The sequence below is a fragment of the Gastrolobium bilobum genome, unplaced genomic scaffold (assembly GCF_033153095.1).
Source record: "Gastrolobium bilobum isolate Gb01-03AN ecotype WA unplaced genomic scaffold, APGP_CSIRO_Gbil_v1 utg30084, whole genome shotgun sequence".
Taxonomy (NCBI): Eukaryota; Viridiplantae; Streptophyta; class Magnoliopsida; order Fabales; family Fabaceae; genus Gastrolobium; species Gastrolobium bilobum.
In genome coordinates, this window is record NW_026898071.1 from 72,032 (window position 1) to 144,120 (window position 72,089).

At 33.7% G+C, this 72,089-nt stretch overlaps 4 protein-coding genes across 4 annotated transcripts; all 4 read right to left on the reverse strand.

The window, feature by feature from the left end:
* Nucleotides 1-12,690: 12,690 nt before the first annotated feature.
* Nucleotides 12,691-13,686, reverse strand: LOC133312585 (probable galacturonosyltransferase-like 1). Its single transcript, XM_061513813.1, has one exon. It carries the CDS (start codon nt 13,546-13,548, stop codon nt 12,691-12,693), a length of 858 nt encoding a protein of 285 aa, XP_061369797.1. The 5' UTR covers nt 13,549-13,686.
* A 9,338-nt stretch (nt 13,687-23,024) lies between these two features.
* LOC133312574 (uncharacterized) lies at nt 23,025-24,773 on the reverse strand. Its single transcript, XM_061513800.1, has 6 exons — nt 24,591-24,773; nt 24,372-24,511; nt 24,160-24,283; nt 23,780-24,055; nt 23,581-23,691; nt 23,025-23,495 (listed from the first exon to the last, which is right to left on the reverse strand). The coding sequence occupies exons 1-6, from the start codon at nt 24,771-24,773 to the stop codon at nt 23,025-23,027; spliced, it is 1,305 nt and encodes a 434-aa protein (XP_061369784.1).
* Nucleotides 24,774-55,227: 30,454 nt separating this feature from the next.
* Nucleotides 55,228-56,568, reverse strand: LOC133312583 (uncharacterized). The gene is given in 3 exon segments (XM_061513811.1): nt 55,228-55,731; nt 55,733-56,245; nt 56,379-56,568. Coding segments are annotated over 2 exon segments (645 nt in total). The 5' UTR covers nt 56,194-56,245; nt 56,379-56,568; the 3' UTR covers nt 55,228-55,547.
* Nucleotides 56,569-59,008: 2,440 nt separating this feature from the next.
* Nucleotides 59,009-59,542, reverse strand: LOC133312576 (uncharacterized mitochondrial protein AtMg00810-like). The gene has a single exon (XM_061513801.1). The coding sequence runs from the start codon at nt 59,540-59,542 to the stop codon at nt 59,009-59,011; it is 534 nt and encodes a 177-aa protein (XP_061369785.1).
* Nucleotides 59,543-72,089: the final 12,547 nt, after the last annotated feature.

Sequence of the window (72,089 nt, forward strand, 5' to 3'; positions counted from 1 at the left end):
AGTGTGTGGACAAGTGGTCTGGTGTAACGTTCCATGTTTATCCAAAAAATTAGAAAACTCAAGAGATACATATTCTTTTGCATTATCTCTGCGCAAAATTTGAATAGAAGCACCAAATTGAGTATTTATTTCAGCACAATTTTTTTGATAAATTGAAAATAATTCAGAACGATTTTTAATTAAATAAACCCAAGTGCAACGAGAGAAATCATCAATAAAGGTGACAAAATACTGAAAATCCAAAACAAACATTGTTCGACTCGGACCCCAAATATCAGAATGAACAATAGAAAAAGGAGCATCAACTCTTTTATTGACTCTATTAGCAAAGGAGGAGCGAGTGTGCTTTCCTTGCTGACAAGAATGACAGTTTAATGACTTAAGACTGGATAAAAAGGGAACCATATATTGAAGCTTGGAGAGGCTTGGATGACTCAGACGGCTGTGAATTAGCTCAGGAGACTCTGTGAGAGAACAGGCTACTGGAGAAGGTGGTGCAATCAGATAGTAGAGACCTCGTGACTCAATGCCTACTCCAATCGTCTTCCCCGTACCTGAATCCTGCATAGAAAAGGATTGTTTAGAGAAGGTAACAATACATGAAAGAGAATGAATCAACTGGCTAACAGAGAATAAATTAAAAGGAATGCCAGGTATATAATAAACAGAACTCAAATTTAAAAGGGGAGTTGGGTTGGATTCCCCAATTCCACGAGCAGGAGCCTTAGTGCCATCAGCAAGAGTGACAGGGGGTAAGTTATTAGAATAAGAAAGTGAAGTGAAGAGATCTTTATTACCACAAATATGATGAGTAGCACCTGAGTCTATTATCCAGGGTCCAAGAGATGATTGATAAAAACAAGCAACATGATTACCAGTGTCTTGAGTAGGATGTTGAGAAGAAACCTTCCTGAGAAGTGCCTCATAGTCGGAACTTGAAAGAGTTACTAATCCAGTAGAAGGTGGTGTAGCATCAGTTTGAGCAAAGTTGGCAGTCGGTGACTTCAAATGAGGGTACTTCCTATAACAGCGTTCTTCAAAATGCCCAAGATTCTGGCAATAATTGCAACGAGGCCTCTGTCTGCTGCCGCGTCCGCGACCGCGTCCACTGTTCCAATTGGAATCACTGACCCGAGAAAAGAATGGAGATGGGGTAGTAGTGGAGATGATGCCAGTCGTGTTTTTGGACGCATTACTTGAGCCCTCCATCACAAAATAAAATAAAGGAGATGACCATATCTGAAAATAAGAGAGGAAGGTTTGTCTCGGAATGGCCGATTTTTTTTTGCGTGAACAGTACCTGTACAGACTCGTGAACAGTGTCTGTACGGACGGTGAACAGTGCCTGTACGGACAGTGAACAGTGAAACTGTACGGACGCGATAAACAATGAAATCTGTACGGACGATGAATAGTAAAATATGTACGAACTTTACGAACGGTGAACAGTGAAAATTGTACGGACGCGGTGAACAGTAATCTTTTTTTTAAAAAAAAAACTCGCGTGAACAGTGTAGAACCAAGCCTGAGGGACGCACAACGTTAGAGGAAGGAGAGAACGCCTAAGCAGTGGGCTTAGGGTTTTAGCAGAAGCGAAAATTCCTAGAACAAAGAGCTCTGGTACCATATTAGAATGTATGAATGTATTGTATTCAATTGTGTATAGAACTGTACAAAAGACCTCTATTTAAAGAGGTTAAATGACCTAATGGGCCAAGACTAAATAACCTGCTAGAATAATAGAATAATAAATAATACAATACTATTTAATATTATATTATTTCTAACAACACCAAATAACAAAATCAATATACAACATACTTGTAGATTTAGTTAGACACCCGGATTAGAGGTGACAAAGTGAATGTTACTTCTAATAAATTGAACAACTTGCGTACAACATCATTGTAGATTTAATTAAACACCCACCTTAAGTTTTTTTCTCCAGTTCTTTTTCTTTCATCTCCATATTAAAGTTAAAAATGAAATTTTCCTTCAGATTCATTAGTAATAAAAATAAACATCTTTTTCAACAGTTCTAACAAACTGTTGAAAATCATAAATATAATACACAGAAAGTTAACATACCCAGATTTGTTGTTATTGGGGTCAAACTGCCAGAGTTATAGCCCAAAGAAATAGGATAGAAGAAAAATTTAAGGGGTGTTTGGTAAGGGTTTATCTTGTAGATACCCAGCAACTTCTATTGGTATTTCAATTTGACCATGTTTGATACAAGACTCAAAATTTAACCAAGAAAATCCTTTGCCCAGCCATTGTGATTTGTTTGCAAAATTTCATAAAAAACACTGTTAAGAAAACCACATGGAATGTGGTATTTTAGGTCTACCAGGAAAATGATTGTTCCAGAAAACACTGTTCCAGCCATTGTAATTCAGATTCAAAATTTAAAAGGGTTACTTTAGTAATTTACACCCATTATCCCAACAATATCTTACCTTCAACGAAACATAGGCTTAAAACTTAAATCAACTTTTCAGGTAATATTTCAGCCTACCAAACAACTTTTTTTTAACTTTCCTATCAAACTCATTTTCCCATTATATTTCTAGTAATTTTATTTTCGTGGTAAATTTTTTTTCCTCTACCAAACGAGCATTTGATAGAGGAGAATTGTTTTTTATCCGAAAATCACGATTTTCGGAAATATAATGAAAATTAATTTTTCCTTGAATGTTACTAAAATGTTGTTTGGTAGACCCAAATTTTCATCGGATTATTTGGTTAAGTTTATTGAGTTTGTGTTTGGTTGATTGTGAAATATTAGTGAGAATGTGGGGTTATTTTACAAAAATAACCCCAACTTTACTTTTTGATTCAAAAATTATAAATATGAAAACTACATAAATGTGAATCATTTTTTAGATGTGATATTATTAGAAAACTCTCAAGTACCGACAGAATTTATCGGGGGGAAAATTTTGTCATTATGTTTGACGAAAGTTTTGACAAAAATCATATTACGTAAAAAATAGAGACGAAAAAAATTTCCATCAAAACTCGTGACGAAATTAGACACAGAACAAAATTTTATCATAATCACTGACATAAAATTGTTAGGGAAACAAAACTTCAGTCATAATTCTTGATAAAATCTAAAATTCATCGAAACTTCCGATAGAAATATTTTCGTCAAACTTTTCAACGAAAAATAATTCTGTCAAAAATTTTGTCGAAACACATTTACATAAAAAAATTCTGCAGAAAATAATTTTGTCAAATTTTTTTACCGAAAACATTTCCAACAAAATTTTTGACAAAACATATTTACAGTGCAAATTTTGACCAAAAATATTTTCGTTAAAAATATTTTGGTAAAAATTTTTGACGAAAATTTGTTTTAGTCAAAATTCTTTACGGAATCTAAATTCCCTCGAATCATTTCCCTCAAAAAATTCGATCAAAATTACAAATAGGAAAAATTTCGAACGATGGAAAATATTTTCGTAAAATATTTTCACCCAAAAATTTCGGTAAAAATTTTTTCAAAAATTTGACGAAACACATTTTCACAAAAAAAATTCGTCAAAATTTCGACAGAACACATTTTCATCGAAAATATTTTCGTAAAACTTTTTGAAGAAAAATATTTCTGTAAAAAAATTTGACGGAAAAAATATTCCGTCAAAATTCTTTACATAGTCTAATTTTCGTCGGTCATCGGAACACATTTTCATCGAAAATTTTGGACGGAAAACATTTCGTCAAAAATGTTAACGGAACTTTTTATTCTTCAATAATATTTAAGAAATTATTTGCGTCAAAACTTTCAACGAAAACTAAATTCCGTTGAATATTTCGACAAAAAAATTATTTACGTAAAAATTTTGACAGATAAAAAATTTCATCGCCTTTCACCGAAAAGTATTTCGACGGAAAAATACTTTTTTGATTGAATTTTCGTCGTTTGCAAAGTAAAAATTTCGACAAAAGTATGATCTTTTTTAGTAGTGTGAAATGTACATAAATAATTTTGTTAGAAATTTTAAATTTAATTTTATTTGTAAAATGTAATAATTATTTTAATTTTTAAAAAAGGTTAAAAAGGTAAAAATATATCACTAACCCTCCATTTTTCTTCCTCACCATTTTTTTAACTTCCAAACACGGGAATTGAATACCCTCTAATTTTCTTCCCTTCCTTCCCCTTGGATCCCCTTTATTCCCTTCCTTTTACAATTTTATCCCATTTTTAAAGTAAATATAATTATTAAATTTTATAAATTAAATTAAATTTAAAATTTCTAACAAAATTATTTACGTACTTTTCACAATACTAAAATAATCATATTTTTGACGAAATTTCTATGTTGTAAACGACGAAAATTTCGTCACAATTTTTTCTTCGTCAGAATATTTTTCGTCCAAAAGCGACGAAATTTTTCTCCTATAAAATTTTTCACAAAAATAAATTTTCTATCAAAATTTACGACGAAATTTAGTTTTCGTCAAAAGTTTTGACGAAAATGATTTCCTCCATCAAATGTTTTAAACTAAAAAAGTTTTCGATGGAAATGTTTTCTGACGAAAATTTAGACAGAAATTGTTTTGTCAAAAATTTTGAGGAAAATGGTTCATTCAAAACTTTCTATGAAATTTAGATTCTGTAAAGAATTTTGAGAAAAAAAAAAATTCCGACAAAATTTTTTACGTAAATATTTTGATAAAAAATATTACGAAATTTTTTGGTGGAAATGTGTTTCGTTGAAAATTTTGATAGAAATATATTTCGTCAAATTTTTTGATGAATATTTTTTTTGTTAAATATTTTGAGGGAAATGTGTTGACGAAATTTCGATTCCGTAAGGAATTTTGATGAAAAAAAGTTTCCTTCACAATTTTCTTCAGAAATGTTTTTAGACACAATTTTGAAGGAAATATTTTTTGTTGAATATTTTTGCGAAAAATTTTGTTGAAAATGTTTTTCGTAAAAAATTTCGACGTAATTGTTTTACGTCGAAACTTTTCTATGAAAATGTGTTTCATCAAAATTTTGGATAAAAAATATTTTCGTTGAAAGTTTTGACGTAATTTAGATTCTATCATAATTTTGACTGAATTTTTTTTTCGTAAAAATTTATGTCACTGATTATGGCAAAATCTGGTTCTGTCTCTAATTTTGTCTTTAGTTTTGACGGAAATTTTTTGACGTATATGATTTTCATCAAAAATTTCATCACTTTTTTGACGATATATTTTTCGTCGATAAATCCTGTCGATATTTAAGACTTTTCTAATAATGTCACATTTAAAAATGATTCACATTTGTATAGTTTTCACATTTTAATGCTAAGGATACATAAGTAATTTTTAATATTTTCTCTTTCAAACCCTAAAAATTGGGAGAATTTAATCTTAAGAAGAAGGAGGATTTTGGAGGGTTTAGTAAATATTCTCAATTCATTCTCCTCATTTTTTTAAACTCACAAACAAGGGAAGGGCTTTCTAAAACCCTCCATTTCCTTTCGTTCCCCTCCTAAAATCAACTCCCAAACAAAACTCAAGAGAATGTATTTGATAAACTTCTCTTACTTCAACATCTAGGAATATTAGAAATTACTATGAGAAACTAAAAAAATTTGTATAATGAGTCAACCACTATTCTAGAGATTATAGAACAACTTGAAAGACTTTTCTAGAAATTACAAGTGATTTTGTTTGAGTTTCAACTCAAGAATAGTCTCTAAAAAATTTGATGCCCCATGAACAGAGACTCTTAGGCTTTGTTTGAGAGTTAGTTTTATGAGGAAAATTTTGAAAATTATTTATCTACCCATAGCATTAAAATGTGAAAACTACATAAATGTGAATCATTTTTAAATATGACATTATTAGAAAAGTCTCAAATATCGACAGAATTTATCGATGGAAAATATTGCTTCGAAAATAATTAAGAATTTTTTAACGAAAATCATATTATGTCGAAAATAGAGACAAACTTTTTTTTCCATCAAAACTAAAGATTAAATTAGAGACGAAAAAATATTTGGCTATAATCACTGGTAAATTTTTTACGAAGAAAGATTCAGTCAAAATTCTTGATAGAATCTAAATTCCATTGAAACTTTGGAAGGAAATATTTTCGTCAAACTTTTCAACGAAAAATATTTTCATCGTAAATTTCGACGAAACACATTTTCGTTGAAAATTTTTGACGAAAAACAATTTCATCAAAAATTTTGTCAGAAAACATTTTCGTCAAAATTTTTTACTGAAAATATTTCCATCAAGATTTTCAACAGAACACATTTCAAGCGAAAATTTTCGACGAAAAATATTTTCTATAAAAATTTGTTACGACAAACATAGACGGAAACTTTTGTTTTTTCAAAATTCTTTACGGAATCTAAATTCCGTGAAAATATTTGACAAAAAAACATATTCGTCGAAATTTTTGACTCAAAATTTTTAACGGAACACATTTCCAAATCGTAATTTTTTTTGACAAAAAACATTTATGTAAAAATTTTTAATTGAAACATTTTTTGTCAAAATTCTTTATAAAAACTAAATTTCGTCAAACTTTTGGACAAAAAATTTCCATCAAAATTTTCGAAGAAACACATTTCCATCAAAAAATCTCGACGGAAAAAATTTTTCGCCAAAATTTTCATCAGAACCTAAATTCCGTCAAAATATTCATCGCAACACATTTCCATCAAAAATTGTGCATAGAAAACATCCAGTCAAATTTTTTGATGAAATTCTTTTTTCCGTCAGAATTTTTAATGGAAATTTTTTTCCGTCAAAAATATTTAAGAAATTATTTTCGTCAAAACGTTTGACGGAAACTAAATTCCGTCAAAAATTTTGATAGGAAATTTATTTATGTAAAAAATTTCATCAGATAAAAATTCAATCTCTTTTCGATGAAAAGTATTCCGACGGAAATATAATTTTTGGATGGAATTTTCATCGTTTGCAACTTTGAAATTTTGTCAAAAATATGATTTTTTTATTAATGTGAAAAATACATAAATTAATTTTTTTAGAAATGTAAATTTAATTTAATTTGTAATATATAATAATTATATTAATTTAAAAAAATGGTAAAATAGTAAAAATATCTCATTAACCCTCCAATTTCTCCCTTACTATTTTTTTAACTCCCAAACAAGGGAAGCGAATACCTTTCAATTTTCTTCCCTTCCTTGCCCTTCCTCCCCCTTGGATCCCCCTCCTTTTCCTTTTCCTCCAAACTCTCAAACATAGCTTTTATCTATTTTAATTTATACCTGATATCTTATCATAAGGGTGGTTTAAAAATAGAAGTAGAAGAATATATATATATATATTAAGAGAGAAATTATATTTACAACCTATTTTCTATTCTAATCTCTTACAATCACTTTTATGATTGTTGGATCAAAACCAAATGAATTGCTCTTATTTATTGTTAATTTGATTTTGATCCAATAACTATAAAAGTAATTATAAAGAGATTATTAATATAACATCTTCTGTATATTAAATAGAAAGACATATTTTTAAGTTTAGCATGTGTAATCGGAATAGCTACTGCTATCCAAAACCTTTTTTTTTTTTGGTAAGCATCCAAAACCTAATTAAATAGAAGTAGATCTTACTCGTGAGCGCTAGTTTTCACTTCAATAATATTATAATTGTGTGTACAAAAATAATAATAATAATAATTAAAAAAAAAGGTGTTGTACTATTTAATAAAAAAAGGGTTGTACTTGTTATGTTATGTCCTATCCCTGTCTCTTAGTTATGGGTTTTCACCTACTAGGGTCTTAAAATTACACGAATCCAAACTAGCAGGATTTAAATGAACGAACAAAGGTTTTGTTGCAAGCATAACAAAGTAACAAACAATAAGCCATTAATTAAGGAGGGAACACACGAATCAGGCGACAAGAAATCAGAAGGATCCTAAAGCCATAATCGTCAACCATTCAATAAAAGCACACTAGTGATCAGCATAGTGTGTAGGTTCTTTTTTTCCTTTCTAATAATCCGGGCATGCTTTTATCCGCTGACGGACCTACATGGTTGCTAATGTTTGTAAGTACAGACAAATTTTTTTTTTCAACATATCAATGTGTATCATCAAAACCTTACATATTGAACGAAACAAATTGATTATGTCTGATACACAATCTATGATACAATGCACATAATAGCTTTCTATGTGGCAAATCAATTAGCAGCTAGCAGTAAAAGTGAGTTGGATTGGGCCGAGTTTTGTCCCGAAAAATTTAAATTTATATCAAAAAATTTCAATTTGACCTGGTCCGATAGCATAATACAAGTCTAATTGTTAGTTTGGCCTGTCCCATTTATATATATATAAAAAAAAACAAATGACCTCACCTGATCCGTTAGTCTGTTAATTTTTAACTTCCAAGTAGAACATTAATCAACTTCACAAAATACTCAAATTTTGTTGTTAAAACAAAAACTACAATTTCAACATTCAAACAAAATCATTAATTACAACAACAACTTATCACAATCTGCATTTAAATCACTTTCAAAAGCAAGATACTCAAACTAAATAACATATATTTCACCAGATCTAACAAATCAATTCATATTATATAAACTAAAATAACTGCATAAATCCAATATCACGATGCTTGTAGTAGCCAAAAACTTCTCATTATCTTATCTCCCTTGCAAATATAATTACAAGATTACATAAGTTAACAAATAATTTGTAAATGTAGAAAACAAAAAACACGATTAAAAATAGAAAAAAAAGATTAAAAACTAAAAACTTTTTTATACCTTTTATTTTTTTTAAGACATACTTATTACGTAGCCAATCTCCACCATATATTAAAGCTTGTATGGTATTTTCAGACAAATTAGAACGTTAGGCATATCAATAACTCTTCCTCCAACATTAAACGTTGATTCTGATAGTACTGTAGAGATTGATACAGATCTTATGTCACCCTTAAAGGTAGTATTGGTAGGGAATCAAACTTAGATCCTTCTACTACCTACTCAGTTCACATGCACCAACTAAATTATTATCATTTGGTACTACTATGAATACTATTATTTTATTTTATTTAAAATAAATAATATGATATAGGTCGGTCGGTAGGATTACAGGTCTGACATGTAAAAAAAAAACCTATAATCTGCTTTCCAAATAGCCTTTTTTAAAAGCTCAGACATATTCTATTTGATTATATATAATAGGCCAAGACTGACTTAATATAGACTAGATCTTAGATCTTTGTAGGCCGACCCAATCCACTTTCACTCATATTAGCATGTATAACCTATCTTATATAGCCTAGAGATAGTAGCCCAAATTAGGGGTGTGCATGAAGTGGTTCGGTTCGGTTATTGTCAAAAATCAAACCCAACCAGTTTTAAATGGTTTGGATTTAAAACCGAACCACTTTTTTTTTAAAAAAACCGGTTTTTAATTTGCCCAAAACGGTTTAAAACCGGTTTTTGGTTTATAACCGGTTTTGAATTAAAACCGGTTTAAACTGGTTTTAATTCAAAACCGGTTTTAAATCAAAACCGGTTATGAACCATAAACCGGTTATGAACCATAAACCGGTTATCAAGTTCAAAATCGGTTTTTTAACAAATTCAAAATCGATTTTTGATGGATTGTGCTATTTTTATAAGTAGTCGTTTGTTTCTCCTGGTTATAGGTAGTTGACCAACTATTTCTTGCAAGAATCTTCATTGTTTTGGAACTCTCAGGACGAAATAATTCTTATAGAAATTGTTCACGTTGTTTTTACGGAAAACATTTCCATCAAAATTTTCCGCAAAATTTTTTGAGAAAAAATATTTCCATCAAAATGTGACTAAAAACATATCTGTAAAAAAATTTGACGGAAAATTTTTTTTGTCGAATTTTTTTACGGAATATAAATTTTGTCAAAACATTTCCCTCAAAATATTTCACAAAAAAACATATTCACCGAAATTTTTGACGAAAAAATATTTCTATCAAAATTTTCCACGAAACACATTTCCTTCGAAAACTTTTGACGGGAAAAAAATTTCATCAAAATTCTTTACGGAATTCAAATTCCGTCGAAAGTTTTCGACGGAAACATTTTCGTTAAACTTTTTGACAAAAAAATTTCCGTCGAAATTTTTAACGAAACACATTTCCATCAAAAAAATTTGACGAAAAATATTTCCGTCAAGTTTTTTGATAAAAAACATTTCTATCAAAATTTTCAATGGAACACATTTCTATGAAAAAGTTTCGTAAAAATTTTATGACGAACAAGATTTCGATAAAAATTTTTGACAAAAATGTTTTTCGTCAAAATGTTTTATAAAAAATATTTTTCGTCAACAAATTTGAGGGAAATGATTGGAGGGAATTTAGATTCCGTAAAGAACTTTGACAAAAAAAATTTCCGTCGGAATTTTTTATAGAAATATTTTCTGTCAAAAAAAATTACGTAAATATTTTTGGTCAAAATTTTCGTTGTAAATGTGTTTTGTTGGAAATATGATTCGTCAAAAATTTTGAAAGAAATATTTTCATTAAAAAATTTTGACGAAATTATTTTCTGTCAATTTTTTTTATGAAAATGTGTTTCGTCAAAATTTTTTACAGAATTATTTTTCGTTGAAAAGTTTGACAGAATTGTTTCTGTCGAAAGTCTCGACGGAATTTAGATTCTATCAAGAATTTTGACTGAAATATTTTGTCCCTCAAAAATTTATGTCAGTGATTATGACAAAATCTTGTTTCGTCTCTAGTTTTGACGGATTTTTTTTTGTCTATATTTTTTACGTAATATGATTTTTGTCAAAAAATTTGACGAAATATTTTTCTTCGATAAATTTTGTTAGTATTTGAAACTTTTCTAATATTGTCACATTTAAAAATGATTCATATTTATGTAATTTTCACATTTTAATGTTAAGGATAAAAGATAATACTTATTTGTTCTTTAATTGTAAAATAGTTTGGTTATGGATAACCATGGATAACTAATTATTTTTATGGTTTGATAAATAATCAGTTTATAAAATAAAACGTAGTTTCATATAAAACCGGTTTTTAAAAATAACCGATTTTTAAAATGTGGAGCAATTTGGTTATGGATCGGTTTAATTCTTTTAGACATTTCAAACACCCCTAACCCAAATCGTCGATAGTTTAACCGGGCCCTCTTGTCATGGACTTCAGTTAAACACAATTGTATATACTCAACACGACCCAATATTCCAATAGATGCTAAACTCAATTCAATTTTATCACAGAATAGGCTTTGTAAATGACCAATTGGAAAATTTAATTGTTTTAAAAATATTGAAATTAATTGTAGAAAATAAAAATAGTATATTTATTTTCATATATTAAGAATGTCATCAATTCCTTCATTTATGGAAATCAGTCAATTATGATCCGTTTTGCCCTTAATTAGAATTAATTAAGATTGATTCTGTTTCCTTATTTTCCCCGCATGGAATGCTTCAAGTCAATGCAACTATTATTTTCACACTAATAATTAATGTAGCTAACATAAAAAAATTAAATATGTGCGGAATAGCTTAAAATAACAAAGCTTGATATATGTGAGTAGTTTTATTTTCTCTCCTTGTTTGTATTCTTTTATCTTTTAATGTATTTAAAAAAATTAAAAAAAATCGGTAACACTGCCCCTGAACCCCACCACTAAATATGCAGACATAAATAAAATTTTCTAGGTCCGTCACTGCTTTTATCTAGTACTTTTACAAAGATATTATTAACTAAAATGTGAGAGTGCTTCAGCAGTTACTTGTTACCAGCAGTTGAATCTCGTTTAAATCAGTCGGCAAAGATGTCAACTTCAACTCTTCTAATTTTTGAATAACCAAAACAAAGTTAGAACAATCATCATGATTCTGGTCAAAACCTCCCAAAGTAAATATGATGTTTGGCTTTGGTTAGACACAGGGATGGAGAAACACACTTTGTCAATGATTCACTTAGACAAGAAAATTATGCGAATATTATATCCTAAATACACGGCACATCCTCTTCAATCAAGCTGATTGATTAGTTTCATGATTAAGAATTATTTTATTTTTTTCATAACTACATAATTAATAGCTTAATTTTCCAGCTCCAATTATATATATATATATAAAAAAATGTGAACATTTTTGGGAGGAGTTTAAAGCCTTAATTCTGGACTCGCCCCGAATCGGACTAGTCAGGAACCGATGAACCGATGGAGTATTTTTAAAAAAAAACGTGAAAACAAACAGATCTACGGACCAATGGTGCCATGCGTGCAGTGTAATAAGTACCCACTTCGATTTCACACAAGAAAATTGCAACTTTGCACACTTCTTGGGCATAAAGAAACTATATACTGAGGACATGAATGGCAAGATAAAAGAAAGTAGAAGAAAATAAGAGAGATTGACAAACTAAAATAACACATTTAAGAACATACGAAAACGTTTTTAATTCAATTCATTGTTAATGGTAGGAAGCAGTAAGAGTCATTCACTACCTCAATAACAAGGCGGCAAATACACAATGTGTACTTTGCTGTACAAATTAAGCAAAAAAGATTAAAGTAATCAAAATGTGGCGTTAACTGTTAGGCACCACCAACCATAGTAAGCCTTCAAATAATCCAGCCAAGAAAAAAAAAAGGTATACTTGAGTTTATTTAATAAAAAAAAAGAATTTCGGAATTATGACGTCAGCTAGGCGTCAAGAGCGAAAGGAGTCTCCAAAAGATCATAAGGAGCCCATAAAGCATCCAAAGGGCAAGGCCTGTTTGCGTCGAGCCTGGCCCACGGTTTGCCCTTTCCACTCCAATGCATCAGGCTCACTGGGCCCGGATGCAAGTCCCGGCAAAGCCCACGGAAGTTGTCCCCGCCGAGCCCGTGCTGGTTCCACCGGTGATCAACTTGAGCAATTTTTCCGGCGAAAACCAACAGAAACGGCGGCAGAGATCCCAGCTCGTAGATACGCATTCTCTTCTGGAGCTCCATCCACTCCTCGATCATCGTCGTGTAGTCACCGGCGCGCCACCGCTCGAGGTCGATGACCATCACGCCGGTGTTGAAGTAGCATGCCCTGCGGTTCGCGAAGGTGAGGGACAGAGAAGGGTTGGACCAGAACGAAGGCGTGAAGTAGGCGGTGAAGTTGGCGGTGCAATACTCAGGGGCGGCGAGGACGGCGTCGGAGCCGAGCGATGTGGCGGCGAGCTTGGCAATGTCGTCGACGAGGACCAAGTCGGAGTCAAGGTAAACGATTTTGGTGACGCATGGAGGGAGAAGGTTAGCGAGGTAGCTTCGCGCATAGTTTAGGGGGCAGTCCAAGGCGGAGCGAATGGAGGTGGAGATAAAGCCGGCGACGGCGACGTCGTCGAAGGGGTAGATTTGGAACTTGAGGTAAGGGAAGGAGGCGGCGAGAGTGCGGTTGAGGAGGACGGCGGAGGAAGGTTTGGATGCGGCGGAGATGAAGTGGAAGATGATGTTTTCAGGACAGGAGGAGTGTTGGAGCACGGAGAGGATCGCCGCCATGGAGCCGCGGAGGTAAGCGACGTCGAGGGTCATGGTCACGTGAACAGCATTTGGGTAGCACGTGTCATTTGGGTGGCGGGGAATGGTGTTGCAGGTTGGGGAGTTGTAGAATTTTGGTGCTTCCTTGAAGCATTGAGTGGTGACTGTGCATGAGGTGCTTGTGGAGAAAATTAACACACAGGAGAATATGAAGAAGAAGGTGTTAGTGATGGAGGAATGTTTTGACACGGTTTCCATTGATGGCGATTTGAGGATGAGAGTGAGAGAGATGGAAGGGTTTATGTAAAACATTTGAAGAAGCAGAAATGAGAAAGATGACAGAGGGAAGAATAGGAAGGTGGAAGTGTGAGAGAAGAGAACACAGTTACAATGCTATTTTATGTTTTTCTGTGAGAGGGTTTTCATTTTTCAACCCATGTTGGTTCAAAACAAGAGCTGCCCCAAACATAAGTCAATGATCTTATATTTTGTCTTGGAAATATTTTTTTGTTATATAATTTAATGTGATTATTATTTTGTTTTTTCCTTATTTGAAACAAAAGTAAATTCGCATTATGTTGGTTTCTCTTTCTGGTTTTTTTCCATTGAGAAATACAGGTGACGGTGTAAAGTCAATTATGTACCCAACAAAATGTCAAAGCTATATTTGTTAAAACTGCAACTATTTAAATCTGACAATATTACTATTAGAGGCAACTCATCATAGAAATATTCTCGTACGCTCTCCACAACAAGCCTACAAAACTTTTGGATGTACGTGGTTTTTGCAAGTGTATAAGTGATATTCAACATTCAAAGGTGGATATGCTCCATAGAAAATATTATAATGAATCTGGTTATTTAACATGATCATACGAGATGATTTTAATTACTAATAAATAAATTAATGGTAATAATTTTGTAACTCTATCCTAATATGTTTTTTCTTTGTCTTCTCTTATTATTATTAATTCGCTATTGTATAATTAAAATTCTTACATATGATATTATTATGTTAAATAACACAATCCACTCGGCATGTCTGCAGTTTCCACTTGTCAATTGTCATAAGCCAAAGGAAATATAATAGCGATTCCTTTTCCATTTAACTTAGTCATTATAAAGGTGATTTTAAGTTTCGTCGTTTTGATTAATTTTCTGTAGTTGAGCCATCCACGTCTGGCGAGCAGCATTCATACATGCATAATTGCATCTCAAACAAATAATAGCGGCTACTTATCAGAATCAGGTAAGATTAGTTGTGCAATTGAAACTGAAATTGAATGGAGATCAATCCAATTATATCTTTTTAATTAGTAATGAATTAATGATTTTGCACAAGAAAAAAGTATGTCTAGTTAAAAACTTTTATTTAAAAAAAAAAACTAATTTTGTCTAGCACTTTTCATTAGTAACACCTCGCTTTAGTTGGATTGTAATTTATTTTGAAAATTATCATCTAAATCTAATTAAGATAAACTCTAGTATGAATTATTTAATACAATTCATACATATTAAACTAAAAGATTTGACGTTGAACGAGATCAATATAAAATTGATTAAAAATAAATAAAACTAATTACATACAGATATTTATACATTTTATATAAACATTGAGTCTTACCGGTGACGAGTTTTTTTATTCTGATTGGTTCGGAAGAGCGAGTATCATAGTAAGATAATTGACCACGGGATCTTGCTAGCTAATAGCTACTATAATCGTAATTAAGATAATTTAATATCTTAAATAGTTAGATTTTTTTTAGGGCAAAGGTACATATTTTTTTAAATTTAAGTTAATTTAATTGTTTTAATATAAAAATAATATTAAAGGCATAATAATTTGAAGAACTAAACGAGAGTGACAATAATAAAAATTACTATAAAACATTCCAAATTAAGATATTAAAAACGTGATGTGTGTTTAAGTCTAATGTGAAAGAATTAAATAAATGTTGGAATTTGATTAAACATGTGATCACGAACTTGTCCAATTGGCCGGTCGAAAAACAACTGCTAAGGCTGGCCACGTTGCGTGGGGATGGGTCCAGCTAAATATGAAACTTCATGTGAAAAAAGAAAAAAAAAGTTTAACGTTTCTTATGTTATAGAAGAAAAATTATCTTCTATACACATACACATATAAAAGTGTATCAGGTCCATGTGAGAAAAATAAAGAGAAAAAGAAAATATAGGCACCATACATTTTTATCTATATGTAAAAGATAATTTTATTTCCACCCAATGGGTGCAGCTCAGTTGGTAACTTGGTGCTGAGTTAGTGGGGTTGGATATGTGTTCGATTCCCGCTGAATGCATTCTTGGGGAGGGGGCTGAACATTTAGCCATCACTGTTCCCCCGCACTCTGGATTAGTCCCATAGCCGGCTCAAAGAGTCGAAGCTCGTGGGGATACCGGAGGGAGCCAACTCGTCTCAAAGAGATAATTAGGGTTGGGTAACTCCAAAAAAAAAAAAAAAGATAATTTTATTTCCTACAACATAAAAGACATTAAACCCAAAGAAAAATGTGTTGGTTATTACTATTTATTATTAAGTGAAATATCAAACACCACTAAATAAATCCACTCTCTGTTAATAGAGATAGGAATATGACTTCATCCAATAATAAAAAAAATATCAAAATAAAATATGAAAGAGTGTATTTTTGTTATTTTTCATGCAAGCAACCTTTTGTTAAAATGGAATATTCTATATGTTGAATATTCTATATGTTGAATATTCAAGTGTGATGAGTCTCACATAGATTGATAATGGGCTAAATGAAGTGGATGGACCCATGAACCCAGTACCTTAAGGTTTTGAGTTGAGATACGTACAGTGTCAAGCTCACTTGTTGTGGTTGGTCCATCTTAACCTATTGGTGACAATCCTCCGTCATGGGCTCCTTCTGGACCCGCCTGACAATGGTATTATAGTCAGGTTGTGCTCGAGCTAGCTAGGTGTTTGGCTAGGAGACATGTTAAGTACTTTGGCCCGAGGTACTCGGTTGAAAGGGAGCATACCAATGGTGAGTTTCACACTTGAGGGGGAGATTATTCAGATATTCATGTGTGATAAGTACAACATTGGTTGATAATGGGCTAAGTGAAGTGGATATAAGTGGATGTACCCATCCCAATACTTTAAGGTTTTGGGTTGTGATATGATGTCAGATCCACTTGGTGTGGATGGTTTAGCTTAGCCCATTAATTATGGTTCCCTACCACGGACTCCTCCTAGACCAGCACGATAGATCAATTGTAAGAATTCTCCCAATATCCTATGGTGAAAACCATCACTGCAAACCCTCAGATACATCATATTGGATCATTGAGGAATCAAAAAGGAATTAAAGCGTACTTGATTCCATCGCAACGACTGTAGTTTCTTGATGCCTTTAAATTTTGGGATTGATAGTCTTCCTCATTCAAATCACTAGAATGTCGAATCCTTATGCGGAAGTTCTCAATTGAAGGGGAGGAAAAAATCATCTAACTGATTTGACATATTGGGGACCATAACCCTTTTTCCTGATTTCTTATCATTAGGCCCACCAGGCTCCCATTATACCTTGTTAGGCCAATGTGGGTATCCACTTATTTAACTCATACTCATTTTGAAATCTAATTGGGTTCCTGAACAAATCACGTAATTTACCCAATAATTAAATAGCATGATATAATTGACAATTAAATATATAGCCCACAATAATGTAGAAAATAAAATTTTCTAACAATCTCTCACTCGGGCTACATATGAACCTGAAACAATTATATCGTATGTTCTTTAGCGTGCATCTGTATGCTATTGATCTTTATATTTCACTTTAGGTACAATCTAGTCCATCTTCTATATCAATATGAGATCATGGTGGCTTTCGTCACTTTCAAAACGTAACTAAACCTACCATGGTCATCATCCCAATATAGTTAGTGACATAGATCAAGTACAGATGAGTGACATGAAAATTACATGCAATGTGATCTTTATCATGCCTATTTCCAATTGGTCCTGCTCTAATCCTTATAAGATCAATTCATAGTTTCCTATACCAAATGCAAAACCGCAAATAGAAAACAAAATACATTCAGAGGGAATAAACATATCCTTTTTTCTACAGAAATCAAACAAAAAATGTTTTAACACATAGAACACCCAAATGAACTCCACTAAACCTTAGTGTCCTAAAATAAAATAACACTCATATGAGCAATGTGCTCATGAAAGACCTTTTTGTCAATTGATTCGCAAGCATGAAGTTTTCCCCCAATGTGTTCTATAGAAATTTGACCACTCTGAATGCTTTCCTTAACAACCAGAAACTTAATATCAATACGCTTTTATTTTGAGGAGCTTATGTTGTTATTGGAATATAATACCGTTGATTTATTGTCACAATATAACTTTAATAGTCTTTCAATACCGTTAACCATACGCAGCCCTGTTACAAAATTTCACAACCATATCCCATGACTGGATATCTCAGAACAAGCTATGAATTCTTCTGCCATGGTATATAAAGCTATTGTGCCTATTTGGCACTCTTTTAAGAAATAGCTCATTCTTCCAACATGTAAACATAGCCTGAGGTAGATTGCCTATTGTCTTGGCATCAAGCGAAATCAGAATCAGTATATCCAATGATCTCTAGTCTGTCTGGCCTCCAATAGGTGAGCATGCAATCCTTCGTTCTCTTTAAAAAAATGCACAACCACTTACATCCATGTCATAGCAAAATGCACATATATTACATTAACAAACAATCCAAAGCAAAGTGGGCCCATTTACAAGATACCTAGCACAATATCGACATTTGATCTTTGGACCAAAAATATCAATTTGTAAGTGGTACTCTCAACGCAACAATCAAATATTGACAATAAATCCTATCAAACTATAGCCTTCCTTTGGGCCGACTATTGCTCACATGGAAAATTTTTAAAATCGTCACATATTTATTACCACATGTATATATATATATATTATTTGGCCAAATAATAACCTTCCTTTGAGCTGATGATTATTCTCATAAAGAATAAATATACTCATTTTTATAACTTATAATAAATTATTATCCACAACAGAGGTTACTTTGGCAGCAATATTGTTTCAACTACTTTATTATAAAATACAAGACAATCAAAAGCAATAATAATTAAATAAAATAAACATAAACCAAAGGTTTATTTTATTTAATTAAATACTGAGTTCCATAATTTTATTGCTTTCAATTTTCTGAATGAGATTATAATAAAATTACCCAAACTTTATCATAATTGATTGAACGTAATTCCTAATAGAAAATTATTTATTTATATAAAGCTTTAATTGCGGACAATAATAATCCTTAAATATAAATAAATAAATAATTCAAGCAAATTGTTGATATTGCTGTTAATTCGAGAACAACATGCTCAACATTGATATCATATCATATGTATAATCAAACAACGCAATATACATACATGATATTGACCAAAAAATCAAAGAAAAATGGGTTCATCAACGAGATACTTAGCATAACATTAAAATCTAGTCTTTTGACAAGAAATATCAACTTGAAAGTGGTACTCTCCATGTAGTAATCAAATATATATTGACAATCAATCATGTCAAACCACAGCCTTACTTTGGGCTAACTATTGTTCACATGGAAATTCCTTTATGATTGTCACACATTTATTACCACAAGTGTATCCATTGTTTGGCCAAATAACACCATTCCTTTGGGCCGACTATTATTTGCATAAACAATAGATACACACATGACCACACTACATTTATTGCTCGACTGAATAATAACCTTGGGCCGATCATTATTTGCATGAACAATAAATATAAATGTGATCAATCATTTGGAATTAAATCAAGTTTATATGGTTTAAAAAAAAAATCAACTTTATATGATTTGAATATCTTTGTGGCTAATGAATCCACCACACTTAAATCCAAAAGGAAACAATAAGCAATAACAAACTTATTTTAGAGTCATACAATCAATCTTTCCTATCACTGATATAAGATTAATTGCATTGAACCTTTAAAATTTCTTTATCTTAACCGCCTGGGTGCCCCACAGATGATGCCCATGGGCCAGATACCTAACGAAAAATTACATTTTCCCTTGGTTCTAAATATGAAAACATCATAATCATTTCCCAAAAAAATTTCATATTAGACTTTTAACAAAGAATATCAAATCTAAGAAAACCCCAAAAAACCAAAGACCTTAAAGATTTGATTTCTTTCAAACCACAAGTACAAAATTTCTTAAAAGAATTCATTGTTCATTCAAATTTCCAATTCAAACGACACACCCTCATAAATTATTAAGCCAAATTCTTCCAAAGATTCAAAAGTTTGAATAACAAACCTTTATTAAACTATGAATCCTAGATTTCCAAAATATTCATTCTTTATGTAAATTCCAAATTGAATCTTTTATACAAATTCTAAAAGTTTAAACAATAAACCCCAACGATTCAATATGATCGAGCTCTGATACCAATTGTTGGAATTCTCCCAATATTCTATGGTGAAAACCATCACCGCAAACCCTCGGATACATTATATTGGATCATTGAAGAATCAAAAAGAAATTAAAGCATACCTGAATTCATCTCAACGATTGTAGTTTCTTGATGCCTTTGAATTTTGGGATTGATAGTCTTCCTCTGTCAAATTACCAGAGTGCTGAATCCTTATTCGGAAGTTCTCTCTTGAAGGGGAGGAAAAACCATCTAACTGATTTGACATATTGGGGACCATAACCCTTTTCCTAATTCCTTATCATTGGACCCACCAAGCTTCCATTATACCTTGTTGGGCCAATGTGGGTATCCACTCATTTAACTCATACTCATTTTGAAATCTGATTGGGTTCCTAAATAAATCACTTAATTTATCCAATAATTAAATAGCATGATATAATTGATAATTAAACATGTAGCCCACAATAATGTAGAAAATAATTTTTTTTAACACTATACACATGTTATAATAAAGCATTGGAGAGGAGAGTATTAGAGAAATAAAATATAAAAGAACCTTTAATAATAGATTGAGTTTTGAGGTGAGGTGATTGTTTTACGTGATATTAGAACTAATTAAGTGATAACGAGTTCGATTATCACCGCTTCTATTTTCTAATAAAATTAAATCGGTACAAACCGCTTCTATTTTCTAATAAAATTAAATCGGCACAAGAGTGAAACTGAGAAAAGTCATTTATATAGTTGCGCTGGGTGGTTCTATGACAAAAAGTCGTCATGTTAGACAGGTAATGCCCAAACCCATGAAGACATTCCACGTGAGAAGTAACCCTCAACACAATTAATGTATATATCTTCACTTTGCCATGGATTGATGTCATAAATTGGATCCCTACTACTTTTACAATCCCTCATATAGTCCTGTTTAAATGAGGAATATTAAAGTTGCATTTTCTGACTACATAGCTTAATAAATGTGTTTGTAACATCTATCAAGCAAATATGATTGTGAATGGTGTGCAAACTATCATTAGTATGGTTAAATAGTTCATAATTGCTGTTTCAAAAAAAATATAGTTCATAATTAAGTATCCATAAAAAAAGGTCATAATTAATTACATCGCTGAAGAACTCTATTAAACGCTCGCATTGAAAATTTAGACGAGTATATAAATCCATGAGAAGGCAACAAATTTCTTGGCTGGGAAAAACAAGTATAAAAGCGGGTTCTACGAATATGACTATATGAGTTTGTTGGACTGAATTTCGGGATGACATAGAAGATATTGACAATAAAGTCGAATTTGAAAGCCTCACTTTTGCTATACGAATCCCAACTAAATGTATCATTGATTGACATGTGAGGCTCCAATGCATTTCATTAGTTAAATTAACTTCTATACACGAGCAACCAAAGATAACGCATGTGGTAAAGCCTACCAACTATTAAGTTAGCTTATCCACAATAAATGGCTCCACTTTGAGTTAAGAAGACATGATATTTGAACAAGAATTCATCTTACATGCATGCATAGAAAAATAATAAAAAACCTAATTTAAATAATTCTTTTTAAAAAATAACTATTAGGTTAAGATGTGCATGATAACCTTCCCATAATTAATTCTTTTTAAATTTTTATTCCGGGGAATAGAAATAGTTAGAAACAGTATTTGACAAAACTGATTTATTTTTTTATTCCCAGGAATGAATCAGTTTAATTTTTGTTCTAGGAAATTAAAAAAAGAAGTAACATTTTTTCTGCTTTTTTATTCCATGGTACAAAAAGATAAACACTTCTCTCACACTCTCTGATACGCGTCTCCTCTACCTCCCTTGTTTCCAACCAGGCCGTCTTCTACCCATCATGTAGGGGAATTATATGTTGTCAATTCTGGATACCCAACTAAAGATGGTTATTTGACACCATTCAAGGAAGAGCGCTACCATTTGAATAACTATAGAGGGAGAAAAAATCAGCCTATATTAGCAACGGAGTTGTTCAACCATAGGCACTCTTCCTTGAAAATCTAATTGAAAGATCTTTTGGGGCTTTAAAGAATATGTTTCCAATTTTGTGTATTACTCCCTTTTTCATTTCGGAAGCAAGCTCTCATTGTGATCGCAAGTTGCACTACTAAAAAAGCATGGATTAGAGACAGAAAAATTCCATCACTAAGTGAAATATTTCCGTCACTAAGTAAATTAGTGACAGAATTAGAAACGGACAAAAATCCGTTACATTATGGCTCGTCATTAACAGATGGAGACAGAATTATGAATTTGTCTCTAATAGAGACGAATTTTAGGACGGAACAAATCCGTCTCTATCTGAGATGGAAAAAATTATGTCACTATTAGAGACAGAAATATTTCCCTCCCCGATAGTGATGGATAAATCTGTCCCTATGATATTATTTTCTGTCACTAATTTATGCACGTGAACTATGTGTAATCCGTTCCTATTAGAGACAGAAGTTGTTAGGGACGGAAGTTGTTCGTCTCCATTAGTGATGGATTTTTCCCCTCTCTGTTAGTGACAAACAATTTTCTGTCTTTGTTACTGATGGATAATTTTCATCTCTGTTAGTGACGAATATTTTTCCTTTCTATTTGCGATGGATATTTTTCCCTCTCTGTTAGTGATGGATTGTTTATGTCTCTGTTTGTGAGGGAAATTTTTTTCTCTATTAGTAATATATTGTATCTATCTCTATTAATGACAATGTTTTCCATTCCAATTGGTGACATATATTTCTGTCTTTATTTTTATCCCTAATATTTGAATTTTTTTCAAAATCAATTACATTGAAAATTTAATTTTTACCGAAAACTAATATTAATTATAATCTAATATTCTTATAGGAAATCCAACTGACACAAAATATAAAGTAGCCATACTAAATGAAAATAAATATCAAATCAAATCCAACCATTGCAATACAATAAGTTTTTATGTGAATTCATAAAAAATAACAAAATGTATGAGATAACAAGCAATATTCACAAATGAAGATAAGAAAAAGAAATATGCATACTATCAATTATCATCATGCAACTGAGCATCACTATAATCATCATAATCATCACTCTGTACATCTAGTGCCGAAGTAGTAATAGTGGAGGTGCGCACATCTCCTCCTAAACGAGCCATCAACATCGCTAGCTGCTCTTTCATAATTGCCATCTCTTGGTCTGTTTTCTTTTTCATAACAGTCATTTGTTGTTGTGTGTTCTCATATTTCTGCTTAAGCTGCTCATTTTGGCTGGATAAGCTGGTGTCCAAGTCTCTCATGTGATCATACTCATCTGTGGAGACTCCTGACAAGCTAGGAGAAATCTTTGTGGACTTATAATTCCACGCCTCTGCACCTAAACCATATATTCGACCTTTCTTGTTCATACCACCAACAGCCTGCAATAATAGCACTTCATCAGATTGACATGTGGATGCCTCTGCCCCAGCCTCCAATGCATTATCACAATCAGTCCTTCGCTTCAAAAAGTCCTCCTGAAATTACAAAAATTACTTTAGTTATCACTTAAATCTGATTTAATGTCAAATAACCAAAAATTCTCAAATATCACAAACTTACAGTATATCCCTTTGCCTTCTCATTAACCCATAAGCCATCTGATTTAACTAAGTGCATCTTCTTAAATACCTCCCAAGATAATGACTCTGGATGTATAGTAGGATCCATCCTCTACAATACAAAAGGTTATCCAAACATCCATAATGAAAATAAGAAACAATAGTTTTTAGTTGTACAATTTTTAATTCAAATTACTTACCAATCTCTTCTTAATTTTCGTTGCTGGGATAGAACCTCCAATATGTGCAGGTCCTTCGTATTTTGATCTATTTTGTTTGTTTTTCTGAGACCTTCTTTGCCAGCATGCTAAGGCCCATTTCTTCTGCAGCTGTGGTAAAATATCTGATTTAATCCATGTCCCTCTCTCCGTACCTACCCGGACCTTGTGCAAATGATGTGACAATAAATATGATGCTTTGTGATGAAATGTCTTTTGCATAAGAACCTCATGCTGTGGAACACATTTATACATTTTCTGCATATACAAATCATATAACAATTAACAAGGTGATTGATTAATGAGTAGTGTATGCTGATATAAAAAATATGTACATACAAAATTAAATAATTATCACATACCCTAAATTGTTTATACCAGTTGTCTCTCACTGCCTTGCGAACCTCTCTATATGAGAGCCAACTTGTATTAAAGTTACTTTTTACGATGTCAGTTATTTCTCGCACCACGTATGGAGGGTCAAACCTGTGATCACAGACACAAACAATTAGAAACTTATTTACAAAGAAGAATTTAATTAACTACACAAATACAAAAAGTATTCAACGCTTACGCCATTCCCATGGGGCATATCCATATCAACTCATCAGCAGGATCTTTGCTCCCCCATACGGGAAGCATCAATGCACCACTAGACATTGTCGCAGTGAAAGAGTCAACACCGGGTGTAGGGAGGGGTGATGGGCTAGCTACCTATGTGTTCAATTTAAAAACAATTTATATGTCATTTACATAAGACAAGTACTTAAAACATTTAAGTTCATGGAAAAACCTGATTTGCCTCATCTGTGGAGGCAGCAGCATGCTCTGGAGTCGGGGTAGAAAGCCTAAATGATGAAGGACTAGGCTGCGAGTGTGGAGTCGACTGCAGTGAAGGGGACTCAACTCTCATTCCCCTTCGAGCTATGCCCCTACGCCTATTAATACCTCTACCTGTATGTCCATTTGGCGACATCTACATACATGAAATAGTAAAAACCTGTGATTCTAATAATACAAAAAAGAATAGAGTTGTATACATACAATATTAATATATTAGCTAACTAAATGCAATAACAGTACAGTAGGACTTAAGAAATTCATAAGACTTCCACAATCATATCTCATAACCCAACAAAATTATAAATTTGCAATAAATGATAACCACACAAACAACTATCTAACATCAAAGTAAATACAAATGCTTGAATATTAAAATTACAGTTAATGACAATTTATTCAGAATCTTCCATGTCTTCACCCTCTTCTTGGTTTTCATGTTCTTATGTGTCTTCATCATCATGTTCTTCTTCTTCTTCATCTGAGGAGGATATAAATTCAACATCTTTATCTTCCTCTTCTTCTAAATCATGAACATGGTTGAAGGGGATTGGGAGTTCCTTTACTACACCCGTAGTGTCAAGAAGACTTTGATTAAGATCATCATTTGCAACAACTAGTGGAATCTGCTGTACCTCATCATCTTGGTATGGGTTATTCAGAATTTCAGGTTGTTTGTTTGTCGAATACTTGATGATGTTTCGCGCCTTAGTTTTTATGACCCCCAACCAACCTTGTTGACATTCAGGGTACGATGTATAATACACTTGTTCAGCTTGTTGAGCAAGTATAAAAGGGTTGTACAAATTATATCTCCTGGATTGATTGACTTCAACATTTCCATACCTATCTATCTTTGTCCCTTGAGTACTAGGATCAAACCAATCACATTTAAATAAAGTCACTCTTTTTTTAGGGTTCCCAATGTACTCCAATTCAACAATATCAACTAAAACCCCATAGTAATCATTTTCTAAGCTTTCCAACTGGCCACCTCAAACACAGACACCATAATTTGTTGTACTCATCCCTTGATTGTTTGATTGAGTTACAAACTTGAAGCCATTGACGAGATACTTGGAAAATTTTGTAACTCTTATAATGAGACCACAAGACAAACACCATGGCAAATCGCCTATTACATTTGTTTCATTATGTACCTACATTAGGCAACAATGCTTTCGTGAAATCTTTTAGGCGATATGATAACTTTCATTAAACATCTTAAGTTAGGATTTTACATGCAAAATACTTCTTCAACCAAGAAGCAAAATGTTTTGAAATTTCTTTGTCCAAGTCGGCGTTGGTGATGTCAAGATGAAGTTCTCGTACCCATTCTGAGTACATACTGCATCAAATTGCAAGTGATTAAAGATAATTGAATGACAAATAATAAAATTAATAACATTACTTGAGGTCAACATACTTACTCCAAGTAAGGTTGCACCTCAGGACAATTTAAGAGAACGTATAAATGCGCTGCTTGCATTTCTCTTTCCTCTAAGTCAGACATTGTGCTTCTTCTAATATGACGACCAGGGTAATTAAAAATTGAGAATGGAGGAGTCATAGAGCTTTCACCTCCATTGTCATTACGTGGCACTCCTGTTCTCCTTGATGGAAATTTTGGAGGATAATAATATGAGGCAAATGATGACATTTCCTCAACTAGATATGCATTACAAATAGAGCTTTCCACACGATTCGTGTTCCCAACCTTTTTTTCAAGGTTCGTATGAACCTGTTAAGTAAGCAAACTTGTTAGAATGAGGGCAGGAACCATAAATAACTAAATAACTAACCTTTCAAAAGGATACATCCATCTATATTGCACAGGACCACCGACTCTTGCTTCATATGCTAAGTGAATTGGAAGATGCTCCATGGAATCAAAGAAGCTAGGAGGAAATACTTGTTCTAATTTGCACAAAATGATTGGGGCATTGTTTTCCATCTCCCGTAACTTATCTTCCCTCAACTGAGATGCACATATTTCTCTAAAAAAGACACTGAATTCAGTAAGGGCATTCCAAATAGGCCTCGACATAGCTTTGAATGCCAGTGGTACCAACCTCTGAAAAAAGAGATGACAGTCATGACTCTTCATCCCAAACAATTTTGCTTCCCTCACATCGACACATCTAGACAGAGTGGAAGCATAACCATTTGGAAGCTTAAGGTTTTTAACCCATTCACAAACGACTAATCTTTGTTGTTTGCTTAGCGTGTATTGTGCTTTTGGTTTACCAACACTGCCACTCGAAGACTCTACCAGGTGAAGATTTGGTCGTTTGCAATGGACTTCCAAGTCCCTTCTCGCATTGATAGTGTCCTTTGTCTTGCCTTTTGTGTCCTTCACCGTGGACAATATATTAACAAACACATTTCTCTCAATATGCATCACATCAAGATTGTGTCGAAGAAGTTGATCTTTCCAGTATGCAATTCCCAAAATATACTTCGTTTCGTCCAATTGTGTGATTGCCTATATTCTGGATCTTGATTAAATTTCGGACATTCTTCTACGCTTGGTATGTCCTTCACCTTTTCCCAAACATCTTTTCCACTCAACCTTAATGGAGGAGTTGATTTTTTCAGCTTTTCCTTTTATAAGAGTGTTCTTGTTCCTCCTATAAGGATGATTACGTGGTAAGAACCGGCGGTGACAATCAAACCAAGAGGTTTTTCGACTGTATTGTAACCTAAATCCCTTACATTGCTCCATACAAATTGGGCATGTAAGTTTGCCCATTGTCTGCCAACCGCATAACATTCCATAGGCTGGGAAGTCATTTATTGTCCATATTAACCCAGCCCTCATGTAAAAGTTTTGCTTCATAGAAAATCATAAGTCAACACTCCATTGTGCCATAACATCTTCAACTCATCTATAAGAGGGCGCAAATAAACATCAATATTTCCCTTTGGGTTGGAGGGACCAGGGATAATGGCCGATAGAAATAAGAATTCTCTTCGCATGCACATCCATAGCGGCAGATTATATGGAGTAATGATCACAGGCCAGCAAGAATATGGCCTACCCGATTTCTCAAACGGAGCAAAACCATCAGAAACAAGCCCAACCTCATATTACGGGGATCTTGGGAAAAATCAGGATGAGATGCATCAAAGTGCTTCCAAGCTTTAGCATCAGATGGATGAGATAAGGAACCGTTCTCCCTCTGGTGGTCATGATGCCATCTTATTTCAGAAGCAGTTTGTACTGAGGAATACAGCCTCTGCAATCTTGGAGTGATCGAAAAGTACCACATCTTCTTTAGTGGAATTGGTTTCCTCCTTCCTTTTTTACTATCAAATTTATATCGTTCCTGCAGATAAAACTTACAACGTTTGAGGTGGGCATCTTCATTATAATATAGCATACATCCATTTGAACAACATTCAATCTTTTCACATCCAAGGCCAAGCTCACAAACTGATTTCTTTGCATCATAAAAAATTTTAGGCATGCAATTTCCTGGTGGCAATGCATCTCCCATAAACTGCATCCATTGGTTAAATCACCCCTCAGACATTTGGTAGTCTGTCAAAGACGCCGAAAGCTTGGAGTAATTTTGACAACCATCCCATAAAGGACGTTGCATAACATTTAACATATCAAAAAATTGCTGTGTTTCAGGATTAGGATTCTCTATCACAGTGTGTTCTTCAGTATCAAAATCCCGTTTAAGGTACTGTCCAATACTTGGTCCAGCAGCATCCATAACCAACTGCTCATAATTTCCAAAAGTTTCTCTTTGCCCACTAGTCCCATAGTATGAGTCCTTTTCAACCACATGGGGCTCTTGAGGGAAATCTTCACCATGGCTTGTCCAACAATAATAATTAGACTTGAAACCGAACTGACACAAATGCGTCTTGATTTCATCAGGATGTTTGAAGGCCTTACATTTGCATTTCTTACAAGGACACCTAATCAGATTTTGTGCACGAGGCATATGTTGTTGTGCAAACTCAATAAATTCATGAATTCCGTTGTAGAATTCTACCGTGATAGCCTTTTGTTCATCCACTCTATTATACATCCATCTCCTATGTTCTGGCACTTCTATTTCAAATTCCTTACTGGAATAAAAAAGACAAATCACTACCTAGACATGTTGGAGCAATACAATTAGTGCAAAGTGTTACATAACATCAGTGATGGGAGAACAAGACTAATCGACATAGAAGATTAAATATATAGAAGAACAAAAAGAGGACCGGAGGAATTTTTAGCAAAAAAAAAAATTCTTTAAAGGGGAGATTTGTGAAGGAGATATACTTGGGTTTTGATTAGAAGCACATCAGATCTAGAGCATCATCATATTTGTATAAAACCCATTATCACTGACTCTGTAAAGGTCTGTTGCTTATATCTTAGCTTATTAAAATCTCTCTTCTTGTATTATAGTCACCACACATTTTCCTTGTCTTTTTCTTTTGAAAGGGAATCTTGGAGTTAGTTTATGTCCGTTTCAATTTGTAGCATCATGAATATTATGTATAGTTTGAATGGGATAAAGATGTTGCAGGCTATTATTTTTATGTTTATCAGTTTCATAAAACGATGGAACTTGGACTATAATGTCTTTTTTTTTGTTATAAAAAAGCTGTCCAAAATTTAAAAAAAAAATATTTTAGTATATCTATGTTCTTTTTATAGACATGGCACAATGTTTTCATTTTTCTTTTATTGTTGTATCTTGCAATTATATATATAATGTTTATTTTATTTTTTGGTTATCAAAAAGCTGTCAAAAATAAAAAAAAAATATAATATTTTATTATAAATATGTTCTTTTTATAGACACGACAGTGTTTTCATTTTTCTTTTATTTTCGTATCTTGCAATTATATATATATATATATATATATATATATATATATATGTAAATGTATATGTTTAGGGTGTTAATACTTTCTTTACACGTAGATAGGAATTCATATTGGAGGGAATGGAAATTTCCACAGCACAATGCCAGTAATTTTAACATTTTCAAGGGTATATAAAATAAATAATAATAATATCATATATTATCAAACAAGCACTACACATTCATATGGAATTATCCAACATGTCATTCCAGCAAGCAACCAGAGAATGGGGGAGTCCACAAGATGATGGGCTCATGCTAGGCAAAACCAAAGGAAATGAGACCTAGCTTATTATTATGGTTATCAATTGAGAAAGAAACACAGCCCGTTAAAACAATTAGAAAGCAAAAAGATCAACCTTTTCCAGCATTTTTCAAATAAGATTACAGAAAGAAAAAAATAAAAGAAGACCAATTATAAACATCAAAAGACACAGAATACATGAGGTAAAAAATTACCTCTTACTCCAAATCAATTTTGAAAACAACCAAGTCTCGTAGAATCGAAACACAAGAAAAATTAATCCACCTGAAACACAAATCAAACAAGTTATTTTTCTAATTGAATGAGAAAAAATTATAAATAAATAATATTTGTGTATAGTAGAGTTCACAACCCCCTTCCATCCCCTGCTTCATTCCGTGTATGAATGTGATTTGGAATGATTGAGGATATCGGTGACTGCATTCATATTATGGTCTGATTTTATAAATTTATTTTGAATGAGTTAGTAAAGAACTAGTTTGGTGATTTTCTTTGTAATTTAACTCCAGCCGAATTTTATGCAGGTTGGGAGTCAGTATTTGCACTAAACGGAATTTTAATCACTTTCTTTTTGGCTTTGAAGATGGTGAAGACATGTGAGTGTATGTACTTCATTAACTTTGAGATATAGATTTTTCTTCATGCTTTGTTATGTACTAGTGAAATCAGAGTAGTTCAAGAGTGAAACTAGAATTAGATTATACTAGAATTCATTGGATTTAATGCAAAGAATGATAGTCCACAACCCCCTTCCATCCCCTGCTTCATTCCGCATAGATCGAGAACAGACACAAATAGAGTCCATGCATACAACCAAAAAAAAAAAACTTGTAAGAGATTATGTATACTGAAGCAACATTTTTAAGTTGTTATTGATTGTAATTATTATGTACACAACAGCTGGTGTAGTAGCAATATCATGTTAAGGTCACAAATTATGTTCATACAATAAGCTTTTTGCAAAGTCATTCCAAAGGATAAAAAGTCTTAAAGCATTATGTAGAGGAGGATAATGGGAGGGACAAGGAGCAAAAGCCAGCAGCAAGTGAAGCTGATAATATCCTCAACAATCCTAAGGACTAGAGCATAAGAGTCTTATAACCCTTAAGAAGGGCTTAAGACAAAGGAAAGTATAATGTAGTCCTTACAAAGTTGGAAAAGAGTCATGCCACCATTTATTGTTGAATTTAACTACATTCAAATTCAGTACCTCAGTTTACCCTTCGGCGTGAAAGACCATTTAGCCTAATTTCAGATTTGAACCAAAACGAGAACTGAAATTTATGATTGTGCAAACAAGAAAATAGAGTTAAAATAAGATTGAGACATAAAAAAACGGAAGAAAAAGCTTTATTTTTGTTTTTATTTTTTTCCATATCAAAGCAATTAGTAATCCTAAGATGTTTCAAGGTGGAGTTCTAGTGAAAGGGCGATTTTCCCCAAAATTCCATCAGAGCACAAAGTGAAATAGCAATAGGGGAAGTGTTTCATTTTAACAATAGATACTAAGATCTTGTTATATTCCATTATGGATTGAGGATGACACTTGGTTATAGTGATCAAGATTTAGGACACAACATCATCAATGTTATGAAAACCCACAAGGCGTGGAACGAGTATGTAACCTCACAGACACATACAGTCTAAGGGTGGGTGCAACTCAAAGAAAAGTGAAATTTGGGATTGTACCAGATATTAAAACGGAATCAAAACCATAAAAGATTGCCTATTGTATTCACAGGAAAGAAAATGTCTTCTTTGAATAATGCAAAAGCTCAAGAAAATCAGGGCATTCATAAATTGAGTTAAAAGAACTAAGTAACAATGTAAATCCAAGAATTTAATGAATCTTCATCATACATCACATTAAAAAAGGTACCATTGAAATGTGACAAACCCTGTAAGTATAAAGGCAACCCGGTTAAATCCCAATAATGAAGACATGCAAAAATGCAAACAGAGGACATGTTTACCAATAATAGCCATCAAACATTCAAATTTTCCAAGAGCAAAGCATACAAACCTTTAGATAAGACGAGGAGATAACACAATTAAAACCAGGGCTACAAGTGACTATTAATAACATTTTCGTAGTGCAGACTAATGTTGCTTTACACCAAGCCTACTTCTTTAACCAATCCAAAGACATATATACCTCTGTGAAGCTAAGGAAAGAAAGTGCATGATACTTCTGCAATCCTCAAATGACTCTGTACCAGATATTAAAACGGAATCAAAGTCATAAAAAGAAAAAAAAAAGTTGCACAGAGTCCCACCTACAAAACCACAAACATATACGAAAAGGAACAACGAAGAGTCTTGGGATTGACGAGACAAATTCAACCTTAAAATATTTTTTTAGAAGCAGTTTTATCTCAAAATATTTTTATCAAATATAAAGAACAAAAAAAGAAATGTGTACCTATGTGTTGAGAAAAAGGATGGTTTCAGGCCTGGATCGAACAATAATTATGAATAGGAGATGCAGAAACAGTTTTGAGAAGAGGGATGGTTACAACTGAAAAACACGTTCTTCACTGATACAACTGAAAAGCTCGAATCAAGGTTGGGAGGTGGAAATGGAGTGAAACAATAAAAAACGAGGGAATCAAGTTTTGGAGGGAATGAAATTTTTTTTTAGTAATTTAATGATTATTTAAATAATATCTCAAACGATATGGATTATGATTCTCATCTCTTTATTTAATTTTGGTAAAGCCCTTTTGTCCTGATTAAAAAACATGATTTCATTTTAGTTTCTTATAAAAAAATTAGTTACCCGGCTCCTATTTAGTTCTTTTAAGGGATTAATGTGGGTCTTTTTTAAATTTGTGAGTGATCACGATTTTAACTAAATTGGTCCAATTTGAATTTCTTAAGGACCTAGGGACTATTTTTTTTGTCAGAAACTAAAGTGAAGACCATATTTTTTGTGTTAGAACTCGAAAGAAATTTTACTCTTTAATTTTTATCTATATAAAATTTTCAATCTTGCCTGCGCCAATCACATGATTTGATATTTGAACTACTATCAACTATTATTATATCCAACCTTTTAGGAAATTTTTCAACTTCATAATAGGCTAAATCAGCTTTTATATATTTGTAATTGTTTCAAATTATTGAAAACTAATTTTGAAGAAGAAAAATGTTAGGATAAATAAAATAGGGAGAAAAATGGTATATATCTTAATAGCAAACACATTTAGACCTTAATATTTTAGTAATCATATTTTTTCTTTTTATATAATTGATTAAGGAGATTGTTAGTTATATTTAATATAATATTAAATATTTATTATGAAATAGCATTCACTAACTAGTTAATAACTCATTAGAATACTATATCCATTAACAACTCCCTACTTTGCCACAAAAACAAATAGAAAGAATTAAACACACTTTAATATTCCTATTTTTTTTTTTTAAGTGCTAGTCACCTCGAAACGAAATACTTGAATTTCATGGCAACAGTAAATTAAAGACAATGCAGTTACACTATTATGAATAACAGATAAGGATATTGTTAAACCAAAGAATCATATTTCATAATCATTCATTGATAATACATAAGGATAGATTCAAAATATGATAGTTCCTTGCTTTTGTTATTGTTGATGTTATTTGTTGAACATCAAATGACAAAGTTAACTGGTGTATATTTTTACTTGTATTCTTGCATCAATACATAAATCACAAACTTATAGTACTAAGGGAAATAATATGCATTCTTTATATGATAAAAGTAAATTGATGGATAAAATAATATTGAATTTAAATTTCTTATTATGATAAGAATAAATGAGAATAGAATTTTTAAATTTATTATATATAACCTATTTCTCTTACATTTATCGTAATATAATAAATTATTTTATTTATGATCAAGTGTATGAAGTAGCCCCTCGATCTCTATGGTCCAATTCGCATGACAAGTTAGTGCCTTTGAGGCCTAGCTGATTTGCACTTCATTCGGCTCAAGCCTTTTGTGCTCATAACACATAGCCCACTTAGCACTTGAATGATCCTATCTTATAGGATATACATTACACTCTTATAGGCCCAAAACCATACGCTACATTATAATTTTATGTGTGTGACTTATTATTCCCAAATAGCCACTAACATAAATAAACTTGGACTTTCTCTTCCCCATTTAGTAGGCCTAACATGATCACACATAGTACTAGCAATACTTTGTGGCCTCAAAGCTAGATGAACGATCAATTGATCAACCTTTCTCGTAGGGTTATCGTGTCAATCCATCGTTTCATCTCATTATCATAGGGGTGGCAATTTAAATCAACATGGCACGACACGATATGAATTCGACATAAACACAAATACACTCAACATGAACACGACACAATTTTGAAATCAGGTTAAAACTTTTGATATGAACATGACAAAGAGATATATTAAGAACAACCACCCCATTAATGAAGAATATTATGGAAGAAGGCCAAGAGACATTCCCATTCTATAAAAAGGATGAAAATCTTTGGACATTCTATTCTTTTATATTATACAATTCTTTTGGATTCTTTCTTCTATATTATATTAATGGATTTTTTTACCAGTGGTTGCACAAGTTGTTGCTTCAAATGCAATTAACTGCCTTCTGAGCTCTTACTTTTTATATCTTATGGGCTAATCGGATGTGATTGTCTCGTTTAATAGGTTTGTGATTTGATTTCTAAAGAAGCCTTTTAATGAGTCCAATCTTGTACTATTTTGAAAATAAATCAGTGACAGATTCAGATGGAATGTGCCTTTTCATCTCTAATTTCGTCACTAATAAAGACAGAAAATAATTCCATCTCTATTGGTAAGGGATCTTGTTCCATTCCTAATAGAGACAGATTATTTTCCATCCGCATTTGAGACAGAAAGTGATCTATCTCTGTTAGAGATGAATTTTGAGACGGGTCATTTACTTTCGTCTCAAAATTTGTACCAAATAAAGACAACATTTTTTTGTCTCAAATAGGGATGGAACACAATTCCTCACAAATAGAGATACAACAATTCCATCTCTATCAAAGATGGAATTGGAGACGGAATATGTATTTGCGTCTCTAATTTCGTCACTGCTAGAGAAGGAAAAAGTTCATCGCTATTAATAAGGGATCTTGTTGCATCCCTAAGAGAGTCGGATTATTTTTTGTTCCTATTTGAGATGAAACGTAATGTGTCTCTGTTAGAGACGGATTTTGAGACAAGTCATTTACTTCCGTCTCAAAATTTGTCCCAAACAGAGACACATTACTTTTTGTCTCAAATAGGAACAAAAAATAATTTGTCTCTCTTAGGCATGAGACACGATCCCTGACTCATAGAGACCAAAAAATATTTGTGTCTATCAGTGACAGAATTAGAGATGAAAATAAATGTTCCGTCTCTAAATCTATCACTGATAAAGATGAAAAAAATCTATCACTAAATTCCCTCACTAAATCAAAATGTATCCACTTAATACTATCATTATTTTCTACATATTAAGTTCTATCTCTAAATCTATCTCTATTAGAGATGAAAAAATAGTCGTCTCTATTAGGGACAGATTTAGAGACGAAACTATACCTATTAGAGAAGGATTGATGTTCCGTCTCTAAATCTGTCAATAACAGAGACATAAATATTATTGTCTTAATTTCCTCCCTATTTATGAGGGATTGTTATTCCCTATCTGAATTCGTCCCTTTTAGAGATGGATTTTTTGTTGTCTCTAAATTCTGTCTCTAATCCATGCTTTTTTAGTAGTGTTGTGCGGTATATAACTTAATTAGAGATCATCACATATATAGCGGACAAAAATCTAGCACATTATGCCAATCCCAACATTTCACCTGCAACCCACACATATGCAGCTATGAAGAATGAGAGCCTCTAAATCAAGTGACCAAAATAAACATTGTTAAAAAATATATTACAAACCAATTAGCTAGAGACAATCATTTGCCCCCAATTGAATTATGAGATATTCAAAATACATTGGAGACTTGTCATATTTTTTGTATCAATTATTTCTACTTTAAATTATTTGGATATCATGTGATTTATGTATATATATTTTTCTATTCAATTGTTTCATTATTATTAAGATAATAATATGGTATTAAAAAATGAGTAGTATTTTTATATATTTTAGTATTTCTATGAGACAAAATATTGTATTTATTTTAGCATTTTCATTGTATTAAAATATTATATTTTATATATTCTAGTATTTTCATAAAATAATTATTATTTGTTAAATATGAAATTTTGGCATTTTAATTAAAATATCTGTTGCGATTTCGTTATTTTACACATTGAATAAAATCTTTGTAATTATTTCAAAAGTAAAGAAATAGATTTGTATTGTGTTATCAAACGTAATTCTGTTTCTTCGAATAACAATAAAACAGATTTTTTTCCCAAAAACTCTTCCAAGACACAGAAAAAAAAAAAAAATTATTTCTTTTCATAAACAGTGCTAGATAATAGAATCGTTCATATGCACACCATTAGGGGACGTTTGGTAGAGAAAAAAAATTTTGTTCCCAGGAATCATTATTTACAGGAATATGCTGGGAAAGTGAATTTTCCAGGAATGTTACTAAAAAGTTGTTTGGTAGACCAAAATATTACCAGGAATGTTGGCTCAATTTTTTTGATTCTATATTTGGTTGATTGTAAAATATTGCTGGGAACGTGGAATGATTTTACAAAACTAACCTCTATGACTGTGAGACAACCCACTTTCCAGACTTTTCAAGCATGATAAAAATTAAAAATACAAAGTTGGGTTTTCTACAAGCACGATATAGATCTTCCAGACTTTTAATCATATCATCACTCCTGTTCGCCGGAGAACCTACTCCAGTGGCTGTCGATGACGACCTGCTCTTACCCTGATGCTTAGAAATGACCCTTATCCCTATTGGAAAATGCCCTTGTGTCTCTTTCCTAGAAGAAATAGAGGCCACCAACTGTGACAATGACAACGAAGTTGTGGAAGCCTCCCCAGAGAACTTGATCTTCTAATTGTACCTCTTTGAGACTTTGACATACAGAGGCTTAATCAGCTTTAGATATTCCTGCAATACCTCCTTTGAAAATCGATCTAGTTTTGGATTTTCAGTGCTATAATTTCGAACCTTGCTTCAAAAGGTTCTCGTACTGCTATCTTTGCTAAGCATCAGAGAACAATGGAATTCTTCAATGTTCAGTTTCACTGCAAACACCTTGGTTTTTTGCGAAACATCAACTTCACTGTTGTCGTTATTACTCTTTGCTGTTTTACTAATTCCAACTTTGAAACAAAGAACCTTTCTTTCTCTTCCTATATTGTCTTATGAGCATTCGTCGGTTTTCTTGTTGATGTTGTTGTTTTCTTTGTTGTCCAAATCGCGTAGCGTGAGTTCCAAGTCGAAGAATGAGTTGTCTTCATTAGATTCGATGTTTGTTTCCACAACAAAATGATGGTACTTTTGTCTGAAAAAATTTGGAAAATTTCCTCAATGGGTGGGATTACAAGAATACCCCTCACATAGTGGTATTCTTTGTTGGGATTTTGCTTCACAATTTTAAATCCTGGGAATTGGATTTTTCCAAAACAAATTTCACAATCCTTATATCAAACGTGGGTAAATAGAATTCTCAATATCAAATTTTCAGGAATCTAAAAATAAGTCATCTACCAAACAACCTTTTAATTTCTGTTTTGAGGATTTTATAATGGGAAAAAGAAGTATGATTTTAAAGGACACAAGCTTTTGTTCTTTTAGGTGATTTACACAAAGTATGACTGGTCATACTTTGTGTAAATATGAAAAATTGCTTTTCTCTCTCTCTCTCTCCAGTCACATCGCTGATGTGTAAAGTGAAAAAAAGCAACTTTTCAGATTTACACAAAATATGACCGATCATACTTTGTGTAAGTCAATAAAAGTACACAGCTTCTGTCCTTTTAATTTAAATGACACACACTAAACCCTTTTATTATTGGTATCTCTTACTACATGATAGAACTTATTTATTTTATTTTTATTCCATTATACAGCCCAAAGAGGATAGGAACACCGACCAAAATGCCACTCTCACCAAGTTTTGTACCTAAATACCACGCGAACAGTGTTATTTTCCAATATGCCACGTGGACAAGTTCGCTGGGCACTGTAGCGAACTCTGTTTGCTGACGTGTCACGTTTCTAGTGGATAAGAAGTATCAAGTAAAAAAAAAAGTACCATGTTCGCTACATTGGGTAGCAAACTTGGTTGGAATATGTATTTCAACCAAGTTTGCTACCTTGTGTAGCGAACTTGTGTCCACTAAAAACGTGACACGTCAGCAAACTGAGTTCGCGACAGTACCCAGCGAACTTACCCACGTGGCATATTGGAAAATAACATTGTTCATGTGACATTTAAGTAAAAAACTTGATGGAAAATTTTATATGATTATAAAATATAATGGGTTAAGTGTGCGTGCTCAACACGTGCGCGATTTTTATTCTATGTTAGGGCAAACATGAGTGTTTCAAATGAAAGGCATTGTGGACAACATTTCGTTGCAATTGATCCGAAGGATTGCATGCTTAGGAATTTTCCCCTGATTCATCGAATAAAGGAGCAAGCTTAGGAAACTTGCTGGACCGCATTACGTCAGGAAAACCCAAATCCTTTGCGGAGGCTCTTCAATCGGAGGGAAGCTTACTGGGGGAGGACGATTCATGGCAGGAAGAGCCTGAAGAAGATGCAAGTGAGCCACTGGACCCTAAGCTTGGAGTCATAAACGAGTTGGGTTTCCAAACCATTTATGGGGAGGATGGCTTAGTTCGATTTCGCTGCACTAAGGAAGCAAAACAGAGGCTCAGAAGTCCCTGGAGAAATGCGATCATTGTGAAGCTGTTGGGGAAAAAGGATGGAGTCATGTACATGAAGATGAAGCTGGGAAGCTTATGGGCAAAATCAGGTCTTATTACAGTAGCTGATCTAGGGAACGATTTATTCTCTGTGAAATTCCCAAGTTTGGAGGATCTGAATCTGGCATTAAATGGAGGCCCTTGGGTCCTGATGGGGCATTATCTGGCAAGCAGAAAATGGGAGCCTTTCTTTAATCCCCATAAAGCAAACATCCATCGGGTGGTAGCTTGGATTCGGCTTCCGGGTATTCCTCTAGAGTATTGTGTTATCCCTGTTTTGAAGCTTATTGGTAATTCTGTTGGTAAAGTACTAAAGATAGATAAAACTACATCACTGGGTGATAGAGGGAAGTATGCGAGAATTTGTGTTGAATTGGACCTATCTAAACCATTGAGAGGTGAATTTATTTTGGAGGAGGAGGTTTTTAAGGTGGAATATGAAGGCCTTTACCTGATTTGTCTTCAATGTGGAAAGTATGGGCATAATTCTGAAAAATGCCTGGATGTTGTGAAACCTGCTGAGACTAGTAAGACACAGGAACAAATGACTGAAATAGAGACACCTACTGCCGGCTATGGTGTGGGACCGCAGATGGTGGTTCAGAAGAAGAAATTCCCAAAGAATCAACAGAGCAAGAAATTAGAAGGAAAGGTAGAAAGAGTTTTTGGAGATGACATCTCCAATAAAAAAGTTTCCAGTCAGAAGAAAAGAGAGACAGGGGTAATTTATGGCTCACCTGTTGCGAAGAACTCCAATATTAAATCGGTTGAGGGACCAAGGATTAATGAGAGTAAGGAGAATACAGGGGATAGTCTACCCAAGGAAAAACCCCAGATGCTAACCAAAAAATCCCCATCAGCCCATAAAAAAGCTGCTAGTAAGTCAATTTACAAACCAAAAAATTCTGAGATCCTAGAATCCTTTATTTTTACTTCTGATTCCAAGTCAATTGGAAAAACCTCTAAAACTAAAGAGCTCTCTTCATCCAGTAGTCCTTCTAAACAGATCCCACATAATCAACACTACACTGCTCGTGTTTCCTGTATTGGGACTGTGCCTAATCCTATAGAAATAGAAAAAGAGCTCTGTGCAAAGATTGTTGCTTCGAATCTCAGTGATAAGGTTGAGAAAGTTACTAGCTGTGAGATGTGTATGGAGGATTGTAAGCCTTCGGATATGGATATCTCAAAGTCCAACAGTGATATAATGTTGAAACCAGAGGAACCTCTTGATAAAGAGAGTGCTGATGGGATGGAGATGGAGAAGAATTTAACCAGTAATGAAGCAGTTCATATGATAGAGAGTGATCAGGGACTCTGTAACCCTGATAATAATGGTTTAGTTATCCAATGAATTGCCTTGTTTGGAATTGCAGGGGTGCAGCCAAGAAACTTTCAAGACATCCCTAAGTAATTTCACAAGGAAGCATAAGATTGGCTTGGTTGCAATCTTAGAACCTAGAATCAGTGGGGCAATTGCTCAGAAAAAGATCAAGAAACTTGGTTTTAACAGATTTGAATTAGAGGAAGCTGTGGGATTTTCAGGTGGAATCTGGATTCTGTGGAAGGAAGATTTTTTCAATATTGATATCATTGAGAAAAACAGCCAATTCATCCATATGTCTTGTTCCAAAAGATTAGGGAGCCCTTTTCTTTTAACCGTTGTCTATGCTAATCCTAGAGAGGACATTCGTGAGGAGTTGTGGCCAAGCCTCAAGAGGATCAGAAACAGTATTGATGGACCTTGGGTCATGATGGGGGATTTCAATGAAATAGCTTCTGTTAATGAAAAAAAAAGGGAGCCCCAGTTAACATTACTAGATGCCAGAAATTCTCCTCTTTTCTTAGTGATTGCAATTTTATGGATCTCGGCTGTAGAGGCTCTATGTTTACCTGGAGGGGGTCCAAGTGGCTTCATCTTGACAGAGTCTTCAAAAGACTAGATAGAGTCTGTGTAAATGCGGAGTGGAGAATTGCTTTTGAAGATACTGAAGCGAGATCGCTACCCAAGCTTAATTCTGATCACAATCCCCTGCTCCTTACTATGTCTACAAAAGAGGATTTTAATAAGGATAGGCCGTTCAGATTCTTGGTGGCTTGGCTTGAGCATTCATCCTTCCCCCATTTTCTCAGATTTGTTTAGAAATCCCATCTTCAAATTAATCAGAGCTTGCATGAATTGGTTAATCCTTTAAAGTCTTGGAATAGAAAGGTTTTTGGGTGTATACAGATTAGAAAAGATTTCCTTCTAAAAAAGCTGCAGGAAACTCAAAGGAACACCAACAACCAGTTGGACCAGATCCACTCTGACCTAGATAAGGCTCTCCAGGAGGAATCGAACCGGGTGTTGGCACCAGAAGAAGCTCTTTGGTTTCAAAAAGCAAGATGCAAATGGATTAAAGATGGGGATCGCAACACTAGTTTTTACCATACTACTACCATTATCAGGAGAGCTAGGAATAAGATCCTAGAATTGAAAGATGATGAAGGGCATCCTGTTAGAGAAGAAGAGAATCTGAAGAAGCTTATTCTAGGATTTTTCAACAACCTATTTTCAGAAGAAAATGTCCATAGACCTTGGGTAGACACTAGAGCTAATTGTCCTGTTCTTCTAGAAGCTGAACAGAAGTTGCTCAATGATCCCATTTTGGAGCTTATGATTAAAGATGTGTTTTTTTCCATGGGTGGCCTCAAAGCACCTGGCCCTGATGGACTCCCAGCCCTTTTCTTCCATCATAATTGGGATTTACTGAAGAAACAAGTTGTAGAGTGTGTTAATCAGATCTGGAAAAATCTAGCTGCTGTGAGAGATCTTAACAAAACATTCCTTGTCTAATCCCAAAGTTGACAAAACCAGAGAAAATTTCTCAATTTCGGCCAATAGTTCTTTGTTCTGTTCTTTACAAAGGCATCAACAAAATCATTGTGGGGAAGCTGAAACCCATTCTAAATAAGCTCATATCCCCTCAACAAGTCAGCTTTATTCCCGATAGGCAAATCCAGGATAATATTGCTATTGCTCAGGAGATGGTTCACTCTATGAACAGGATGAAAGGCAAGAAAGGCTTCTTTACTATAAAGATTGATCTCGAAAAAGCCTATGATTGCATGTCCTGGAGTTTCATTCACAAAGTGCTTACTGAGATCAATCTTTCCGATCAGTTAGTGAACCTCATTATGCATTGTATCTCCACTACTGAGCTGGAAATCCTTTGGAATGGAGCTAATTCAGGCAGAATATCTCCTAGTAGAGGTCTAAGACAATGGGACCCTATCTCTCCATATATCATTGTTCTCTGCATGGAAAAATTGTCCCATTTAATTGCTGACTGCATTAATAGCAATGATTGGAAGCCCATGAAAGCTGGTAAAGGTGGTCCCATTATATCTCACCTACTATTCGCAGATGACTTACTGCTATTTGGTGAAGCTAGTATTATTCAGATCAAGTCCATTATGAACTGCCTTGCAACTTTTGGTGATATGTCGGGCCAAAAGGTTAGTTATCCTAAGTCTAATATTTTTTTCTCTAAAAATGTCTCTCTTGAGCTTACTAATGCTATTGTTGAGATTAGTGGCTTTGCAGATACTAAGAATATTGGCAGATATCTTGGTTATAGAATGAAACATGGCAGAATAAATAAGCAGCATTATGGAGAGATCATGGATAGAGTAAATGGCAGGCTTCAAGGCTGGAAAAAAAGTTGTTTGTCAATGGCAGGGAGAGTGACATTAGCTAAATCAGTCATCTCAGCTATTCCTATGTTCCACAAGCAGAATAACCTACTTCCAAAAGGCATATGTGATGATATAGAGAAAATTCAGGGGAGCTTTATTTGGGGTGATTCTGAAAATCATAGGAAAAACCATGCTGTAAGTTGGGAGCATCTCAAACTGGAAAAAAATCAAGGTGGATTGGGGATTATCAATCTAAGAAGGCAGAACGAAGCTTTTCTCCAAAAGTGTGCCTGGAAGCTAATTCACTCCCCTGACCAGCTGTGGGCTCAAGTGCTACTGGCTAAATATGGCAGAAGCAAAGACATGTTGAAGGAGGTAGCTTATAAACCTTATGACTCTCATTTATGGAAGAGTTTATGTAAAATCTGGCCAGACATGCTTAGCAATCTCTCCTGGAAGATTGGAAATGGGAAGAAGGTTAATTTCTGGAAGGATGATTGGGTTGGTTGCAAAACTAATCTGCTTTCACTAGCAATTATTCCTCCAACAACTGAAACTGCTGACCTCAAAATAAATCATAGCATTTTCTCCTCTGAAGAGGGTTGGAATGTTCCATTCCTCATGAATCACTTTGATGGAAGTATTGTGAACCAGATCATGGCTATTCCTCATCCTGGTAGGGAAGCAGGAGAGGATTTTGTTTGCTGGAGAAATAGTATACCAGGTCAGTCTATAGTTAAAATTGCATATAGAAATCTGACTAGCACAAGCTATGTTTCGAATGACAGCTGTTGGGACCGGATCTGGAGTTGGAAAGGAAAAGAGAGAGTCAAAGTTCTCATGTGGAGGATGTTTCATGGAAGGATGCTAACTAAAGATTACATCAGTAAATGGAGTGAATCCTCTAATTGCTTCCCTTCTTGTCCAGATTCTGTAGAAACTACTCTCCATGCTTTCAGAGACTGTTATAAAGCTAAAAAGGTTTGGTTATTACCTTTGTTTCAACCTCTTCCTCTAGGCTTTTTCACCTCAGGCTGTTTTAAGGAGTGGATTTCCCTAAACTTGAATATACGGAATACACAAGTCAAGGAGTGGAGGGATTTTTTCTTCACTGCCTGCAACTTCTTATGGCATTGGAGAAATAAAGAACTCCATGAAGGTTCGGCCAAGAGACCTGAAGACCCTTCCCTTACCCTTGCTGGATCAGTAGGGGAGATAAGGTGTTGTACCAGTAAAAAATCCCAGCAGTATGAACACACAAATCTTCCAATTATGTCCTCCCCTGTTTGGAACGCTCCAACTCAAGGTTATTTAAAATTAAATGTTGATGGTGTCGTGTCTAATGAGAGAGCTGCATGCAAGGAAGCACGGACACTTGTAAAAACAGGAAGAGTCGGGTCCGACACGCTCCGACACGGCGACACGCTCCGATACGCTCTGACACGGTGTCGGACACGCGATTGACTTTTTCCGACACGTTGACCATTCCGACACGCGAATTTGACCGTGTCCGACACGGTCAAATGGCATTTTCGTAATTTTTTTTATTTTTTTTTAAATTTTTTATTTTTTATTTTTTAATTTTTTTAAAGTTAAAATATATTAATAAAGCTTCCACCTGATCATATCAATTTTATTTTTTTCCTTTTTTCCCCTTAAGTAGATAAGAGATCATCTCAGCACCATTGTTGTCAATTCCTATTACGCACTTGTTGTATCTTCTTCTCTCTGATCTCTCTCTAATATGATTTGATCTCTCTATCTGATATTATATCTCTCTCATCTCAGTTCTTATTTTTTTTATTAAAGCTTCCATCTTTATAACGTGTTAATGGGTATTATTAATTTAGTTTCATTTTTTTGTTAAATTATTAAATATTAAATGAAATATACACTATATATATTAAAAATATTATTTAATATTAAAACGTGTCCCAACGTGTCGAAATCCATAATTTTTTAAGATTGACGTGTCGGAGTGTCGTGTCGTGTCGTGTCACGTGTCGCGTGTCGTATCGGTGCTACATAGGCTGCATGTGGGGGCTTGTTGAGAGACTGGGAGGGGAATTGGGTTTGTGGTTTTTCTGGTTTCATTGGATCATGTTCCCCTTTGCAAGCTGAGCTTTGGGCAATTTTACACGGTTTGAATTTTGCTTGGAAATCCGGTTGGAAGAATATTATTCTCGAATTAGATTCATCTCAAGCTATCAGCCTTCTTACCATGCCTGGTGATGATACTCGAAAGCTACCTTTGGTAACTAAGATTCGAGCTGCTTTCAATAAGGATTAGTCTGTCTTGTTGAAGCATATTCCAAGGACTAGCAACTACTGTGCTGATTGGTTAGCGAAGAAAGCAATGGATGATTCTTTTGGTGTCATCACCATCTATTCCCCTCATAATGAACTCATCAATCTACTTGCTATTGATATGCTGGATCCGGGTATTTTAAGGCTATATGCTAGTTGCTGATAAAGACCCTTCTTAGTCTTTGGTCTTAGTTTCTTTTATGTTTTGTTTTAGTAGCTGCATCTGTATTTGTCTTTTTTCTGCTATTTTGTTTCGTGGGGCTATGCCCCATGTCTTTACCAAAAAAAAAAGAGTAAAAAACTTGATGAACAGTAACATTTTGGTGTCATCACCATCTCTTCCCCTCATAATGAACTCATCAATCTACTTGCTATTGATATGCTGGATCCGGGTATTTTAAGGCTAGATGCTAGTTGCTGATAAAGACCCTTCTTAGTCTTTGGTCTTAGTTTCTTTTATGTTTTGTTTTAGTAGCTGCATCTGTATTTGTCTTTTTTCTGCTGTTTTGTTTCGTGGGGCTATGCCCCATGTCTTTACCAAAAAAAAAAAAAAAGTAAAAAACTTGATGAACAGTAACATTTTGGTCACTGTTCCGAGAGGGTGAGCGTTATGTAGACCTGTGGATGTGGTCCTCCTTTAATTTTAAACCTCAGCCATAACCGCGAAGGAACTAGTGTTGTCCCGACCTTTTAAAAACCAACCGGATAATGTGGTCTAGTAATTTTCATATGCACTATTTTTTTTTTAATTTTTAAGGTATGCTTTTATTTATTTTCCAATATTTTCCTTAAATATATAATCTAAAGTTTGATTCAACTTTTTGTGTATTAAAAAGTACCATAAAAAGTGAAATTTTTTCTTTCTCTATTTGATCTATCCCTGATATTAACGAGTAAAAGAATATATGGAAAATCGAAAAATCATATATATAAAACATGAATGCGGATACTAGAAAAAGTTAAATTGTCAGAGACACAAATTGGCTAGCTGGGTGAGTCTGGCTGCCATAGACGGTGACTAGTTCAATGTGTCAACGTTATTTTATTTTATTTTCAATTTAACATTTCAAAGCCATCGTATCAGTATTCTCTAGTAGTTGTCCTGTACCTAAAGCAACATATTTTGAGTCTGGCATTTTGAGCAAATTATATGCATAAGCAGCATTTGTTAATGGCTAAAGGTTTTGGAAAAAGACTTTGTTTCGGAATTTAAGTATAAATGATAAAAAAATCTCAAGTTAAAAAGAAATAAGTATAAAAAATCACTTCAACTCAAAATCTTAAGATGTTAGGCGAGGGTCTTTTTAATGGTTTATATTATTCTCTAACATACCTTTCATGCAAGAACATGGTAAGGTGAGAAATTTTTTAATAATTTATATTATTCTCTAACAACAAGCTAAGCATTTTGTAAAGAACCAATTCAACCCAAAATTCCAAAATAAGGAACTTTGGATTTTTTTTTCCGGTGAACCCAGTGTTCATCGTCTTTTAAATTTTTTTCCAAAACTGTCTCATTGTCAGTTTTCGGACGTTTTCTCTCTGTGTACCGCCGCCAGAACCTCGTTGAAGCCTCTGCCTCGTCAACCACCACCGTTCGGTGACCTTTTCCGGTGATCCACATACCGGCATGCTCGTCTCAGCAGTGCGGTTCCAACGGCACCGGTCGTGTTCCCAAACAAGGTCACACGCGCCCTCACGCGCGCGTGACAGTTATCCCACTCTCTTCACATCGGCGGCGCGTGGAGGCTCCTCTCTGGCAGTGGCTAGTCGCGATCTTCTCGTCTCCCTGCGTAAGTTCTGGATCTGGTCTTATTTTGGTGTTTGGACCTCATTTCGCGTTGACGCACAGATCCTTCTTCTACCAGTTAGTTGTGTGATCTGACTTTTTGATTTATTTTTTTCTGCTATTTCTTATGGATTCCCCTATCTATACTGTTTCTGGGTCTCCAGCTGGTAATAAGTCGGATTTTACTATTATTTCCAATTATATCCTTGCTCCGTTGAGTGTGGATAAATTGGATGGGTCTAACTATGATACTAGGTCATCCGATCTGTGACTTTGGTTGGAAGGGCAGAATTATACATCCCATCTCACCACTAAGGCTGAATCTGTGGCGGTCACTGAGCTCACACGATGGAAGATGATTGATGCTTAGTTGTGTAGCCTCATTAAAGCTACTCTTCATCCGTCCATTAAGCAGATTTTTCGACCTGCTAATACCTGTGAAGCTATTTGGAGTCAAGAAAAAGCACTGTGCACCAATGATACCCAGAAACTCTATGGTGTGTGCCAGAAATTGATGACTACATTTGCTCCTCGGGACTTCAATTGTCCTATGACTGAATATTTGAGGAAAGCTCAGAGTTTACTTCATGATCTTAATGAACTTCTGCCTCTCACTGGTGATGTTACTAAGGAACAGGAACAACGTAATACACTTTTTATGTTGTTCATTTTATATGGTTTGCCTGACCATTTATGTGCCAATCGGGATCAAATTTTGGGATCTGCTACAGTTCCTACACTGGATTCCGTGATGTCTACCTTGCTTAGGATTCCATCTAAGCCCTCTACGTCACCAGCACCTCCTATGATGCATACACCTCCAGTGGATTCTGTTGACTTTTCTGCTCTTGCTGCTCAAGGTTATGGTCGTGGACGTAAATTCTCTAAAGGAAAGCTATTACGCACTCATTGTCATCAGACGAATCATACTGCTAACCGCTGTTGGAAGCTTCATGGCAGGCCACCTCCACCTCCTCAGAATGCTCATGTTGCTCAGGCTTTCTCTAGTACCTCTGCTCCAGGGTTACCTTCCGGTGCACAACCTCCAACTGCTCTTCTTAACGAATTTGTGACTTGGTGGCTTGAGAAGCAAACATCAGGTCCTACTGCATCCATTGCTCCCACTGGTAATTCTTTTGCTAGAATCTCTCAGTTGCACTCAATAGGCCAATGGGTGCAATGATTCTGGGGCTTCTGATCACATTTCTAGTAATAAGTCCTTATTCACTTCCCTTTGTACTACTGGTTCTTTTCCCACTATTACTATGGCCAATGGGTCTTTGGTCCAATCACAGGAGATTGACACGGTTCTTCTTTGACCTAATTTGTCTCTGGATCATGTTCTCTATGTTCCAGATTCTCCTTTTAACTTATTTTATGTTAGTCGTTTGACAAAATCCATTGACTGTGTTGTTTCTTTTACTAAAACCTCTGTCATCTTTCAAGATCGAAGTTCGGGGAAGGAGATTACCAAAGGATGTGAGTCTCAGGGCCTCTATCAACTATTTCCCTCTTCTTCAGCCTGCTCCACTATGGATTCTCCTCTTACTATACATGCTCGTCTGGGTCATCCTAGTCTTGCAAAGCTTCAGAAGATGGTTCCACATTTATCGTCTCTTTCAAATTTAAATTATGAGTCTTGTCAGTTTGGGAAACATACTCGTAGTACGTTCCCGAGTCGTCTTAGTTGTCAAGTTGTTTCTCCTTTTTCTGTGGTCCACTCTGATATTTGGGGACCAAGTCGTCATTCTTCTACTTTAGGATTTAAGTATTTTGTTAGTTTTATTGATGATTATTCCAGATGTACTTGGTTATTTTTAATGAAAAATCGGTCTGAGTTATTTTCTATTTTTCAGTTATTCTATAATGAAACAAAAACTCAATTTGGTTCGTATTCATACTTTTCGTAGTGATAATGCATGTGAGTACTTATCTCATCAATTTCAACAATTCTTTTCATCTCATGGCATTCTTCATCAAACATCTTGCCCTCATACACCCCAACAAAATGGTGTAGCCGAGCAAGAATCGCCATCTGGTTGAAACCACTTGTGCTTTGTTAATTGATGGCAATGTTCCATACACATTCTGAGGTGATGCTATACTTACTACATGCTATCTCATTAATCGCATGCCATCATCTGTTCTCAATCATAAGGTACCTCACTCTATTTTATTTCCCCATCAAGTTTTATATCCTTTGACTCCACATGTGTTTGGTTCTACGTGTTTTGTTCATCATCTTGGTCCAGGTTTGGATAAATTAGCTCCCAAGTCTCATAAATGCGTCTTTCTAGGTTATCCTCGGTCTCAAAAGGGTTACCGTTGCTACTCTCCAACTTTATGTCGATACTTTATCTCGGCAGATGTTTCTTTTTTTGAATCAATTCCCTTTTTTGGATCCTCTACTACTCATATGGACACTGATTCTGTACAGTCATCTTTTCCAGTCGACTCTTTTGAATACCTTCCATCTTTACCAGTCCATGTTTCTGACTCTCCTTCTATCACCTCCTCTCCTGATGAGATCGAACATAGTTCGTCAGATGTATCTGTTGACTCACATTCAACTGCATCTCCTCCCTTGGCTTCGGTCCTACCTTCGGATAGTGATCTCCCTATTGCTCTTCGTAAGGGTACTCGTGATACTCGCCCTCCGGCCAGGTATACAGTCAATATTAGTTACCATCGTCTTTCTCCATCATATTTTGCATGCATTTCCTCTTTGTCCTCTGTATCTGTTCCTAAGACTAGAGGTGATGCACTTTCACATTCGGGATGGAGACAAGCTATGCTTGATGAAATGAGTGCTCTTCATCATAATGGCACATGGGATCTGGTTCCTCTTCCTTCTGGAAAATTTGTGGTTGGTTGCAGATGGATTTATGTTGTTAAGGTTGGACCTGATGGTCAAGTGGTCTTAAAGCTCGCTTGGTGGCGAAGGGTTTCACTCAAGTGTTTGGATTGGATTTTATTGATACTTTTTCTCCTATGGGGAAAATGTCTACTGTTCCCCTCTTTATTGCCATGGCTGCTATTCGCCATTAGCCTCTCTACCAACTTGATATCAAGAATGCTTTTCTCTATGGTGATCTTGAGGAGGAAATTTATATGAAGCAACCTCTTGGATTTGTTGCTCAGGGGGAGTCAGGTCTTGTTTGTCGTCTTCGTAAGTCTCTCTATGGCCTTAAACAATCTCCAAGAGCTTGGTTTGGTAAATTTAGCAGTGTTGTTCAACAATTTGGCATGACTCGGAGTGAAGCTGATCATTCTCTCTTTTATCGTCATTTCGCTTCTGGATCTATTTACCTGGTAGTATATGTGGATAATAATGTCATCACAAGTAGTGATCAACATGGGATCACTCAATTAAAACAACATTTATGTCATCATTTTCAGACTAAGGATCTTGGGAAACTTCGATACTTCTTGGGAATCGAGGTGGCCCAATCTAAAGCTGGCATTGTGATATCTCAGAGGAAATATGCTCTGGATATTCTTGAAGAAACTGCTCTGTTAAATTCAAAGTCTGTTGATACTCCTATGCATCCAAGTATCAAACTTCTACCAAATCAAGGGGAGCCCTTTCCAGATCCTGAGCAGTATAAAAGATTGGTTGGAAAATTGAACTACCTCACAGTCACTCGGCCTGATATTTCATTTGCAGTTAGTGTTGTCAGTCAATTTCTTAATTCTCCATGTCAAGAACATTGGAATGCAGTCATTCGTACTCTTCAGTATATCAAGGCATCTCCAGGAAAAGGCCTTGAATATGAAGATAAAGGTCATGATAAAGTTGTTGGGTACTATGATGCTGATTGGGCAGGTTGTTCAGCTGATAGGAGATCTACTTCTGGGTATTGTGTCTTTGTTGGAGGCAACTTGATTTCCTGGAAAAGTAAGAAACAAAGTGTAGTTGCCAGATCAAGTGCTGAAGCAGAATACCGCTCCATGGCGACTACTACTTGCGAGCTCATCTGGCTTAAACAGCTTCTCTGATAACTTAAGTTTGGAGACACTGGACAGGCAACTCTCATTTGTGATAATCAAGCAGCTCTGCACATTTCATCAAATCTAGTGTTTCATGAAAGAACCAAGCATATAGAAATAGATTGTCACTTTGTTCGAGAAAAGGTTCTTGCTGTTGAAATTAAAACTAGTTTTGTACCCTCTAATGAGCAATTAGCAGATATGTTTACAAAATCTTTGAGGGGCCCTCGAATAGAGTTTATATGTAACAAGCTTGGTGCATATGACCTATACGCTCCAGCTTGAGGGGGAGTGTTAGAAATATATTGTAATTAGTATTTTCCTTATTTCATTAGGGTTTTGTATTAGGTCTAATTGTATTAGGTTTGAGCTTAGCCCATTAGTATGTCTATATATTGTACATTCCTATTCATATCAATACACACAGTTTTATCAAATTTTCCTCTCTTCTCTCTCGTTATTCAACACATATTATATATAAATAAAAGAGATAGGTTATTTTGGCTACTCCCACTTTGCCTACCTTTGCCTACCCCTTTCGTTACCGTTCGATTACAGTCTAATCTAACGGTCCATATTTACAAAATAAATAAATACTTTTCCCCTTTCTTTTTTCTCAATTCCTCCCACACTCTTTCTCTTTCCTCCTCTTTTTTCTCTTCCTTTCAGCTGTACCTAATTTTTTCACCATTATTGCTGAAACTCTGCCGCCAGGTGAACGCACGGCAGTGTAGCTTCTTAAATTATCACTGAAGTCACAGGTTCAAGTGAATTAGAAATTTCCCCATCATAATGAGTTTGTTGGTAGCAGCAACCAATGTTTCATAGGAGAAGATCTTTTGCTCGTGTGCAGCTTTGTTCTGTATATCTTCGTCACTATTTCCCTCTTATTAAATAAAGAGTAAATACTATTTTCAGTCCTTAACAAATTTCACGATGCCCGCTTTAGTCCCTAGCAAATAAAAAGGCTATTCATAGTCCCTAAGAAATTCAAAGTGAGCCCATTTTAGTCCTTTTGAGAGACTAATGTGGATCTTTTTTGAATTTGTGAGGGACCATGATTTCAACTAAAAGGGTCCATTTTGAATTTCTTAGGGACCACGAATAGCCTTTTTATTTGCTAGGGACTAAAGCGGGTATCGTGAAATTTGTTAAGGACCGAAAATAGTATTTACTTTTAAATAAAAATAGAACAAAATCATAGAATTTTAAAATAATCAACAAATTTATAAACATAGGTAAATGAATCATTGAATAATAAGAACATGCTTGTTCAGCGTGCGTGCACTTGGGCTATCTATACAGTACGACCGTGAAAGAAAAGGAAAAAGAGAAAGGCAGAGAGGTCATGTGAACAAAATCGACACGCTTCCATTTTCATTTTCAGAGATATCCACGATTTTTGTACGGAACATACTCATTCTGAAACAGTTGTTTGTCTTCTTCAGTGCACAAATTCCCAACTTTTTTTGCTCCAATTCCCAATCTTTTTCAGTTCTAAAATTTTTATGGTATGTTACAACAATTCATCTAATTTCTTTCAATTTTGCTTGAAGAATGCCTGCGTTTTTGTTTCATGGGCTCGTTTTGGGAACCATAGAGCGCCATGACCAAACCCAACACTTGTTTTTTAAAATATCATAAAGCCCTTCAAATTCGCTTTCCAATAGAGGTAAACCAACAAAATCTAACTCTTTTTTTAAATACCCTTTTCTGAATTTCTTTTCTTTGAATTTATTTTCTGGTTGCTGAATTTGTTGATTATTTTAAAATTCTATGATTTTGTTCTATTTTTATTTAATAAGAGGGAAATAGTGACGAAGATATACAGAACGAAGCTGCACAGGAGCAAAAGATCTTCTCCTATGAAACATTGGTTGCTGCTACCAACAAACTCATTATGATGGGGTAGTTTCTGATTCACTTGAACCCGTGACTTCAGTGATAATTTAAGAAGCTACACTGTCGTGCGTTCACCTGGTGGCAGAGTTCATCGATAATGGTGAAAAAAATAGGTAAAGCTGAAAGGAAGAGAGAAAGGGGAGGAGAGAGAAAGAGTGTGAGAGGAATTGAGGAAAAAGAAAAGGGGAAAAGTATTTATGTATTTTGTAAATATGGACAGTTGAATTAGACTGTAATCAAACGGTGACGAAAGGAGTAGGCAAAAGTAGACAAAGTGAGAGTAGGCAAAATAACCTATCCTTAAATAAAATAACACATAAATCTAAAGATTAAGTTTGGTATTAGACTCTTTTATTGTGAAATTATCGCTTCCATTTAATATGCGGATGATAATCAATCTACCCTAATGGGCTCTGCCCAACACTTCCACATTTCGATGATTTACTATATTGCTGGCGAGCGTTTCCTTTTTCGGCACATTTCGAATGTTTATTTGACTTCCTGAGTATGTTAAATTGATTAGAGTGGAGAACAACATTTTTTCTCCTACGTTCTTTATGGACTCCGTGACTCAAAAGGAGAATATTTTTGTTACCTCATATATATCAAATTCGGTATATTTTTTTTAAAATTTGAAAGAAGTTTCATTATTTTTGAATTTTTTATTTTCCGTCACATTATAAATTTTTTCAAATTTGAAAAAAAATATACCAAATTCAATATATCTTATATACTAGAAATATTCTCGACTCAAAGACGGACTTTTTGACCTTTTTGTTCCTTATTAATTAATTAATAACTATTTTGTCCCTGATTCAAAACTATTCACCAATCTGCCCCTCTTTAATCGATTAAATGGTTGACTCGAGATTTAATCGATTAAATCTCCATATTTAATCGATTAAAAAATTATATTGACTTGAAATTCTTTGTTACCTGTTGGGATATTTAATCGATTAAATAAGGATATTTAATCGATTAAATAAGGAGATTTAGTCGATTAAATCTCCCAACAATCATTTTTGCTTGTTTTGACTATTTAATCGATTAAATATTCAATTTAATCAATTAAAGAGGAGCAGATTGATAGATAATTTTGAATCAGGGATAAAATAGTTATTAATTAATTAATAAGAAGGAAAAGAGTGAAAAAGCACTAGGTACAATTTGTTCGGTACAGAGACATAAATTGGACCAACTTCCTAATAAATAATGATTCACTTTCTTTTGCTCATCCATTAAGTTGGCGTGCCTACCAGAACGTTGGATTTTTTATTTTCTTAGGAACCAAAATCAACCCGAAAATACCAGAGAGTCAAAACGCGAAGGTTAAAATACCACGGATTAATGGACTCAGTGTAAAAACACCTAACTTGCTTGCTATTAATGGCATCTTGTGTATGGGTATCGTCCTGCTTAATTAAATTCGAGGATCAGAACTATTTGACTCGTCGAGATTTTGAAATTAAATGTTATATTGATGTGAAAATAAAAATTCGAATACCTAATTTTAGCCATTAATTATGTCTAAAATAATCACGCCTTTCTAATTTGTATACTCAAAAACTGCTTCTTACAAATTTCAAACTTCTGCGCTGCAAATAAAGTCAAGCTAAATAGTTCTCAGTTACCTATAACCTCAATATTTGAAATCTTAATCGATCACATCTGTTTTAGGGTTTAAAAGCTGCAGATTTGAGATCAGTATCCTCATTTCACATGTTTTTCAACTTCTTTAAGAACAAAAGCTTTCTCCATTATACAAATAGAGAAACGACAATATGCGAAGAGCGTCATGTTACTTTACTCAAAATCCAAACAACGATTATCTCTTTATTTTGAAAACCAGATTGGACTAAACAGTTATTCGATCGAACCAATTAGGTCACCGATCTAGACAACTTAAAAAAACCAAACAATTTAGTCAAAATTATTATTTATCTTACAAGAAAAATGTAGTGACTCAGATCGCAAGGAGAAAGTTGAGTGAGATAGAAAGCAAGAAGAGAATAGAGCGAGGGAGATAGAACTGTGTGTAATTTTTCATTAATGTTTTCGATAGCGATTTACAACTATTTAACAAAATTAGGAACTCAACAACTGATTCAACACCACAAACTGATAAACGAAATTAAGAATTCAACAAAAACTACAGAAAAATAAAAGGTTGAATTAATATTCTGGAATGTAGCCATTGGGGGAAGATTTCAATTTGGGTCAGCAAGTATCAAAATAAGAGGGTTTCTTTCGGATCCGTCTGGGTCTCGATATTAGGCCTGTAGTGGTGATCCATTACTACAATATATAATATAATATTTTTCTGTCAATATAAAATTTTATCTAACTCATTTGTTTGTTTATTATTTAATATATTATATAATCTTAAAAATATTTCTTTAATTATAAGTAGATTCAACTGCGATTAAATCAATAAATAGTAAATTAATATCCTTATAAGTTTGATGACAATTCAAATTTTAATAGCAATTCACATTAGCATCCTGCAGAGCCTTGTGATTCTTTTCGTACCCAACGCAATTGATATTTGACCCAAAAAACTACGTAAATAAACTTTAATCTGGAGAGCTTTATGACATCTTGAGCTTGTAATTTTCTATAACCGCCCACACTCTCCCATTTGCAGTGAGGAATAGAGACAAAGGGACATTATTACTTTGTTGGTACTAGAAATCACAATCCAGTCTCCAGTAATGGTAGTAGAGATAACTTGTCCTACCAGAACTTGTGCTATCAAGAACTCTCAATAGTACAGTGAGGCTACGAATGAAAGTCTTTGAAGGGAAAGGGAACGCACAAAAAGTAATTAACAATTTTCATAAAAATTTATCACCATAATTAACGCCAACCACCAGACGGGTCAAATGTTCAAAACAAGTAGCAGTTTAACTTGGCTTTAAATAAATCAATAACAAATAAAGCAGCTAAAATTACTTCTAAAACATACAAGAGACACACAAGCAATATAGTGCCTAATGGAACCCCACAAAACACAGAGGATCTTAGGTGACATACATATACACAGCTATACACAAGGAAGTAGCTAACACGTATTCTTATAATAAAGTATAAGGTATAACATTCTCTCTTTGAATCAGCTAACAAATATACACACACAATGTCTTATTCTAAAAAAAAAAAAAAAAAAACTCCTCAGCTTAACATCCAAATGGTTTTACCACCCAAAAATGACTGTGAAAAGAACAAGCACACCAATCAACAATAGCAGATTCTTCAAAACATAGTCCCGATCAATATGTTGTTCTCGACCGGTCAATGAATCAAACCCGAAGGGATAACCAGAGGTGGTTCCATTTCCATACACAGTTGCACCATGAAACGGATGGAATTCAATGTTAAGCAGTGGAAAGTCTAAAGCCACCAAACTCAAAGGTTGTAGCAGCCATGGGTATGAATTCCCCTGTCAATCCAAACCCAAAATTCCCAAATGAATTGGGCTCGAGATGATCCGTTTGGGGCCTCTGACCCATGGGCCTGTGAGGAATCTCCAATCCAGGATATGACTTAGTCCTGGGATCAGTTTGTGCTTTCCCTCTCCCATAAAGGGGAACAACCTTCTCCTCCTGAACGAGGGCCTTACATACAGGGCACTCTTGAGAATGTGAATGATGATGGAGCCACTTGTAGAGGCATGGCCAACAAAATAGATGACCACACAGTGTAACCACTGGGTCTTGAGCCAAATCAAAACAAATATTACATTCAAAATCACCGACCTCGTTAGAACTATTACCCGACCAAGTTGGGCTTCCAAGAGAAGCTTTTGTTGTTGTCGCTGATTCCTCAAACTCACTTGCCATTTCTCTCTATCTCTATCCCCTCTCACGCGCACAAGACAGAGAGTATAAAACACTGTTTTGAAAGGGAAAAAAAAAAAAAGCGCAACAAACAAAATCAACGAATTAGCAGAAGATTCACAATTAAATAACAATGTGAATTCAACAAATATGATTAATTAGACAAAATCTGGAATAATGTAACTTACGATTCTGTCAAAGGAAAAATGATCGGCAAAGGAGAAACAACTTTTAAATTTCGAATTTTTGAGTCTGTCGTTTATTAAAACCCCAAAATTGGGGTTACCGAAAAGTCGAAAACCTTCTAGGAGATTCCAGGGTTTTCTGATATTCTTGGTCTTGTTTTATGAAAATTGTTAATTCATGCAGCCTAAAAAAACGAGGAATGTCTTTTATTGTTTTTTTCTTCAAGGCCATGGCGACGTATTATCTACAAGAAACATTAAAACCCATTTAGAAAAGTAAACGAGTTTAACAGTAATTAAATATTAAAAATTATAGAAAGGTAAAGTGTTCACCTAATATTGTTATTTTTATATTTTATTTTTTTCTTGATGTTCCTTTTTTATGTTCCTTTGGACACGTGTTTTTTCGCTGAATAAGATAATTGGGTTTCACTGGACATCCATTTCCTGAAACCCAACAACAATGGATCCATATTAATAAGAGTAGACTTTTGATTAAGGTCCAAAACAATGTTCTGGAAAACCGTAGTCGAATGCCACCTTGTTGTTTTAGTTTTATTCTTGTTTTATTTGAGAGAAAAGTGTTTGTAATTTTTAAATAACACAAAGTTATGTTATTTTTAATAAAATTATGTTATTTTTGTGTATTTTTATATTTTTTCTTTTATTATAAAATTAGGAAGAAAAAAATAGAGGAGAGAGAATGTAAAAATATATCAGAACAATGTAGTTTTATTAAAAATGACATAATTTTGTATCATTTAAAATGATAAATACTTTTTCCTTTTTTTTGGGTAAATTTGAAAACTTTTTTAGAAGTATTTTTTTTGGAAGGTTATTATTTTAACTTGCTATAACAATATCAAAATAATTTTTTATTTCTTCTAAAAATTAATCAAATTACTATAGATTTATATGAATGTTCTTAATTAAAATTATGTTTTCTTAAAGAGGTGTAAATAAATAGGCTGTTAATCGAAAATATCTTATTTTTAATACTTCTCTAATACTGAGGATCAGTGTTATTAAATCTGACTCGATCGGGGTACTGGGTTATTGGGTTACTGGTCGGACCGGTTGACCCGGATATATATAAATATATAAAAATATATATAAATATGAACATATAAATTTAATTATATTTTTCATATTTAAAATGAGTTAAACAAGGTTCACTAAATAAGCTCAAAAATTACTCAATAACACTTTTACAATTTCACGAAACACAAATAAATGAAAATGCATGTTATTACTATGTCAATTTAAATTGCAACTCAGAATCCTTATAAGCATACCTCTAAATGATATTGAACTCATATTTTTTTTTCAAATTCATCTATATTGAAATGACATGTCACATTCTCTTAATTTATTATTCCACAAATTGCTTCAGTATTAGAAGCTGAAATTTGAGGTCATTGTAGAAGAGTATACTAGCAAATAAAATTATAAAAAAAAAAATTAAAATGAATTCTACATTTTTTTCTAATAAGATGAAACAATTTTGGTTTTTTGATTTTTTTATAAAAATCCATACCCGATTGGGTCACCGGGTCATCGATTTTGATCAGTTTTGTCCGGATCTGATGCATGATTGGTTCAATGCTTGACTCGAACCAGTTTGATGACCGATTCGGCGGGTTTCAGATCAGGTCGTGTTTCACAACAGTGCTGAAGACTCAGTACATCTACACTAAATTTGGAAATAAATGAATAATTGGATTTACCTATTTTACACACCATTGTATAATTATTGTCATCTAAGTTTTAAACTTTCCTGTTTTAAGTAAAAGAGTACATACTCCTCTTAATCATTCAATAAAAAGGTACGTAACTAATTACTTTTAAATATTCACTACTTAATACAAAAGAAATCTCATTTTGTTTGTGTTTATTTTTTAATTATTTACTAATTTTTTTGTAATTACAATAAATAAAACTATAAATACTAAGATTGTAGATGTGATATGTCATAATATAATCTTGTAACAAAATCATAAATGCTTGAATCATAAATATAAGATGTCTTCCTTTTATCAGAAACGAAAAATGAAGTAAAGAAACTTTCCATTATTGAATTAATGAATATTACAATGATGCTTCTGCTATATATATAAGAGCTAATTACACAGAACAATACTTGAAAGAGGCTTAACAGAAAACTGATAATCTAACAAACTCAATCAAATAACAAATTCAGTTTCAACTAATTCCATCTGTCATGATTAGTCACATGCTCATATATCAGCGACATTGCATAAGCATTTGATTGAGGAGATTGAGTACGGGCCTGCATGTTTTCTGACGTATGGGCCTAGACTTGAGTTGATCCATTCTCTTGTGTTACCCCCCCCCCCACAAGATGAGCACAATAATTAATCAAGCCCAACTTGGATAGCATGGATGCAAACACAGGAGAAGGTAATGGCTTAGTAAAGATGTTTGCCAACTGAGCAGAAGAAGGAATTGGCAGCAAACGAAGAAGTCCATAAATAATTTTTTCACGAGTGGCACGACAATCTAGTTCAATATGCTTACTACGATCATAAAATGTGGGATTATGAGCTAGGTATATAGCAGGTTTAGTCCAGGGAAAATGTAAATCTTGATATAGATATTGTATCCATTGAATCTCACATGACAGTACTCTGCTTTGGATGAAGAATGTGATACAATAGTTTGTTTTTTGACTTCCAAGACACCAATGAAGAACCAATGAAAAGGCAGAACCCTGTGACAAAACGAAAATGAAGATTACTCGAGGATGGAAAAAACAAACCATGGCCTAGGGATCCCTTGAGATAATGTAACACTCTGTGAGCTGCTGAGAGATGAATATCAATGGGCTTGGAACCAAATTGAGAGAGATGATGAACTGCAAAACTTATGTCATGATGAGTTGTGGTCAGGTACAATAAGCGTCCAATAAGACGCCTATAAGAAGCAGCATCAGCAAGTGGAGAACCCTGATCATGAGCAAGGCGAATTGATGAATCCATGGGAGAAGACATGGGTTTTACTGCTAGCAACCCAGCATCAGAAACAAGCTCAAGAGCATATTTTCGTTGATTAAGAACAATGTCTTTTTGGGAACGTGTCACTTCAAGTCCCAAGAAAAAATGAAGAGTGCCAAGATCTTTGATTTTGAATTGTTGATCAAGGAACATTTTTACACGAGATATTTCGGTAAGAGAGTTACCCGAGAGAATAACATAATCAACATATATAAGCAAAAAAGTAAAGGAATCACTGGATGTAAAAGTGAACATGGAATGATCAGCAGCTACTTGTTGGCAGCCAAGAGTTATGAGTGCAGAAGAAAGTTTAGCATACCATTGACAACTAGCTCGCTTCAAACCATATAGAGATTTGTTGAGTTTACAAATAGTGTTAGGCTAGGAAGCTGAGAGTCCTTTTGGTAAGTCCGTATAGATATCTTCATAGAGGTCACCATGTAAGAAGGCGTTGTTGACATCCAATTACTCAAGGTGCCATTCTTTAATGGCAACAACAACAAGGAGTGTGAGAACTGAGGTGAGGTTTGCAATTGGGGAGAATGTATCAAAATAATTAATACCCTCCATTTGGAGGAACCCCTTTGCAACTAAACGCGCTTTGTAGCGTTCAATGGAGCCATCAGAGAGGTATTTGATCTTATAGACCCATTTACAACCAATAGGTTGTTTTCCGGGTGGTAGTGTAACAAGAGACCATGTGTTATTTAAAGAGAGAGCAAATAACTTATCCTGCATGGCTTTCTACCAATGTGCATGTTGAATAGCTTGGGAATATGACTTTGGTTCAGTGTGTGTGCAAGAGTTAAAACAAAAGGATTTATATGAAGGACAACAATTATCACAAGAAAGGAATTGAGATAAAGGATAAGGAAAAGAACCTAGAGATGAAGAGTGCTACTGAACAGTGGAAAGATCATGGTGATAATCTTCCAAATATCGAGGAGAATGTCTGATGCGTGTAGAACGTCGAAGAGTAGTGTTCAAAGGAACCAAAGTAGTAGAAGCACCAGATTCTATATTAGAGGTCATATCAGTGGCATCACGAGAGTTTTGAGCTATAATGTCTGTGGTATGAATGAGATGTAAAGTAATGGGAGGCTGTGGGTTAATGGATAAGTGTCAAAATCAAGAGGAGTGGTTAAATCAGGTGGTAGTGTAGATGGTTCCGTGGATGTTGAAATAGCTTGTTGAAATGGGAAGTGGTTCTCCTAAAAAACCACATTTCTTGAAACAAAAATGGAATAATAGATGAGATCATATAACAAAAATCCCTTGGTTCCTACCTTGAACCCGAGAAAGGCAGCTTTGCAAGCTCTAGGTGCAAATTTGGTACGATGGGCCTGAAGTGTTGAGGCATAACACAGGCATCCAAAGACACGCAGATGGATAAGTATGGGAGGTATTCCATGTAGTATTTCATATGGTGTCTTGCCATTTATCACTGGAGAGCAAGTTTTGTTGATTAAATGTGCAGCAATGAGTCACAACAAATGACCATAATGAAAGAGGCAAAGAGGCTTGAAAAGATAATGATCTTGCCACATTGAGCAGGTGTTGATGTTTGTGCTCAACAATGGCGTTTTGTTGGGGTGTCTCAATGCAACTTGTTTGATGTACAACTCCCTTTTTAAAGTAGAAATCAGTCATAGAAAATTCAACACCATTATCACTTCTGAATATCTTTATAGTTGAGTGAAATTGATTCTCAACATAAGCAAAAAAAATGTTGGATATGTGACTGTGTCTCTCCTTTGTTTTTCATTAAAATCACCCATGTAAAATGTGAAAGATCATCAACAACAGTTAGGAAGTATTTGTGACCATAGATGGAAGGAGTGGAAAACCATGTATCAGCATGGAGAATGTCAAATATTTTGGTCGATTTATTTTGGCTAACAGAAAATGGAAGATGTCTTTGTTTTGCCATATGGCAAGCATCACATGGTTGTACATTAGATGAACTAATAAAGGGAAATTGCGAGGACATTTTATGTAATACAACATCTGATAAATTCCCTAAACGCCTATGTCATAGGGCTACATTATCTGAATTCTTATTCAAACCACTGTCTTCAGTTCTTCTAGCATTACAATCACTTCCTTGAGCACTACAAACTTAATTCTCCTTGGAAGATATCACATATAGACCATTCCATAGTTCAACAGAACCAATCATTTCCTGGGAAGGTATCTGTTTGATGAAACAAAATTGATTGTGAAATATTAATGAGCAGTTGACAGATTTAAGCAATTGAGTAATAGAAACTAAATTGACATGAAATTCATGCACATATAGGACATCAAGTAAAACAAGTGTGGATGATAAATGTATTGTTCCAGAAAACGAAGATATGACTTGTGAACCATTAGGTAAAGTAATGTGAATAGGATTGATTTTACAAAGAGAATAAAAATTTGAAGTAACATATGAGATGTGATTTGTGGCTCCCATGTCAATGATCCATCGTGTATGTGAGATACCTGGTTTATTGGAATCAATGTGGGAGACTTGAGTGACATTTGTAAGGTGTATGGGAGTCATATTACTCGTGGTAGGATTTTGTGAAATTTGAAGAAGTGAAAGGATATGTTCATATTGTTCTTGAGTAAACTGGGAGGAAGTTGGCTTATTTTTAGAGTTTGTGAGTTGCTCTTCAATATACTGGAAGTCTGCACATTGTTGCTAACATGTGTATCTGAGTTCAATTGAGAGCGATAACCTAGTGGATAGCCATGGATCTGATAACAGGTTTCTATGGTATGATTGAATTTGCCATAATGTGTGCAGATCTTGTTTCCAGACAGTGTTCGTCCAAAATTGTTCCTTCCACGTCCTCTGCCACCTCTCGTTCCTTGTTGATTAAAAGATCTACGACCTCCATTACCTGCACTATTATTGAACGCAGTAAAGGACTATGGATTTGTTAAAATTCCACTATTAGTTTCAAAGACAAATTTCCTTTCTTGTTGAACAATCATGGAAAAAACTTTGTTAACATTTGGCAGTGGATCTATCAACATCACTTGTGAACGCACTGCTGCATATTGTTCGTTAAGACCTTTGAGGAATCTGATTGTGTGATCTCTATCATGATATTCACGCATCTTCAATGTTGCTCCACAAGTGCAAGATGGAGTGCATTCACATACAAGTAGTGGCTTCAAAATTTCTACTTCACCCCACATGGTCTTGAGCTTTGTAAAAAACTCAGTCACAATTTGATTTCCTTGATTCAGCTTATAGATCTATTCTTGGAGATCAGAAACTCAAAAAATATACGATTATGAAAACCTCTCACGAAGATCAAGCCATGCATCTCGAGCACGCTCTATCCACAATACGGAATTGGCAATAAATTCAAATATGGATATGTGAATCCATGTCATTTCCATTGTGTTGCATCTTTGCCATTGAACATACGATGGATCATCAGCTGGTGGATCAGTTATCATTCCATCAATAAAACCAACCTTATTCTTCGAAAGTAATGCTACAGTCATACCTCTCGCCCAGCTATGATAATTGTTTTGGTGAAACTAACAGTGACTGGATTCTCCTTTGGATGGAGAAAGAGAGAATGTGAGGGATTTGTATGGTAATCTAACACAGGTTGAAATTTTCCATTGTTGCAGTAGGAAGAAAACAAGAATGCAAGATTCGAAAGCAGAGTACCAGAGCTATGGAAACTTTGATATCATATCAGACACGAAAAATGAAGTAAAGAAACTTTCCATTATTGAATTAATGAATATTACAATGAAGCTTCTCCTCTATATATATATATATATATATATATATATATATATATAAAAGAGCTAATTACACAGAACGATACTTGAAAGATACTTAACAGAAAACTGATAATCTAACAAACTCAATCAAATAATAAATTCAGTTTCAACTAATTCCATCTCTCATTCTGTCATAATTATCACATGCTCATATATCAGTGACGTTGCATGAGCATTTGATTGAGGAGATTGAGTATGGGCCTGCATGTTTTCTGACGTATGGGCTTGGATTTGAGTTGATCCATTCTCTTGTGTTACCTTTTTTCTTTTTAGTTCTCAGCTGATATAAATTATAGTTGTTGTATAGCTTGCTCTATAGTCTCTACATACCAAAGCACTTGCTCCCTGCATATGGACCTTTCAATTTTGTAAAAAACTTACCCCAGCAATGCAAACTTAAACATCAATCAACACAGTAAGCCAAAATCTATAAATAAATCATTTTCAATAGCATATCAGAAGCAAAAGAATTAGAAAACACGGTGATGGTGTTAAACTCATTATTACATAGGTTTCCCTCCTTCCATCTCATTCTATTCATGTCCTATAATCTCTTGATGAACGAATCATACATGTAAATGGTAGTTGAAAAATATTATAACGTCATTGGAAATAATGCAACAATATATCCTAAATTGTTTTTATTATATTATATTTTCCATATTATAACGTATATTTAATCAACCAGACTCAATTTATCAAGCAATAGTAAAACAGAGTTGGTTTATGTTTGTTTAATTGAATTAACAGTACAGGAAAAACGTAGTATAATGGCGGTTTCTTCGCGGCCATTTAAAGATCCACCTCCAACGGATATCCATCGTCCCCTCAATTTTTTTTTCTTTATACGTTTTGCGCATGTCTTAAGAAATCCCTTTTTCTCCTAATCTCTCTCTCACTCTCAAACCTGCTCTGTTTTTCATAAAACAATTCAAAATGGCATTTTAAGCAACATGTCCTTTTTCAATTTTGGTGTTTGTGCGTTAGGGTTTCAATGCGCTCTCAATTGCCTCAATCCTACCAATGTCTTCCTTCACGATATTTCTAAACTCAGAATCTCTCGCTAACACCACCGTCTAGGTCACCGTCAATAAGGTTGGATGAGTCCTTGACGAAGAAGGCCAAGCTATCTCATTTTCTTTTGATCACTGTTGTGGCTGAAGGAATTGATTGCTAACAATTCAAGCATATAATGAATAGTTCAAGTTAACAATTTTTGTTGTGATTTGAGCATCATGAGATTGCAACAAGTATGTTAATTGTGTTTTGTTTATTTTATTATTTTTCTTTTGAATTGAAGGTTTTGTGTTTGATTTTAGATTTTAGTTGAAAGAAGAGCGAAATCAAGAGCAACTATTCTCAACAGAGCATCTTCCCTGAACAAACTCATCAATTCAATAATGGAGTGTTTCTCCTTGTTCATTGTTTGTTTTGAGTACATATTCGCTTGAGGTAAATGTCAAGTCGATTTTGATTCTGTAGATTGCTCAGTTGAAGAGGATACATGATCATAGAAGAAAATTTTGATAGTGAGTTTGATATTCTGATAGTTCATTTTCGTTTCTCTTTATAGATTGTTCATTCTTCTCTTTAAATTTTAGTTTTCTTATAAGTAATTGCATGTGTAAGATTTAGTAATTATTTTTCCTCTTTTGATTAAATGATTCATCTTCAATAACTTCTTTATTTAGTAATTACCTTGTTGTCTACAACCAGCTTCCTCATCGCAACTTACTCAGGAGACCATGTCAGAGGTTCTTAAAAGATGTAAGTACTATAATTGCTGTCGATTCATAAAGTTTTTTCAAATGTCTCTTTATTTTGTGTCAAGTGATTGGTATACTTGGATAAAAAATTATAGCTCCTGGTAACCTATTGTGGCTTCTCTCTCTCACTTGCTATTTAGATCCACGCATCCTAGTTGAGGATGATGTTGTATCCATAGAGACATCGCTCTTTCTTCTATTCCTCATTCTTAAATTGGTTAATATTTAATTTATGAGAAAAGTGTTTGTCATTTTAAATTACATGAAGTTATGTCATTTTAAGAGAAAGATAGACACAAAAGAAATATTTTTTTATTTAAATTTTAAATTAAAAAATAATCACTCACTTTCTCTCCCATGATTTTCATTCATTGTGTTTATCTCTATTTTAAAATGACATAACTTATGTCATTTAAAATGACAAATACCAAACCCTTTGATAATATAACTATATTTAACATAGTCTATTTATCATCTCTATAATTGACACTGGCGGTTAGTCATTTAATTTATATTTGACGGATTTCCAGAAATGTCAAGTTCATGATATTTTAACGAGTTGAGTTGGAATTAACTTGAGCCAAATATATCTGTGTAGTAATAGGACGAGCCACTGGAATCATAAATATTAAAAAAATATGGTATGGTAAACAGAAAGCTTGTAGTTTAAAATTAAGCGTCTGTTTGGATTCTCTTTTTTTTTAAGCTAGAAGCTACTTATAAGCTAAAGCTAAAAAAATAAGCTTAAAAAAATAAGCTAAAAGTTGTTTGGTAATCACATAAAGTTTTAGCTTAAAAGTTACTTAAAAGCACATGTTTCAAGAAAATTATCTTTCTCTATCTTTATAACTCTTCATTTTTAAAAAAATCACACAATTCAAGAAAAGCACATAAGAGCTTAAAAAAAAGCTCCTCCTAAGAGCTTTTAATTTTCAGCTTTTTTCTTCATTATAAAAAAAGAGTTTTTCATTATAAGAGCTTTTTCCAAAATCTATTTGGCCTAATTTATACTTATAAATAGATTCTAGCTTAAAAAAGAGAGGATCCAAACAGTCACTAAGTTTTTCCTTTCTGTACTCATTATTATGACTCCGAGAATAACAAAGGCTCCGTGAGGCATCTACTTCATATTATTTTAGCATGTGTTGTTTATAAAAAAGTAGTAGCAAATTCGCATTGTGGCTTACAAGTTGTGATCAACTGTCTACGTCTTTCCTTATAGTAATAGTGTACATATGCTTATCATGGTTTTCCCACTGAATACTGAGAGTAACTGCTTTTCTTTACCTAGTTCTGGAATATTTTCCTGCATTCAGGTTGCCCAATTTTAACCATGCTTGCCAGTCCACCAATTCTTTTACAAGGAAGATTATTTACTTTAATCTGATTGAACTAAATTTGTTCATCGCCATGATTGATGACTCCATAAATATCCAAATGTTGCAGTTCTGATCTCATTGGCGTGAGCATTAAGACAAGCTAATGGTCCTACGTGTCTATGTGTTTTTTACAAATATTGGAGAGCCTTTTGTATAAATACTAATGTGTACTCAAGAATGTATTCCTTTGTTTTTCCTTTGTGTAGCCACAAACTTGTATTTTAGATTTCATTATTTCACTGTGGATGTCGATGTGCTATTTTCTTATATATATATATATATATATGTGTGTGTGTTTAGTGAGTGTACAGTGACTGGATGTAAAATTCGGTCTCGTGCACTAAATTCTCCCGCGAGAACACAGTTATAGTAAAATTTATAACTATGTTCTCCCAGGAAACATCGGAAGAACACCATTATAATATTTAATGCACTAAGTTCTCGCGGGAGAACTTAGTGCACTGGACGGTCCAGTGACTAAATTTTTATTTTTTTCCTATATATATATATCATTTATTTACTATTTATAGATGAGAGATGTATGTATGTGTTTCTTATTTATAATATTAACCTTTGTTAATGTCTTATGCTGATTTTTGTTTTATGATTCTGACTTTTGAATCTGCCAGGCTAGAAAATATTTTCATCAAGGATTCACAAAACTGAAGATCCTGACTCAAGGTTACTCAGTTCAAAAACAAGCCAGTATTGCTATAACTTATCTTCATTCATGGAGCAAGATACAGGCTGAGATTAGAGCTCGCTGAATATGTATGGTGATAGAAGCCAGTACATGTGATTTTACGATCCTCATGGTAATGCTCCAAAAAACCATATAAATAATAAGTGGAGTATGCTCGAGCGTTTTGGGTAAGTTTATGACATGTGTTGCAATATTTGTTATATTTAAGTTGCAATTTATGATGCTATTGTCAATAATTATTTAAGGTCATTATAAATAATTATCAAAACAAGTAGATGGAGGGTATGTACTTCAATATTGTTTTTCAATTTGTATTGTTTGGGCCTTCCTCAAGGTTGTGATTCTCTTGGGTTGAGTTCTAGCCATATCTACTACATTTGCTAGCCCATCAAGGGGAACTTGTCCTCAAGGTTCAGTGAAGTTCTCTGGGCTTAATGAAAGCTAATATGATTGACCCAAGTGTTGAGATAATTAAAGTTAGAAGCTACTTATAAGTTAAGAGAGTTTCAGAATTTGAAGCTACTCTAAACAGGCAGTGTCCTCAAGGTTCAGTGAAGTTCTCCTAGCTTAATCAAAGTAGCTTCAAATTCTGGAACTCTCTTTTCTCTTAATATCACTTTTCCTTCTACCTCCACCATTATCTCTTTAGTATCCTTCATCTTTGCTTCATCTCCTAACTTGTTCATCCCTTTTGTCTTGCCGTTTGTTAGCCCCATATCTTTGTTCTCGTCAAGCGCTTCTGAGCCAGTGTTCAAGCCGTCATTTGTCTTTACCACAGTATTTTGTCCATCAAAATCCATAACCTCTACCATATTTTAGAATATTTTCGAGCTGTTCTTGATGATCTTCGTAGGGCCTGCATAGGACGAACCAGACAAAGCTGTATGCAAAACCTCTTTCTTCACATCCGAACCTGCATCCATTGAATCCTGCGCTTCCTTCCACCACTTGAAATGACCATAGAAATAACCCAAGAAGAAATGTTGATGTTGTTGCTGGTGATGAGGGTGATTCTGATTCCACACCTTGTTCTTCGTGCCTTGTCCTAATCACAGGAATGGATGCAGCTGAGTAGAAATTGAAGTCCAGCTTTACTTTCAACAATCACCATGCATACCATATGATAGATATTTATCCAAACACACTTCAATTCAATATCTGCATTAGGAGAAACTTTCATAGCTTTTTAGAGATAATTATCATTGATGTATGTGTGAGAATTGAGAGAGAATAATATCAAGAAACTTTCATAGCTGTTAGAAGATCATTTTCTGTGTTATTTGAACTTGAAGAACTCCCCTTGTATTGGTGCACCTATCAAGTGGAGAGCTACTAGTCAAAAATTGCAGGCAAGGGGAATGTTAAAATTTATCTTTTTAAAACTATTAAACTCCCCTTATTTAAACTTTCATAGCTATCAATTTTTTTCTTGTTAAAATTGTTTTGGTTAATGTCATAAGATGCTCTATGTTATGCAGGATCAGAGGCAATGTTTGCAGACCTGAGCCATTTCTGTTGAGATTTATTTTTTACATAATTCTGTAACTTAATTTTATCTAAATGTGATTTTTTCTTGTAGAACTTACAATTTTTGGCCTGCATGAATAGTTATCAATTTTTCATAACTCTTTTAGTTTTTAATTTCATTTATACATCTCTTTTGATTTTTTTATCTTTGAAAACCAAGTTCTATTTAGATATGTATTCAAATATTTAGAATGAATTTTTTTTTATCCTTTTCAATCTACCTGATTTTTTAAAAAGAAATGCAAAAATTTAAATATTTTTTTTTTATTTTTCAAAAGGAACTACGGCGGTTTAAAACAGCCACAGTATTTTAATTTTTTTTAAATCATGTCTGGAGTCGGTTATTCCCTTGATTTTATGAAATCGACGTCAAATCCCTATAACGATTGAACGTCGTCAATATAGCAGTCAATTTCTAAAATGCCACTGAAATTTGCAAGGGCTGTTTAAACAGCCGTCAAACCAAATAAAAACCGCCTCAGTTTCCGAATTTGTTGTATATAACACTCATCAACTGAAATATTGATTTCTTAATTTTATTATACTATATATTTTTATACAATATTATTTTTTAATTTATTATTTTATAACTAGTTGAACTTCGAATTGATACTCATTGTTTTTCTTATTCAAATAATCATTCTTGTCTTTTTTTTTTTTGGATGATATAATCATTCTTGTCTAACTCTTTATCAAAAAAGAAGAAGAAGATAAATTAGAATAAAATAAATTGTACAATTCTTCACAACGAGCACGTTGTTTCGATTAAAAGATTTGTAATTTCGAAGATTTTAGCTACAAGATGCCATTAATTTGTCAATATTTGCTTTGATGGTAGAGAGTACACGACGATTGGTAGAGTAAATGTTTTTGACAAATATTATGATAAAATCTAGATTACAACGAAGATAGTTGGATCAACTTAAATATGTAATTATCCGGTGGCTCAGTTGGTAGCATGGGGACTGAAGCCGGGGTGAGAGAGAACCTCGGTTCGAATCCCACCAACACCATATGGAGAGGGGCATAAGTATCGTAAACTTTGGATTCGCACCCGAACTCTGAATTAGTTCCATAGGTGGCTCAAAGAGTCGAACCCGTGGGGATACCGGAGTTCTGATTCGCTTCAAAGAGGTAATTAGGATCAGTTTCAAAAAAAAAACTTAAACTTAAATATGTAATTTAAAAATTATTCGCAGACACAAATTATAGTTTTGATAAATATTAATAAATATTTTTTAAATTATACTTAATATAAAGGTACTTGAGAGATTTTCGTAAGATTTTTATTTTTAAATAAAAGCTAAGAAATTTCTATTTAAATTAATTCATATAAATTATAAATCCTTGTGCTTAAAAACTGTTTGAGTTATCATAAGAAAAAAAAGGGGTAAGAAAGATAGCTTTGAATGGAAACTTTGCTCACAATCACAAATATGTTTTAACTTTTAACATTGTAATTTGATTCTTCTCGTATGCGTTAGAATATCGTAGGCAGGTACGTGTAAAATATTTACTTTTAACAGTAAATTAAGAAAACTTTTATTTGACTAATTCTAATAAGTTATAAATACATATAATAAAAAAGTGTCAATCATACAAAAAGTGTAAGAGAGCCCATTTTATTTTGGTAAGTAAATCTGAACTTTTCATTATACCTAATAATATTTAGCTGAATTATGATGCAGTGGTACGCGGGATTTTGAGAGATTCCCGGGAAACTGAATTTTTTTAAATTTTAAATTTTCAGATATTATCGTAAACTGAATGCAAAAATCATATTTTTGAAAATCGAGATTCCCGGACAAATAAAAATTTCTCCTGTACCAAACGCTCCCCGAATGTTTTTCTTGATGCGAAATACGAGCTTTAATTGCCTGATAACTCCGTATAGTTGAAAAATAGTGAGCCGATTTCACTTCAAGAGTAGGGATATATAGTATCCAATAAATGTATCTACATTCATACTAAAATTTTTGGGACTTAAAAAAAATTATAAAAAAAAGGAATATGTATTAAAATATAAAAAAAAATAATCATTTTTTAGTGAAAGGAAATACCGAGTTCGGTATTTCCGTAATACTGAAGAAATTTCCTAAACTGGGAGTTTGGAACCAATGATAGTCAAATTTGTTAATTTTTTTTATATCAAACTTAATTATCTTTTTAAGGTCTTACAAACTTCAACTTTTTAGGTGGATTATGAAACTAATCTCAAGTTAAGATTAGTCAAAGTTAAAATTTAAGGCATGTTTGTACATAATATAGGATAAAGTCTGATAATATAAGATCTAATAGTATAAGGATTGTATGAGACCTGATAAATTTTAATACTATTCAGTGTTTGGTATAGTATTGTGTAAGATAATATAATCCAGTATTTGGTTATGCATTGTATAATACTAGATAGGAAAAAAATAAATACTTTTGACAAAAATACGTACATTTTAATGAATTAATTATATAATTCTTTCAATATATCATATGATGATATTAATTTTTACAGAAATCTATTAATTAGTGTGTCCAAAAAATATATTTTTTATAAAAATAAAAATCTCCAATATTTTAAAAATTATATATTGAAAAATTATTTTTTATTTTAATATATTAATTATTAAGAATTGTACCCGTTAATACATCAATCCTTTTATGAGGCCTAATCTCACCTCTCTATGCATGATTAAGTTATATATCATTTTGATGTACAAATGGATCCAGTTATATAAGCTTATATTATATGATGGTCACACCAAATAACTAGAAATATTATAATATACCATATAAATTTATGCTATTAAATCTTATATATCACATCAAACATACCCTTATTATCTCTCCCCAATATATATTTAGTGAGACTCAAAATACAAATTATCTCCTAGTTATGATGAGCATGTGTTGAAAACTAACCACATACATTTGGGGGATAACGATCCTTTTGTCACCTTTTTGGCAAAAATTTATCGAATTGTCATGTCAGGAAATTTTTTGCCAAAATGTCACATCACCTAACTCGGTGCACTGTACAACGAGATTATATAGCACCATGTCAACAAGTTTAAGGCCATGTAATCTCGCTGCACTGTACAACGAGATTATGTGGCAATGCCTAATTCGCTGTATTGTGCAGTGTTTTATGTGGCGCCAATAACAATTTGACATGTGAATTGAGAGATCAATAAAATAATCAGCATTTATTGGACATTAAATCGTCTTTATTATTTTCCCATGGATACTCCATCATTTTTATTGTGTATTATATTTTCAAAAAAAACAAAAACAAATCAGCATTTATTAGATATTAAATTGTCTTTATCGTTTTCCAATGAATACTCCGTCTGGACACTCCTTCATCTTTATTGTGTGTATTATATTTTTTGTAAGGAAAATAAAAAAATTAGCATTTATCGAACATTAATTGTCTTTATTGTTTTTCTATGGACATTCCATCGTCTTTATTGTGCATTATATTTTCCAAAATGAAAAAAAAATCAACATTTATTGGACATTAATTTGTCTTTATCGTT

Bases quoted from the DNA above. Each gene is read 5' to 3' on its own strand.
- LOC133312585 (XM_061513813.1), bottom strand. From the start codon at position 13,548: ATGACCCTCGACGTCGCTTACCTCCGCGGCTCCATGGCGGCGATCCTC.
- LOC133312574 (XM_061513800.1), bottom strand. From the start codon at position 24,773: ATGTCGCCAAATGGACATACAGGTAGAGGTATTAATAGGCGTAGGGGC. The intron at 24,512-24,590 runs GTTTTTCCATGA...TTGAACACATAG, and splicing joins CCACAGATGAGGCAAATCAG to GTAGCTAGCCCATCACCCCT. The intron at 23,496-23,580 runs GTAAGTTTGTGA...TTGTAATTTCAG, and splicing joins AGAAGGCAAAGGGATATACT to GAGGACTTTTTGAAGCGAAG.
- LOC133312576 (XM_061513801.1), bottom strand. From the start codon at position 59,542: ATGTTCCTTGATCAACAATTCAAAATCAAAGATCTTGGCACTCTTCAT.